This window comes from Hyaena hyaena, unplaced genomic scaffold (genome assembly GCF_003009895.1).
Source record: "Hyaena hyaena isolate Hyena2069 unplaced genomic scaffold, ASM300989v1 scaffold_84, whole genome shotgun sequence".
NCBI classification, from domain to species: Eukaryota; Metazoa; Chordata; class Mammalia; order Carnivora; family Hyaenidae; genus Hyaena; species Hyaena hyaena.
Window position 1 is genome coordinate 3,016,880 of NW_024080716.1, and position 52,911 is coordinate 3,069,790.

Below are 52,911 nucleotides of genomic sequence, written 5' to 3' on the forward strand. Positions count from 1 at the left end.
GCTCTTTAACTAGAGCTCTAAATGTTCATAAGGAGACAGGAAGCAAAAGCTGCTATGATTTGGTCATTTGGTCATTTTTATTATAGAATGAATATTCATTGTAGAGAAGATAAGCAAACCACTCTCTATTAAAATAATCTAAAACACATCCCTCAGAGGAAACTCTTGACTATTTAAATTTTGATGTAAATTATCCTAGCTTTTTGAAAATAAAAACTATAGGGGCACCTGGGTGGCTCAGTTAGTTGAGCATCTGACTCAGCTCAGGTCATGATCTCACGGTCTGTGGGTTGGGGCCCCTCGTCGGCTTCTGTCCTGACAGCTCAGAGCCTGGAGCCTGTTTCAGATTCTGTGGCTCCCTCTCTCTCTGACCCTCCCCTGCTCATGCTGTCTCTCTCTCTCTCTCTCAAAAATAAATAAAACATTAAAAATATTTTAAAATAAAAACTATATATTTACTTTAAAAAAGAGTCTTTACTATTTATTAATTAGCTTTTTGTCATTTAAAAATTTATGATGAATGTCTTCCTCTGTTGATAAAGATAAATATGTTAATTGGTTTATTGAATTCTATGATCTAATAATCATTCTGTCATTTCTTTCCTTCTGTCTTTAGGGAAAATGGTGACTTGGCTCATTATGATAAATAAAATCTTACCAAAGGATGGCTAGAAAAATGACGAAGCCAGCTGTGGCTTTGTTGAGACTTGTTTGCTGGGAGGAAAAACTAAGTGTTATTTTCCTTTGCTTAAATAAAAGTAGGTGTGGGTAGATGAAACTTGTAAAGGTTCTGTGAATTGAGTCAGAATTAGGACAAAGTTTCAAAGCAAATTTTATATTCTGAGAAAAACAGAGCCTCACAGAGAATACCTCCTTTCACCCCACACAGCTGACATTCCTCTACAGGAAGGCAGGACAGTGTAGAAGAGATGGACAGAGCTGTAAATAGGCCTTCGGGGAAACCCGGCTTCCAAGTCTAGAACTGTACTTGTGTAACTTTGTAAGGGCATCTTTCCCTTTTAGAACTCTTAGAGATATTCTACCTCTGCTATTTTATAAGTTTTTAAGGTTAGACTGAAAGATGTGTAGGTTTTTTTTTTTTTTTTTTTAATGTTTATCTATTTTGGAGACAGAGGGAGAGGGCAAATGGGGGAGGGAGAGAAAGAGAGGGAAACCCAGAATCCAAAGCAGGCTCCAGGCTCTGAGCTGTCAGCACAGAGCCCAATGCGGGGCTTGGTTGAACTGTGAAATCATGACTGAGCTGACATCGTCGGGCATTTAACCAACTGAGCCATCTAGGTGCCCCAATGTCTGTTTTTTCCATTAAAAAAACAAAAACAAAAACAAACCTAGAGAGTAATGTGGAAGTCTTACATCTTCAGCTATTTTTATTTAATTCACAAGTTCCTCCTTGAACTAGAAGAAAGAACTATGAAATTTTCTCAATATATGCTGTGTCTTTAGCTCTTGACTTTTGAATATGCTCCTTCATTTAAATGGATTAATTTGACTTTGTTTTTTGCAAACTAATTTCAGTGACTGATTTTAGTGTCAAATGTCTTAGTTAACACCACTACTAAGTTAATATCAATCATTACGGCCCTTGGTAAAAGGTTAGCGCTGCTAGATATAGCCATTCAAGTTGTGCTCTATCTGCAGGAACATAATTCACAAAGCCTATGATCTGAATGAGAAACAAGATTTACGTCATGTGCAACCTGCATAAATGTCTGCTGTGACCATGAGTATTCTCACATAGGCAATCAGATAGATATGAATAAGCTATATGTATGTGAAGGTTACATTCATCCATGATAATTTCCTTAATGTGTACTCTGATATAATTAGTGAGTCCTCTGCTGTTCTATATGTCCGAACTAGACATATTGTAAATTCAATGCCACTCCAGGGTTTGAGACCAAGTGTGTCCCCATTAAGAAGAAACATTACAAGTCATAAGCTAATAATTCAGGCAGAGAGAATTGCATCAGACTCTCTGGTGTTCTCAATTTGCCTACTAATATCTGTTCTTGAAATTATGTTCTTACTTAGTTTCTTGGTACCTGAATTACTAGCTGGTTTCCTTCTTCTAATAGAAAATAAGTACTATAAAGGTAGTCTTTTTTTTTTTTTGGTCTACTCTGTTCACTGATATAACCATTGGCCAGAACAAAGCCTCAAATTCAGCAGCTGCAAAAGAACTACACTAAAACCTTGGATTGCGAGTAACTTGGTATGTGAGTGTTCCACAAGACAAGCAAATATTTCTAATAAATTTTAACTTGATAAACGAGCCATATCTTGCAATATAAGTAGCATGTGATGCCAAATATCACATGATCACAACTGAGCCAATGGTTCTTGACATTCCCTTTAATATACAAATGTTTTGGATTACAAGCATATTTCCAGAACGGATGATGCTCACAAACCAAGATATTACTGTAATTGTTGATTTGTTAATGAATGAATAGAGCACTGTGCTATTCTGTCCAAGTGAACTGGCAGCAGAATTTTTGCCTTCTCCTAAACCCTGTTTCCAAGTCAGGCACCCAGACAACGGTCCTCAACTTTCTGCCATTCTCATTTTTTCTCTGAGTTACCAGCTCCCAGGCTCTCTGACACTGTAGCCCACATGCCTGCTGCCCCAGATGGTTGAACATCGACCTGACTGGGTTGCTGCCTGTCTGTGGTCACCATACTCTTTTGTCTCTGTGTTCTACCTCCCGAGCCATTTGCCCTAACATCTCAGAGAGCTTACTCTAGCTTTGAGCACTTGCTCTAATATAACATGCATCCATTTCTGTTCTCGGCCCCAGGCCCTGCATCTCAGCCTTTCTCAGCTCCTATGTAGCTCACATCCCAGCCATGCTTATTATACTTGAAACCTGGTTAATGAAAGATCTTTCACTTGGACAACATTCAGAGATTCCCCTTTTCAACGCAAAGAATCAAGAAGCTTTTCAAAAAGAGGGAGGGCTCACTGTCAGCCAAAGGGCTCATCACCAGACCCTTTTAGGATGGACACCATACTCCTTCATGTCCTCTAAACTTGGAGCAAGTTACTACACTCTCTGAACCTCAGTTTCCTCAAAAGAAAAGTGGAGTTAAAGAGCTAGCTTTACGGAAGTGCGTAATATGCCCTGTGGCACTTAACAATTAGCTTTCCTCCATTACTTTGCTTAAAGGGAAACATAAAAGCTAGGATTGGCAAAGTTCCACCTTAGATATCAAGGTCTACCTAATGCTGGCAGCTTCTATCTGCTCTGCTTGCCGGGGCCTGCTTCCTACCTCCTGCCCCATTGCGGCCAGCTCCTGCTTCCTGATTGTTAGTATTAAGCTTCTCACCTCTGCTTTTTTTTTTTTTTTTTTTTTTTAACCTGCATCTCAGACCTTACTGGCCATGTGGATTATCTGCCTGAATCTCAAGATGCAACCCTTGGTTTGTTCTACCCTCTTATCCATGACATTACCAGCCCAACTCTTTCTATTTCTCAGTGTCCTTTGTTTGGCATGTGGAGGGTTTAGGAAATCCAATTAGAATAAGACTTTTAAGAAGCTGAGAGCTCCCGGGGCACCTTGGTGGGTTAAGCATCCGACTCAGGATCTCGACTTAGGTAATGATCTCACAGTTCACGGGTTCAAGTCTCGCCTCAGGCTCTGCTCTGGCAGAGGGGAGCCTGCTTGAGATTCTCTCTCACTCTTTCTCTGCCTTTTCTTTGCTTGCATTCTCTCTCTCTCTCTCTCTCAAAATAAATAAATAAACTTAGAAAGAAGAAGAAGAAGAAGAAGAAGAAGAAGAAGAAGAAGCAGCAGCAGCAGCGAAGAGCTCCCTTCCTTTCCTTCCCATGCTTTGAAGTTAAGACTAAAAGTAGTGAATGGGGCACCTGGGTGGCTCAGTCAGTTGCACGTCCAACTTAGGCTCAGGTCATGATCTCCGGTTCGTGGGTTCTAGCCCCGCATCCAGCTCTGTGCTGACAGCTCAGAGCCTGGAGCCTGCTTTGGATTCTGTGTCTCCCTTTCTCTCTGTCCCTCCTCTGCTTGCTCTCTCTCTCAAATAAGTAAATAAACAAACATGAAAAAAAAAGACTAAAAGTAGTGAAATATTTTTTCATAAAATAATGACTACGTGTCTGAGTTGGGGCTAAAACCTGGGTCTTTGAGAGCCTTTATTTATCTTGTTCTTTGTTCCTCATCCATAATCTACCTCCATCTCTAGAATGTCACTGAGCCTATCAGCTAGCAAATTCTTGCTTCCCACTTAATAATAATAGAAACATTTTATGAATGATTCCATAAAGCATACAGGCTCAGAACATATATTTTTAGGAATGACTTATTTAGGAACAAGAAATGTGGTCCCTGATTCCTAATCTGCTCGACAAGCTTAAGGAGAGAAATGTTAACTTAATTCTGTTTTTTAACATAAAGTTCTAAGGGACACTCCCCTTTCTGAACTTAAGTGTCCATAGTAGACATGCCTCAAATATAGCTGTAATACATGGTGTGTAACTACTTGGCATTGCCCTAAAGCTATTGTGCTGCAGAGAGATTGTGAGCTCCTAGAGAATGCACTCTTAGTCATCTTTGATTGTCCGATATCTAGTACAGTGCTCAGACATGTTTTCTTTATGAATAAATTCTTCAGAACCAAGCAGTGATATAGAAAATACATGACAGTCCAAAATGTACCTGTACTTTAAATATACAAGACAGGCAGAGCATTTCTTGGGTAATCTGGCAAAGGATCTGAGAGATCCTTATCCATTTCCCCCGCAACTCAAATCTTATCTTACTTGTTAGGAAATATCTGACTCCCCTTTCTCTTTTCTTTTTGTAAAAAGAAACTTCTGAGGTGCTGTCTCAGATGCTTGTCTGCCTCTATGGGCGATAAAAGTAAGAGTAGAGACTTTAGGAACAGCTTTTTAGGGTATATCTTATGGAATCATAGAACTCAGACATAGAAAGGTTATAGAGAGATCAAAAAGCAAGTAAAGAACTCCAGATACCAAAAATCTAGTCCAGTCTACCACGTGAGGGGTGGGGCCATGAATTATTGGAAGCGACCCTAGGAATTTCTTTCTCTATTTTTCCCTCCAACACTGAAAACTCCTTTTTCTTTTTCTTCTTCTTTGTTGTTGTGGTTGGTTTCCACTTTGGCAGGGTTAGAGGTCTTTAAGGTGTACACGCCCAAATGTGTAAATTATCCATGAGGCTTATGAATTGCTTTAGCTCAGAAAATGTTTGCCGCTTATGGAGGATGCCATCCAAAGGAGTGGCAAGCCGACTGTTTACTTCCCTCTCCTCCTGGCCTTTTTAACACCCTGAAACGCTCCATTCTTCATCATCACTCTGCAGGACTGGACTCGTTGGCCATCTTTTTGGAAAACAATCCTCATGTGGTTGAATCTAATACATGTAGCACATGGAGTTCAGAATGTGAGATCTGTGAATTCCCTCCCCCATTAAGATACCAGCTCATCTAGCTAGATCCGGCACACCATTTTCAGTTGACGCTCACTTATTTAAAAAAAAAAAATACCGGTTATTAAAATAAACAGAAGTGAGTCTTTTTTGGTTTAAGAACCATACCTAGAAGAAAAAAGAAATAATTTTACATATGCTCTATGCTGAGTTCTATATGCTCTATTTTTAAGCATCATTAATAAGAATATAAGCAAAGATCAATTAAGTCTATCACTGCATGGGATATCTTCAAACTGAAGGTATGAAGTACCCTACTAAAGGTAGGGTAGAGAAATAAATTTCAATAGGGCTAGACTTACAGGTCTGTGGACTGTGTATTTGTTTGTAAAGAGGTGCATATGCTTACAAAACTTTCAAAGATACCTTGTGTGTTTTTTGTGAAGTACTGTATTTCTGTTTCTTTCCTTTTTCACACCTGACCCCTGTCATTTTTATATATTCAGAAGGGATGCTCATACCGTAGCTTGTGAGATGCACTTTAGGATAAATGATAAGCAGTCCTACCTTTGCCTTTCACACACAATTCCTGAAGGTCAAATAAATAGTATTTGCTTAATAACTTACTGACAGCATTTTTGCAAATGTTAACTGACCAAGGGGATTTAGGCTGTTTCATTTTGTTTCACAGACTTGGCATTTAATTTTGCTCCAATTCCTGGGCTCTTTGGAATGTCAGAGCTATGAGTGTAGCCTCATTATAGATCTGAGTTGAGCCCCACTAGAGAAAGATATTGCCTATTGCAGGGGTTCAGCAGAAACACCGACGCGGTACGAGTAAAAGGGAATGTTTTAGACATAAACATATCTCATAAAGGAAAAAACCAGTTTGCTTGTGAGAGAGACCAAGCCCAGTTACAGCTGAGAGAAACAGACATTTCTGCCCAAAGAAGATGGCAAAGGATTGAAAGAACAGAGTATGATGACCCTGCTTGAAATTGTGGGCATAAACTGATTCAGATATACTTTCATGCATTTGCATTTGTTCATCATCATTTATCTATTTGTGCAACATTTACAGTTGATTCCAATTTATTTATTTCAGGAGTCCTCCCTCTACCCAGCAAAGTATTTGTGGGTTAATCCAAAATGAGTATTCAATATATTGACCCTTTTTAGAAGACTTGGCTTTTCCAACTTAATTGTTACCTTCCCCTGGTCACCTGCCTTCTCTACTCCTTCTCCATTTCTTCATTCTTGCACTGGCTCAGCCCTATTTTTTAAAAAAATCCTTAATTAGTTACCCAGCTATAAATATTTGTCTCTTTTTTTTCCCCAGTGTCTGGATTTCAGATCATCACACTGGGAACAATAATTCCAGTAATTCCACCTCCTTCATTTTGCCGAACGTCGGGACCATTCTTATGTACTGTTTTTACTGACATGTTCTACCGGAGAGAGCTTAGAGCTGAAGGGACACTTTAACCAAGGGACACTGGGGCTGGGTGACTGAGACACAATCTGCAAACGAATCTACATCACTGACTTCAGAATAAATTTTTCTGAAATGATTACAGATTTATTTATTACAAAGAGTTTTGTGTCCTTGTACTAATTATGTCTTACTCACGCATTCTGAAACCTCATCCCTCTTCCTTTTGGGTGTATGAGCTTGGTCCTAAATTTTTGCTTAAGAATCAAAAGCTTTTTTTTATATGAGGTAAACTCAAGATTATTACATGTATTTCTGTGAAGTGTTACATGTTTTGTGGGCCTAAGGGTTTCATTCTGGGAACCCCAGTGATATGAAAGATTAGGAAATTAAAAAAATATAAACTTTTATTTTAATTCAACAAATATGAATGGGGTATGTTCATGACTGTTAAAAGAATCACAGAATTGATTTAAAAAAGACTTACTTTGACTTCAGAAGCTCAGAACTCAGTGGAAGAGATGCCCAAATACATAAATATAGGTCAGCCTATATATAAAGTGTTGCAAAAGAAAAAGAAAAATATCTACCATGATAATATACAGTATTATCAACTTTAACCAAGAGGACCTGAAAAACTTGCTTGAAAATAAAGAAGTAAATAGGATTATATTGTAGGCAGAGGCAACAATTGGATAAAAGAAACTGATGTCCGCCAACTTCATTTACTCATGCAACCTTGATTAATAACCTAATGCTAGCTGGCATTCGAGAACTCTGCCAATAAGGAACTTTCACCCTGGTTGGGAAGAGAGACATAGTCTGATAACTGATATCACAGTGAAGGGTAGGTTCGGAGGAGTTATTGAAGGCAGTGATTTCCCAGAATCTCAGAAAGCTCTTTTAAGAAATTATGATGCCTGCAAATCACGATCTCTGTAGACATCTGCTTTCTGGTAACAACTCCTCAGGTGATTTTGATGATTAGTTTTAAAAGTCAATCGCCTATTGCATAGTGAATCTTGAGTCTAGAAAGAGGCAGACGAGTTAGTTAAGTGGTGAGGAGAGGGGAAGGTCAGAGATCTTCCAGATAGAGGAAAAGGCTTTACCCAGATGCTAGAGAGCATTACTGGGTCAAAGGAACTGCATGCATACTAAGGAGTCATAACAGGTGAATCTAGAGAAGCAGACAAAGGTCAGATCTGGAAAGATCTTGCATGCCATGCTAAACACTTTGTCTTTTCTCCTGACAGCAATGGGAACCTTTAAAAGGGTAGTGGAAAGCAATGTGGTAAAGGGGGTACTGAGGAATTACTTCTAATGCAGCTGACCACCCAGAAAAATTGTTTTTCACTGTTTGAATTTTTGTGGTTGGGACATATCACTAAAATGGACAGTCACATGATTAATTTCCTCCTACCATAAGATTTTTCACACCTAAGCCTCATTCTTGTCTTTATCCCTTATAGTTAGATTCATCTCTGTAAATCAGTTTGGCTTGGTGGAACTTAGTTGATCAATTTAGTTGATCTCTGCCAAAAACAAAACCAAAAAAAAAGTAAAAACAGTGTCTACCAATGTGTTTTTGATCATCTGTTTAGTCTTCTTACATATGCAAGCACATTAGTTGGTAGCCTGCATTTGATGTATATCATTAATAACCATGATACGCTCTGACATCTCCATGTGTTCTAATTACTGACCATTGATTTAAAAAATCCAATGAAATTTAATTTTTAAGCACTTGCTGTAAGACCGTGTGCTTCCAGGTGATACGAGGGTGCGGAGGTGCCCTCTATGCCCTGACGAATGTCACAGGCATTGTGCAGAGTGAAAAGTGGAGGGGCTTTGGGTCCTATGTGTCTCATACACAGTTGTGTCAGTCACCTTGAATAAGATACTTTCCTGGAGTCTCATTTTCTTCTTCATCCATAAAATGGGATGGCTTAACAGGATTGCCTCCAAGATAGCCTTCTGGTTTTAACCATGTTGGTTTCCAGTGATCAAGTAGGAAAAAGTGTAGTGCTGATATAAGGTAGAAGTCTATCTTGTATAGCGGCATCAGCACCATGATCTCTGGAGTCAGTCTGACCTGGGAAACCAGCTCCATTATGTGCTACTTCTGAGAACCGGGAAAGCATAAAATTCATTCTAATCAGGCTCATTCAGTAAAGTGTCTGGCTCTTGATTTTGGTTCAGAAACAAGGCCCCCCATTGAGCTGAGCCCTGACAGCACAGAGCCTGCTTGGGATTCATTCTTTCCCTTTCTTTCTGCCTCATTCCCACTCACTCATGCTCTGTTTCCTGTCTCAAAATAAATAAACATTAATATATATACACACACACACACACACATATATATAAATATAAAGATACACACACACACACACACACACACACACACACACACACACCACTCTAGGGACGCCTGGGTGGCTCAGTCAGTTAAGCGTCCAACTTCTGCTCAGGTTATGGTCTCACGGTTCTCATAGGTTTGAGCCCCACATTGGGCTCTGTGCTCACAGTTCAGAGCCTGGAGCCTGCTTCAGATTCTGTGTCTTCCTCTCTGCTTCCATCCCTCCCCCCCAGCTCATGTTCTGTCTCTCTCAATCTCTCAAAAATAAATAAAAACATTAAATGTTTTTTTAAATAATAAAAAATATATATCACTCGAATCACCTGTTTTCCTCATCCATAGAATGTGTGTTCATAATAGCAACGACTTTTCTGATTGTTGGGAGAATGAAAAGAAATTATATTTGAAAAGGAATTAGCTTGGTTTGTGTCATGTAATAAGCCCTCAACAAATGTTTGCAAAACTACTAATTATTATTATGTGTAACGTGTGTATTATCATTATAAGCCAAGAGTTAATATTAATTCAGAGGAGAGATTACATACAAACGGGGGCTTCAAACTATATTCGTAAGAAGATAACATTTGAGAAGTTTCTTAAGAGGATCCCAGTGAGTAGGTTTGGGAGAGAGCAGAGGCCAGAGTGCAAGGAGAAGGTCTTTCTAAAGGAGAGGAGAGCTTTACAATGTTTCTATATGCATATAAAACAGGATACAAAGTACAATAGAGCCTTCCACCTTTCCTGAGTGATGTCAATTTCACTGTCTCCCCGAGGGCAGGTTGGTTGAAACTATTTCACTGATAAATTTAGATGAGTAAAGTGACTTGTTTCATAGTTTCAGTAGAAAGCTTTTGTAAGACCAAGAGGACAATCCAAAGGTCACGAGTTTCAGACCCTGATTCTGTCTTATTTAGTCTTACACTGATCTTACAGCAGAATCCTGCTTTAGGATCTTACAGAGTCAGGAATTTGGACAGGTACCAGATGGAGTAGAAGCCTGTCCCTGAATATTTGCCAGGTGTGAGGCCTTGATCTCAGAAGGACTTCCATTTCCCTGACTCATGTCCTTTGGCTTTCATAGTTTCCATTGGACACCTGCCTCTGTTCCACTTTGATTGTCTTGGATCCAAGCTCTGATTTCTGCCACGTTCTTATTCTGTCAGTTTGGTTAAGTCTTTTAACAAACGGTCCTCATTTTTCTCATCTACAAAATGGTGATATGATGCTTTTCTAACTATGCCTTAAATACAAACTCAAGTAATATAAGTGAAAATGCTCATGAACTCGTTAAATGTAACTAAGGTAAGTTAATAGAGAGTTCTTTCCATTAATTCTTTAAAAACTCATATATAGGGGCGCCTGGGCGGCTTAGTCGGTTAAGCTTCCTACTTTCGCTTAGGTCATGATCTCGCGGTTCGTGGGTTCGGGCCCCGCGTCGGGCTCTGTGCTGACTGCCAGCCCAGAGCCTGGAGCCTGTTTCAGTCTGTGACTCCCTCTCTCTCTGACCCTCCCCTGCTCACGCTGTCTCTTTCTCTCTCTCCTAGAAATAAATAAAACAAAAAAAATCTATTAAAAAACCTCATATATAGACCTTTTATTTATTTGAAGCACAGGTATAAGAATTTACTTGAAGTTTTGTTTGGTTTTGAACCTCTGTTACATAAATTGACTATCTACAATGATCAAATTTACTGGACAGTTGTTAAAGCTCCTTCATTATCATAAAAGCTAAGAAAATCTAAAGTGTACCTGGGACTGAACCAAGCATATGAATTCCAGCTCAGTGTTTTCTGTTAAACTGTCCTGCCTCTTAAGGGTAAAATACATTCCAAATAAACTATACTATTACTGAGCCACTGTAGGGGAACCTATTTAGAATGTGCATGGTAAACTTGTGTCTTTATCTGATAGATAGCAAATATCTATTAAGAGCCTGAATATTATTGAATATCCTTCCCCCACTGGCATATTTTGTTCTTTGATGAGTTTCCAGCATGATACCTGACACATGGAAATGGAGCTCATTTATTAATTTATTCATTCACTCTACATATATTTATTGAACCCTAGAGTTCAGTAAAACTAGGCACAGTTCTGTTTCTAGGAAACTTACATTCTTAAACAAACAACCGCAGCCTGTGAGATTCTACAATGACATAATCACTGTACTTAGCACAGGCAATAAATAAAATAAAATAAAATAAAATAAGTGTTTAGTTTGCTTATAGGACAGTTGTCACAAACTCATCCCTCAATAATGAGATTAACCCCTGGGCCTTTGTTCCCTAGTCAGCAATATTCTTTTTCCATCTTTTGTGTTCAGTGAACTCTTACCATTTAAATACCAAATCAACCTTTGGCTTCTCCATGAAGTCTTAGCAGTAATTGCCTGGTGATATCTATCTCTGCCTATCTCTCTCTCTCTATCTCTGACTGCAAACTTCTTGAATGGTGTTTTATTGATTTGAGGATATTAAGCCTATCATATGCCTAACACACACTTTCTACTGAAGAGTTTTGTTTTGTTTAACACTATCTGGAGACATTAGATTAACATATAGAACATTTGAAATAATGACATGCTAAACTATGTGGCCATGGATTACAAGTCCAACAGACAGAGAGGAGAGAGGAGAGTGAGCCAACCCTATCAAATCAGGCTCCATGAAATTATTGATGTTTAGGATTATAATAAATGGCAAGAAATATAAAAAGCATCCCATCTGGAAGAAAGAGCATAAATATATATACAGAGGCAGAAGTTACCTGAGGTTAAGAAAAAAAATCGCATAATGATTATAATGGGATCTGCATTGATAAGGACTGAGCAAGCAAAGAGAAGGTAATATATCATTGTCTTATGAGAGGTATATAAAGTTTCTGCAGAGAAACAGAGCTAATAGGATGTGGGGGATATGTATGTATCTTTGTATCTATGTATCTATGTATCTATATATCTATATCTACATCTATGTATCACTCTACTATGGTTCTGGTGGTGGGGAAGTCAAGTCCCAAGACCTGCAAGATGAATCGTGAAGCCGGAGACCCAGAAGAATTGGTCCACAGTCCGCAGGTCTGAGGACCAGGAGAGCCAATTATAGTTCCCATCTGAAGGCTGGCAGCCTCCAGAACAAGGAAGGGCGAATATTTCAGTTCAGCTCTGAGGGGAAGAGAAGAACTAATGTCCCAGTTTGGAGGCAGTCTGATGGGAAGAATTCTCTCTGACCGGAAGGAAGTTTAGCCTTTTTCTAATCAGACCTCAGAGGACCGGATGAGACCCATCCACATTAAGAAGGACAATCTACTTTACTCAATATACTGCTTTAAATATTAATCTCACCCAAACACCCTCACAGAAACACCTGGACTAAGTTTTGACCAAATATCAGGGTGCTCTGTGACTCACTCAAGTTGATAACATAAAGTTAACCATCATAGGATGTACAGAGGAAGAAATAGGAAAGGTAAATTTTGCCTCGTGTTATTAATAACAGGCTTTCTGAAGAAGGCATCCTGAAAGATATATTGGTTTGGGATAAGTGGATTTCGAGGTTTAGTGGGGATAATTCCTAAAGACAAGGCAATATGAACAAAGATGTAAGTTAGGAAAGTCACATGGAGCACAGCATTAGGATATGGGGAGGAAATAGCAAAATGTCCCCACCACATGTTCCTCCCCCAAGCAGTCAAGTCCTTTGCATTTCTCTTCTCTTTTTGCTGCATACTCCTCTTCCAGCTCAAGACTGACTGTGAAAATAATGCTGGATGTAGAACATGTAGACAAATTATGAAGATTAAAAAAAATTTTAGTCTGATGGATTTGTTTCTAAATTAGTAAGAATTTAAGTCACATGGCAAAGAATCGGAGGGCCGATCAAGGACTAGAGTTGTTTCTTCTTGGTGGACGGAAGGACACAGGTCTTATAAATTAACTGATACAAGGTGGGGTCCCAGGACTAGAGTTGGAGCAGGATGGGATGGAGGTTAGTCAGACTGGCCAGAAGGGGGAGTACAAGCTGTGCCCTAGGAGCAAATGAAGGTACAAACTAGACACTCCAGCCCATTTGCAAGTCCAAGTGGTCAAGACTGGGATTTCAGTGACAGATGAACTCCAAAGACTCCGAATCTAGGAAGCTATTGGAAGATGGGACATTGGTATGGGGTGATCTGGGGCAAAGAGCCAGGGAAAGAGTGAAGGTAATTTCCTTAAATATAAGTCATTGACTAGGAGTCGTTTATATTTGCTTCCCCATACCTGGTTGGTGGAGGTCACTCTGGTTTAAAGGCTAAGGATTAGGGCAGAGAAGAATTAAGTTTACAGGTAGCACTAGAAAGCGACACCACCTGGTCCCTCTGCTACTTCATCACTCTTGCTTCCTTGTTGAAACCCCTCATCACAACAAATATCAAGTTAATCCATGCTCCTCAACTGGAATTGAAGATCTTCCACATGACCATAACCTGCCACTCCAGCTTCATTTTTCTCTAAAATGAAAAATGAGAAATGTCCTAAAAATATACTAAACTATGGATCTAGCAGGGTACTCACTTTTTTGTCCAATCTCTGGCCCTTGCTAATATGATTTTATCACTGGTGTCATTAAGCACCAGTGTAGTAAATGAATATGGTAATCCACTGTCTTGATAGAGACTTGCTTTGTGCTACTGTCTTAGCTGAGGTAAGAATACATTAATAGAGCCAATGGATTGTAAAGGTGGGCACAGCGGCAGTGATGAGGGCACAGCCTGACAGTTTGTGAGAGCATCTCCTACAACCTCCTGACGATTTCCATGTTTTCTTACCCAATATGGACGAAGGATGCACTGAACATTCACCATTCACAAAGTCTTTGTGATTTATTTATTTTTTAATGTTTATTTATTTTTAGAGAGAGAGAAAGTCAGAGACAGAGAGAGAGACAGAGAGAGAATCCTAAATAGTTTCATGCTCTGAGCTGTCAGCACAGAGCCCGATAGGGGGACTTGAACTCGTGAACTGTGAGATCATGAACTGAGTGGAAGTTGGATGTTTAACGAACTGAGCCATCCAGGTGCTCCCAAGTCTTTGTGATTTAAAAAGAAGAGCTGAAATCAACTCTGCAAGCGAATACCTAAATATGAGGAGAGAAAACAAGAATGAAATGCAAAATAGTGAGAAAAAATTAGTAATGGCAAATTGAATATGCAGGAGTCATTTGAAAAAAAGTTTCACTTGTGAGATGATGCCTGATTCGGACGGATTCACTTAATACCAACTTAATACTGAACATAAGGATATATGTGGAGAGGTGTAGACCGTTCAAGGGAAAAGTTTCATGTTAAGATGGCTTTATGAGTTATGTGTTAACTCAAAGGAAGTAAAATGCTAACCTTTGATACCAGGTTTATTCCAGTTCACCCAAAGCACCCTTGGAGCCTGAATTGTACTGTAATATGAGGAAAGTCTTGTTTTTCCAGGTGAAATAAGTTACAGAATGAGTAATGCTGTATGCATTGCTGCTGAATTGAGGTGTGATTTTTGATGAATGATTCACTGAGTCATTTCTGAGATTTGGCTTAAGTAAGACTCAAATTCTATGTAAAGTAAGAGATAAATTAAGAGCATAAAATTTCCAGGACCTCATGCTCTCCCATGCATTCTCAAATTGGAGAGTCCAAGGATCCCATCATGAACTGATTCACGAGCTCTCTACCAGTGGTAATCCGTCCTCTACTTGAATATCTTCAATGTCAAGAAACTCACCAGACCAGACCCCTTCCTTTCAATCGGTTTAACTGTTGGACATTTCTCCCTTAACTGAATACATTTCTGCCTGTCTATGCTTTTAAATATTTTGTAGCCACCTTCATTCACCGAAGCCTCCTGGAAAGATCGTTTCTTTCCGACATGGCAATTCTCCTATTATTTAAAACCCGCTATGATGTTTGTCTCCTTTATTTAGATTAAAATACCCTCTTGATCCCAGATTTCCCCAGCCATCCCAAATATGAGATGGCTGCCAATCTCCTCACTAACTCCACTACCTGGAAGTGTCGCCTCTAGACGGGCTCCATTTACATTAAATGGTGGTACTCAGAACTTAGCACCAGCAACCCCATGCATGGTGTAGCCAGGACGAACACATAAGCCTCTGTAACATGTTTTTCGATTGGATACATTTAGTCCCAGTTTCAACTGAAGTCACTAGACAAAAAAATAGCACATTCCACGATGGGATGAGAGACCCCAGGCAGAAATTGCAAAAAAAAAGGTGTCTGAGAACCTGTTTGGCAACTCTTAGTGGCCCAGCTATCTCGGCCCTGCACCATCCAACATCCCGTCCCCACCACCATACATGGTGACCTGTAAGAAAGGAGATAAATATCAGAAGATATTTTTCAAGACAACTGGTACTATGTGTTGAGTCTCACTTCTTTGCCATCATGGAGGAAGGAGAGTTCTCACATCTCACTGTGAGCCTAGGGAAAGGGGTTTCAACTCATCTCCTCTGAAATAGTAAATCATTGTTTATTATTTTCCAGGCACTGTCATAAGGCCTTTAAAAAATGTTCCTTTCCTTTCACAGCCATCTTAGACAGAATTCATAATTCTCATTTTATTGAGCAAGCAATTAAGTGGCTGGCCCAGGAGCTTGCATGTGTTAAGTGGCTTAGCCTGAACTTGGGCTTGCCTGACTCTGAGGTCCAAGCTTTTAACCACAGATTTATTTTGCTCTTAGTGACGGTCAGCATGGCCTCTGACAACAGCGACTGATTTTGTGGTGTAAGTTTTTCCAGTGAGCACTGGGCAATTAAAAATGAGTGAGAAGATTATTCATAAGTTGTGGTATAAATCAGCTATTCCTTCTAAGGATGTGTATTCTTATAAAGAATACAGATAGAAGGGACAGTTTGCGACACTGACAAAAACAACAGTTAACACACAAAAACAACCCACTGTTTTTCTCAACAGAGAGCGCTGAGTTGCTTCCCCCTACAGGCCAAAGAGGTAACTGCAGCCTTTCCAGCTGTGCAATGAGCTCCTTCCACAGCCCAACAGCTGGGCTGCCAGGCTGAGGATGCCACTCCCCTCATCACCAGGCTCAATGTGTGCCCAGGGGAACACAATAAATATAGAATGGACCAAGATGCCTTCAGGACTGTGAGAACAGGGAGCTCTGGGTATGCAAAGACGGTAGCAGGCTTCTGCCAGCCTGCGGTTGATCCCAGTAGACCCTGGATGGTTCCAAAAGAGCAAGTCTAATCTTCCTTCCTTTTCTGTAAAATGGGGGAGCTGTGAGGATTCAATTAAATTCAGCATATATTTGGTAAGACCTGCTGCATACCAGGCAGAATTTTAAGCACTTGGGATGCATTGGTGAACAAAACAAACCTATCTTCATGACACATACATGAGATACTGCATTTGAAAATATTTTAGAAACACTGCTGAGCCACATGCAAGGTGACAATTGTCCATATGTTTCTACTCCATTGGGAAACTCTGCATGTTTCTAACTAGTATGTCTGGTCATTATTTTGGGGAGTGGAACTACAACTTAAGGCTGTATTCAGAGTTACCTAAATGGAGTTCTTCATTTCATACCACGGGCTTAGATTTGGGCCATTGACTATAGCTTCTCCAAGACAGCGATCAGGTCTTCCACCTTCTGCTTTTTCTGTGTCCCCAGAACCTAGCGCTAAACTGGAGTCAGAGTAGGCTGTCCATAAATGTGCGCTGCGTGGAATGGAACTTAACTGTGAATGAGTTGATAAAGCTAATGATCAGAGTCCACAGCACAGGCAGAAAGTGAAGTGATTATACAGACTTGTGAGTGATTTGTTCTTCTACACCCTCCATCTTCACAGCTGCCTACACATTTCAATCTTCCTTAGAAATAGGGGCACCTGGGTGGCTCAGTTGGTTAAGCGTCCAACTTTTGGTCGGCTCACGTCCTGATCTCGAGGTCTGTGAGTTCGAGCCCCGCATTGGGCTCTCAGCTCACAGCTGGGAGGCTGGAACCTGCTTCAGATTCTGTGTCTCCCTCCCTCTATCTCTGCACCTCCCCCACTTGTGCTCTATCTCTCTTGCTCTCAAAAATAAATCAAATGTAAAAGAAATGCACACACATTCCATCATGAAGTCCTTCCTACTCTGTTAATCAGTGAGGCTCTGCTTCCCTGGGTCCCCTTTCATATTATAGACACACCTACAGAAATGAATGTTTAAACCTGATTGCCTTGTATTGTACTCGAAAAGTATTAAACTTTTGATTCAGGAACAGTTCTATAGTTACAGGAATAGTACCTCTACCTTCAACCATATGCAATATCCAGTACCACTTGGGGGAATGAAATAAAGTAATTTACAGTCTATACTCTTCTTGTAAGAGAATCTCTGATTTCTTAAGATATACGTGTATGTGTTTGTGTTTGCACGTAGAGTGCGTACGTGTGCTCAGCGTTTTCTCCCTTTCTTATCCTCTCCATTAAGTTCTTATACTTGGATCTGGGACCTGCTATTGGTTTGTCAACAGGGAAGTGTTTGTACCAAAGATGCAATTCTGACATCTCCCTTCCCAGACTTTTGCAATCTATAGTATATGGTTCTGAAACATAGAATGCTGGTTTTATCCTTTTTTAAAAAAATTTAATGTTTTTTTATTTATTTCTAAGAGAGAGAAAGAGACAGCATGAGCAGAGGAGGGCCAGTGAGAGAGGGAGACAGAGTATCAGAAGCAGGCTCCAGGCTCTGAGCTAGCTGGCAGCACAGAGCTCGACGCGGGACCCGAACCCACGAACCGTGAGATCATGACCTGGGTCGAAGTCGGAGGCTTAACCGACTGAGGCACCCAGGCGCCCCAATAGTATGCTGGTTTTAATTCTGATTTTCTTATCATCGTCTCAGTCTCTCAAAGCATGGTCATCTCTTTCAGAATCAGAAGTTTATACAAGACATTTGTAAAATCTGAACACATAGCTTCCACTCCCAGTTTCCTGAATTCAGATCTTTGCAGGTGGAGCTCCCACTTCTGTGTTTATAATAAGTGGCTTTGGAGATTCCAGTGTGCATTCAATTTTTAGAACCAGTGCCCTGGGTGCACTGTTAGCGGGAACAGTTCATTGTGAAAGGTCCCTGGGTGGAAAGCTAGCTGCTAAGTCCGGGATTTTTCCTGTAATGGGTTGTGTGCTTTTGGAATGGGTTTCCTCTCCCAGACCAATAGAGCGTGAACATTTTAGATCTGAGGGCACAGGGAAAGATTCAACTGTGACTCACCAAAGTAGCATGTATGCATTGTAGCTGCCTTACACCATAGGTCATTCCATTCTTTGAGTGAACACTTCAAAAAATAAGCATTATTTTCCCCAATTGTTAAGTAAAATAAGTAAAATTGAAAGCATTTTCGATGCAACTTACAAACTAATGGTAACTGCCATTAACAAATATATCCTTGTTATGGTGACAGTAGAGTTTATTTTCCACATATGTTTTTACATCCACTTTTGCATTTAATCTTAACTTTAAATTTACATTTTATGTGTTTGAATACAAATGAATTAAAATGAGAAAACAACAAGTTTTAGTTATAAAAGGTTATTATTTTAATATATCCTTGCAGGATATTGTATCAGTACTGATTTTAGCCTTTTACCCTAAAGAGTATAACCCAATCATTTTTGAGTTGGAAAAAAAAGTAATCCTTCCTTGAACTATTCCTAAAATAATTATCTTAGTAGCTGATTCTTCCCAAAGTAATGACCTATTTGTAATTCTTTTCCCATTCCTCACCACCCTCTTCTTTTTCCACCTCTCTGCTTTTGTATTCTCTCTCTCGGATTAAGAACCATGTAAAATAGTTATTATTATTATCATCACTTAAATGCTGTGTTTTAGTTTAGAGAAGTCTGTCTGATTATGATAAAATGTGTGTGTGTGTGTGTGTGTGTATGTGTATATGTGTGCGTGCGTGTTACCCTAGGTATTTTTAAAAGCCTACTGGTAATGAAATATTTTTACCCAATAAAACTACCCATTCAGATATAGGTAAAGCTCCAAAATCTTTTTTACAATCTTTTTTTCTAACAAAAAAAAAGGTGTTTGTTCATTTGGTTTTTTGACATGCATTCAACCAGGGGTCTGTGGGAGAAAAGTAATCATATAGGGAATTCTGGGTCATGGGAATGTTTGCCATTTAGCTACTTCTGTCAGAAACTATTCTAAGTGATACACAGGCACGATGGCATACAATTCTCACAGACGTCTCACGAAGGTAGCATTAATGCTTCCAGTTTCACAGAAGCTGCTGCCCAAGTGCCCTCAGCCTATAAGCTTCAGAACAAAGATTTACACGCAGAGCTGACTGGATGAAACCACGCACGCTTTCCCACTCTAAGGTGCCAAAAGGTTAGGAACTGTGGCTCTATCTGGGGCCAGGGTGCTGGAAACCCTTCAAGGGGCCATTCTGCCCAACACTGTGGAATGCAAACTCCCTTGAGCAAACACTTGTTTAGCATAGTTTCACCAGTGGCCTGTCTGTCCAAGGTAGTCAACGAATATTAAAATAGTCCTAATAATAAAATAGCACTCAGTCAACCGTGTAGCCTCCTTACTGAGGGGGAGGAGAATAGCTCACTTTCCCTGGAGGGCCTGAGAAAGATCGGTTTACAGGCGTCAGCATGGGGTGTGACCCTTCTTTCTTCTCTCCATCTTGGCCCTGGCACGTGCCTCGGGTGACCATCCTCTCACATTAGCCCACGGTCTGGACAGAAAATGTTGCCACCGTGCCTTTTCTCCCCCACCCAAAACACACTCAGCCCTTTCACTGACCTGGCTTCTGATTGGAGGCTGGCTGCTTTGGATAATGACCTCCAGGACCCCTCTGTGGGTTACAGCCTGTTCGCATTACTCTTACCACAACTTAAGACGTCTGCAGTGGGGTGTGAGGAAAAGTAAAAGACCGGTCTTTTCACACCCCCAGGTGCCAGAAGCCCAGAAGACTGACGACGCTCCAGCCACCTGAGTGGGCCCAGGGCTCGCAGCTGCCCATGTGTCCCTTCCAGACGGGCTGCTCGCGAAAATGAGAGACCTTCTTCAGTACGTCGCCTGCTTCTTTGCCTTTTTCTCTACTGGGTTCTTGGTTGTGGCCACCTGGACAGACTGTTGGATGGTGAATGCTGACGATTCCCTGGAGGTAAGAAGTCAGCGCCTTCTTTTTCTGACCCAAGCCTGTCCAAAATGTCTCTCCCAGCCCCACTATTTCTGAATGCTTCCTGGGGATAGAAATAATAGGCAACATAGATGCACTTCCTCCTTACTTACTACTTACTGAGTCTTAATGGTATTTGCTCATGTAATCCTCACAGCTGATCTATGAGGTAGGAATTGCTATTATCCCATTTTATAGATGAGGTAACTGAATAATCCCTCTTTTTCCATAAGGATAAATGCACACAAGTATAATTACATCGTCCTTGCCACTGAATCCTCCAGAAACTCACCTCTCTCACTTCTGCGTATCCTAAATAGAGTAACGTTGCGGTGACAGCCTTTCTCACAACCCTTTTCTAATTTGGATAGCCTCTCTTAAGGAGTAATAATTAAAGCAATCGAGTAACCAAACTCAAGGGGTATAAAATCTACCCAATTCCTAGGCAAGAGGAAAACGTTATTTTAAGGTGTTTCCAAGTGGGAGCAAGAGGAAGAACAAGTCTTTCCAGTGGGTCCCAAAGTATAGGAGACAGATGTGGATTTAAGAAACCCTCTCAGAAATAAATTGCTCTTGGAAGCCAACTGTTATTTAAGAAATGAGTGAGTGGTTCACATGTGAAGGTTTTATTTTTCCTACTGGAGAAGCTCAGAAAGAAGCAATTTTGAAATTTACAATAATTTCCTGCGGCTATAGGAATGTGAGGGAGGTAGAACTGATTAAAAATCAAATCTCCAAATCAGCTACTATTCATTAGGAAGGTTTCAGAAAAAGTAGGTAAGAACAGAAACAATATATCAGGAACTCAGTGACTATATAGCAATCCAATAAGCTTTCTTATGTACATCCTGAGGGGAACAATTTGTTCTAACAAATGCTATAATATCACCTCTATGAAGTTTAGGAAAGATACCCAAGAGCTAGTTTGTATATTTTCTTCCTAGTTTTATTTATTAGACTCTCATGTTAGAGTTAGAAACAGAAAGCAATAATCTTTCTATTGTGTTGAGTATTATTTTGGCTTCATTTATTTATTTCGCTTTTAATTTTCCTCCGACTTCTACATGGCATTTCAAAACCAACAGAATTATAAATACTTCTTTAGAGCTGGAAAATTGTGTGTCTGAAAATTGTGATAGAATTGCAATACTGCAAAGGATGTGTGCTATATGTGAGTCTAGTGATGTATTTTATCTGGCCATGCATGTAAGTGGTGAATGAAAAAAGGAATGCCCTTTGAACAGTGCTCAGGGAAAAGTGGAGATAAAAATGTCTGCTGCCATTAGCGTTTCAGAATCCAGCCTGCCAGGAGTAGGAGATTAATTTAGTAATATGTTGGACTCGATCGAGCACACTTGAAATTATTTTTTAAAGATATGCAAAATCTTGGGGCGCCTGGGTGGCTTAGTCGGCTAAGCGTCCGACTTTCGCTTGGGTCATGATCTCGCGGTTCGTGGGTTCGAGCCCCGCGTCGGGCTCTGTGCTGACTGCCAGCTCAGAGCCTGGAGCCTGTTTCAGTCTGTGACTCCCTCTCTCTCTGACCCTCCCCTGCTCACGCTGTCTCTCTCTCTCTCTCTCCTAGGAATAAAAAAAAAAAAAAAAAAAGATATGCAAAATCTCGTCTAAAAACACTGTTAAAATATTTTCTGAAACAATTTGAAAATCTTTCTGCATAAGCTGACAGAAATCCTAACCTCGTTTGATAAGAAATGGAAGTTTAGAAAGGGTCAGACCTTGCTGAGGGAGATCGAGAGTCCCAGCATTTAAAGCACTTTCTTGCTTCTATTTCAGTACATCCAACCAATTTGCCATTTGCTCAGTGCGAGAACACTTCTAGTTAAAATGAATGGAATGAACAGTCCAGGTTATTCACCTCGAGTAAATCCTTGCTAACCTTGGACAAGAGTTAGTATTTCTTACCTTCTTTCTTATTTCCCATACTTGGAATGTACTGCATAAACATTCCCGGAGAAGCCTCCACATTAAAAGAAGCCCAGAACAAATGAGGCCTCTGCTCTCCAACAATCTCTTTATTTGTCAGTATTTTGAACTGGACAGGGATCTCTTATAATAATTGCCCCTTCAGTTGGCCAGTATATAAAGGCATACGATTATCCACAGATTTCAGGGTTGCGATACTCACTGATTCAACTCTGCTACTCTCTCTCCTTGCTTCCTTCCGTATGTAAGTATCATTTTTTGGTCTATATGAGCAGCTCACTTTAAACAACTATTGGGCAAAAGTTAACACAACAAAAATGCCTTAAAAAACACCTACCCTGTGTAGTAACATGGATGGACCTTGAGGGTGTTATGCTGAGCGAAATAAGTCAGGCAGAGAAGGACAAATATCATATGTTTGCACGTATAGGAGGATTAGGAGGAACTTAACTGAGGAACATGGGGGAGAAGAAGTGGGGAAATGGTGGGGGAAAGGGAGAGAGGCAAACCATGAGAGACCCTTGAATGCTGAGAACAAACTGAGGACTGATGGTTGTGGGGGCGAAGGGGGGAGATGGGCATGGAGGAGGGCACTTGTGGGGATGAGCACTGGGTGTTATATGGAAACCAATTTGACAATAAACTATTTGGGGAAAAAAATAATAAATGTGGAAGAGAATTCTATTAAAAAAAAAACACCTACCTGTGGAGTGTTTAAGCAAAAATGAGTATTATGAATTTTTAGCTTTGTTAGCTTTGTTAATATTCTAGAGTGATGGAGGCGTCAGAGTTGGAAAATGGATTCAACAGTTCAATTCAATATGACAAACATGGAATGTATGACATAGAAAAAGTGCTGTGCTCATCTTACTAGGGGAGGCAAAGATAAAGCAAGAGTGGGTCATGCCTTCCAGGAATGGACATTTAGTAGGGAAAAAAGATGCACATGAGACTATAATGAAAGGCATAGGCCAGTTCATATTTGAGAAGGAAATGAACAATATACCATTGAAGCAAAGAAGATAAAATGATTATTTCCTGTTGAGGACATTCAAGCTGGCCTCAGGGAGGAGAAGGCATTTGAGGAAAGCTTCCAAAAGATGCAAAGGATTTTGAAAGGTAGAAATGGCAGCAGGGGCCTTCCAGACTAGAGGATCCACGTCAAAAGTACAGAATGAGTAACAACTCAGGGCTCGTTAGAGGATTAAGATGAATAGCTGGGGGCACAAGGCAGAGGGGGGCTCAAATATTCTTTTGTCTTACTGCAGCATCCTCAAAAGAGTATAAGACATGATTTTGCCTTACTCATGCCTACCTTGAAGAAGAAGGTTCTTTGCATTAAGTAAAAATTTTAGGAAAAAAGAAATGGCACACCAATGCCACTGTGCACAGCCCCAAATCAGGGATCAGGGGCCCTACGTCTTCATCCTGCTCCTTCCTACTGAGTTCCCTGTGTTTCTGGGAGAACTGATGCAGTGGACAAAACTAGGGCTTTGAGATTATCCCAGCCTGTGTTCATCTCTTCCCTGTCTTCCACTGAGCAAGCCTCAGCTCAGTGTCTTCAATTATAAGATGAAATAATCTCCATCATTTTAAGGTCCTTCCTCAGTCCTCACATTCTTTAACACAAGGACTCCTTGACTATGACTGTGATCCCAAAGTCATGGCCAGTTACTGACGGACCCATGGTGTCTACAGTCTCCCCAGAAACTTCCACTCAGAATCTAGTGCAAACCTTCTCTATTTCTCTGTAACTTTGTATGTTCTTCCTTCCTTTCTCCCATCCTCCTCATCTCCTTACTTATTTCTTTTTCTTGGCCTTCCCTCCACCTTTTTCTTGCTACTTCCATTCTCCCTTTTTCCTGTCTCTTTTCTTCCCTCTTCTACCCCTTATGCTCTACCTCTCCTTACTTACTCTTTTTCTTTCCCCTAATTTCTCCCTCATCTCTATTTCCTTTTCTCTCTCTCCCTTTATTCTTTCCTTTCAGTCTTCTCTCATCCCACAAATACTATTTGATACCTCTGTCCAACTGGGGCTGTGATGGGTACAGGTTTGGAAGGAAGATGTGACCTGGATCTACCCTGGATTGCTCCCGACATTACTGGGAATTACAGACAAGTGAACTGAAAGTTACCATATGGTGTGACAAGTGCCATGATAACAAATAACTCCGAGTGGCCAGCTCACCCAATCTTGGATAATGAGTAAAGGCAAGCCAGAAGAAGAAACACCTAACACAGGACTTAAGGATAGGTGAGTAAAGAAGAAGTAGAGAGTATTCCAAGCACAAGAAATAGTATGGATGTCAATCCAGGTATAAGAGCAATGCATGTGGCTTTGGACTGTCTCAGCATGGTAAGAATTTCCAATGCAGGGAGGAGAATATAGGAGCTTGGCCATCAAAGGCTTTGTGTTCAAGTAAAATAAAGATCTTACACTGTAGTGAAAGATGCTTCACTGTAAACAAATATACACGTGTTTTATAAAGATCAATTGTCATGGCTACTTATGGGAAAAGGTTAGAATGGATAAAAGGAAATGAAGGGAGATGAACTGGAAGGTTTTTGCCATAGAACAAGAGGGAAACAATGGCTTGAACTAGTGAGGCAACAAGCACAGGAAGGCATGAAGATATGGGAAGTTCTTAAGACCTTGAATGGATAGGATTAATAATTGCATGGGGAGAAAGGAGATGATTCAAGGGACAAGTCAAGGTTGAAATCCACTTTACTGGTTTTAGGCAATTGGAGGAATGGTGGAGTCACTCACCAAGAGCTTAAATGGAGGATCACTCGTCTCTCTACAGAAGTCATCAAGCACAAATGTCCCAGGACCATCTCACTATTTTTTTCCTCACTGAGGTTATTATACAGATCTTCAAGGGGGCCAGGAGTACAGTGCTTTCTAGTGGAGAAGTTTAAAGGTTGGACTTGATGTGGGAGGACCCTAGATTAAATCCCACACTTCCAGGCAATACTTGTCTGCATTTAGATCACAATCATTTAAATTGCTCTAAAGCACATGTCTTCTTCTGTAAAGGGAGAATAATAGTATCATAAGTAGATTGTGAGGATTAAATGAGCTTGTGTACCTAAAGCATTTACCACAGTACCAGGCAAGTACAAGTGAGTCAATAAACGAGAGATATATTATTGTCTATTTGCAGTTTATCATTTTGTTTTTGTTATGGAGGAGGAGATGACATTTTGTATAATGTTCACTGAAGGGAGAGATAGGAGATTTAAGTTCTATCCCTGTGTTAGCTATTGATTCTCTTGGAGAAATTCTGTTTATTTCCATGAGCTGTGGTTTGCCCATTTTTATACTTATGACTGTTTCCTTTTTGTCTAACCAGGGCATGAGAGCAAACAATAAAGACAAAATAGCATAAGTTATCTATTAAATGCATTTTTAAAAGAAAAATAAACTGTGAACTAATAATAGTATTAGTATGTTAACCATATTAGAAGATATGTAATTCTTCATTAACCACAATGAAATTTAAAAAAAAAAGTGGTTTCTTTGCCAAGTTACTGGTCTTTCAATTATCAGAAGGAAAGAATGTTTTCACAAGATTAATCCATTTTCAGTTAATCTTGCATTAATTATTTATTGAGAGTTTGCTATAGACCAAGCACTATTATGATTAAAATTTCATTACCTCAGATGAAAGTTTCTCACATTTGGATTTATTTGATCCCCATGATCAGGTTCTCCCCTGGAATTTCTAGTTATATTAATGATGCCACTGTTGTTTCAGACATAAAATGAATATTAAAATCATTACACCTGGCATGTACTCTGATTATTTATATACTGGTTTTACTTTTCCAACTCATTGTAAACCCGTCAGCAGACATTGGTGGCTACAAATATTCTCTTGTTCATCTCATGGTTTCCTCCCAACAATTTCCACATCATGGAAATTCCCGACTCACATGAACTGACAAGGTGCATCTATGAAGATAATTGGCATGTTTATGAAAAGAATGAATATAATGTGACATGATCTTCGGAAATCACACATTGAGCTGTAAATGAAAAGTACCTCTATGGGGAGACCACCACCATTTTCTAGGCAAGATTTTTAAATCTTAGTACAATTTAAAGTTGTTCAAGGTATGGATCTGGTTCCTCCTTTTAATACGACAGGAATAAAAATCTAATTCCCCAGGATGTATAATAAAGTTGGTGAAGAGTGAATTCTGGTCCAGAGAATATGGTTTTTTCTGCCTGGTGCTTTAAAGAAAGACAGAAATGAAGAAAAGAAGAGAGGACAAAGTAAACTGATATTTTACTACCATTCGCTCAGCAAACACTGATCTGTCACAGTTGATGCAGTAGTCATTGCAAAGTTATGATGCCAGGCTTTCACAAGCATTCTAAGATGATTAAACGTGTGACTTAAATAAGTTAAACAATAAATGTTAAAACTGAAATATTTAGGGGCGCCTGAGTGCCTCAGTTGGTTAAGTGTCTGGCTCTTGGTTTCAGCTGGGGTCATGGTCTCATGGTTCATGAATCTGAGCTCCGCATCAGGCACTGTGCTGACAGAGCAGAGCCTGCTTGGGATTCTTTCTCCCCCTCTCTCTGCCCCTCACTCCTCTCTCTCTCTCTCTCTCTCTCTCTCTCAAAATAAATAAATGAACTTACAAAATTGAAATATTTAGTTCGAAGATGTAAATTGGGCAATATAAGCATGAAGACCATTTTACCTTATAAGTAAGTATTATCTCATTCTTGCCATTTATACTTTTAGCCGGTCCTCCACAAATAAACAGGCAGAGCAAAACCAAATGTATTTCAGCAAATAAAATCATGGCACATAAATGCAGAGGAAAGGAAAAGTAACATCTATTATACTTTTTTTAACCTTGCCTCTTTATCTTTATAAATGCTTGTTTTGAGTTCCTTTAGACCTTGGGATAGTAAGAAAAATAACATAAAAAATATATGTACATGCACACACACACATTGTTTTAGAAAGAGAGAGGGAGCATGAATGGGAAAGAGGAACAAAGGGAGAGATAGAAAGAGAGAGAGAATCTTAAGCAGACTCCATGCTCAGCACCGATCCCTACACAGAACTTGATCTCAGGACCCTGGGATCGTGAAGTAAGCCGAAATCAAGAGTCATACATTCAACTGACTGAGCCACCCAGGTGTCCCAATAAGATAAAATATTAAAATGAAAAGTTCAGAATCCTGGTATAAAAAAATTCAAATGCGTTTCATGTTAAAACTGAAATTGTTTCAAGTCTTAGTAGTAAAATATGTTATTTACTATAGAATTATTAAGGTTTTGCATCTTAATGAATATATTTAAGTAAATACTGGTAACAGCTAAGTTGCATCTTCAGTGTTAAAGAACATTGACACAGAATGGTAAAGTGGTGTGGAAAGCATAAATTCCTATAATATGTGTATGCAAGGTGGTTTATAAAATAGTACATCTTCATGACTTAGTCTGCTTTTCTTTTGTTTTATGCATACTTCTTCCTGTATGTATTGTATTTACACATGCATCTCAGTACATATGCATTTATAACCTAATGCATATTTACAAAGAAAGATCTTATTTGATAGCGGTCAGCCAACAATAAGTATTTACTAAACCTATTGAGCATACAGTATATTTTCCCTCATGTAGCTGGAAGGAAACAAATGCCAATTAATCTAAGTATTTTTAAGTTTCTCTAACTCCCCAAAGACATATAAAATACATAGAGACAATACAGACACATCCAGAATTACAGGAAATTTAAAGACAAGGCAGACAAAATTGTGTGTTGCTGCTTGGAAATATTTCCAGAGTGACAAGGAAAGAAAAATTGGCAAAGACTAGGGTAGAGAAGCCTTAATGGGAAGTTGCTAAAGAGATCAGAATAGGAAATCCCAGGATTAAGGAACTAATTTAGGATACTATCAATTCAACAGGGAAGAGACGTGGTTAGTAGGGTTTCCTGAAGGTTTCCTGAAGCTTTTTCTGAGGGGTATCCTGAGTCTTGTGGTAAAGTCACTCCCCAGAGCCAGTCGAGTAGATGGGGTCCTGGCTGATAGCAAATCAGTGCATACTCTATAGTCTAAATCATAATTCTTTGACTCCCAGATTCAGTTGTTTTGTCTATTCAGTCAAGCCAAAAGCATATATTAAGCATCAATTGTGCATACAGTGTATCAGTAACTATTATCTACAGCCAGATAGAAAACATGGATTAGAAAAAGTGACCAGCGGGCCTCGGTGGCTCAGTCGGTAGAGCTTCTGACTTCGGCAAGTCATGAACTCGCTTTCGTGAGTTCGAGCTCTGTGTGGGGCTCTGTGCTAACAGCTCAGAGCCTGGAGCCTGCTTCAGATTCTGTGTCTCCCTCTCTCTCTGCCCCTCCCCTGCTCGCGGTCTCCCTCTCTCTCACACTCTTTCTCTCTCAAAGAAATAAAGTTTAAAAGAAAAAAAAAAGTGATCCTTTTTTTTTTTTTCCTCAAAAACTTCTTTTGGGCATCCATTATGTTCCAAGCAGGAGGGCCTGTAAGCTACCGGAAGCGAGGTGCCATACCTTTCTTGGTCTGCGCTCTATCCCCAGCATTTTATCAGTCTCTTGACTGACACATGACAGACCTTCAATGAATATAGTTGGAAAGATGACAACAGACAGACTTGGGAGACAGATATGCATAAATGCACACAAAAATAATGCAATATTGTCAATACTATAGAAAATATGGACAAATTATGGTATGATCTGGGGATAAATTAACTCTTCATGGAAGGAGTATCTTTGAAGTGGCATTTGAAGGATAGGTAGAAATTTGACAGATTGAAGGCAAAGGAGTCATTCTCATTATTATACACCAAGAGTGGGAGAGTTAAATGCTGTTAGGAACCAGGTAGCCAAGATCCATGAGAGAGGGTGGGGGGGCAGGGTGTGGATAAGAAAACTGTGAGCACAAGCCCCACCTAATGGGAGCAGCCAGTCAGCTGGCGCTAATCATTGAGATGTGGCATGAGGAGTCCAGGTGGCCAGATGACCAAGTTGCCAATGGAAGCCAGAAATCAGGACTGTTCTGTCAGCTCTCTGTTTTACTATTGCAATTAATTAATATTAAGAGATGTATGCCGGCCTCATGTTTGTGACTTATACTTTTATTGTGACATCTTGGATAAACTGAGTTTCCCCCATTTAGGAGACCATCTGCTCCCTTCAGGACAGATATTCATTATAATAATATAGAATATTATCTATATTTATTAATGTATAAATTGCATGTTAAAAGAGTAAGCTTAAAGCTGGAATTGTAAGCTTACTATTTTGAATGGCCTATTCTATTTTGAATGACCCTATAAGATAAGAATTATTAGTTAACATTTTGCATTTTTGCCCTTTAAGAAAGGTTACCCATAATATCTGAAGCATCTGTCTGTTTTTTAAACAGAACCTTGTCTTATAACTTTTAAGAATTTAGATTTACTTGCCTTTGAGGGAGTTCTTAATAAGCCGCTGTGTAACACAGGGATAAGAACGTGAAGATTATATGTTATAGCCAAGGAGGGCTTTCCTAAATATGATAAATACCATAAAAATTCTTAACCTTGTCTTTGTGCACAAAGGCACCTTTAAGGGTGTCTCCGGTAAGTGCTATATTAACACAGAAGTTTAGTTAATTACAGCCACTATTCTCACGTACCTTAACCAAGTGTGAATACCAAGCAATCTAATAGTGTGCCCCTGAGCATTAATACCTAATGAAATTGGATTCCTTGTTTCCTCTAATGAGCTCATTGCTTTTCTAAATATGGTCATTGCAGGTAAATGATCAATAGCATTGAAAATGACACCTCTGCTGGATTATTTTGGCAAGAGACTCTTTTTTAGTGTAAAATGAGTATCCCTACATATATATCTTGGGTTCTTTTCTAAATAACCTCATATATAACAAGAAATACCAGAGTAGATTTGTTCATTTGTTTTAGTGGCTGTGTTAGACAGCAGGAATTATGAACAGTCACTCTCTGATTTATAGAGCAGTGAGTTCAGATCCATATAACCTAGCTCAAGTTGGTATAAACTGGATCCAGTATGTCCCTGTTAATTGAGAGACTAAAGGGCTATAAGAAGTCCTGTTTTCTACTACGGTATAATAGTTCTGTACCAATCATCTCCACTCTATTTGTCTCCTAGGGCTGCCATAACAAAGTACATAGTTTGGTGGCTTAACATAAGAGAAATTTATTCTCTCACAGTTCTGGAGGTTAGAAGCTTGAAATCGAGGTGTTGACATAAGCCTTCGCTCCCTCTGAAGGCTCCGAGGGGAGTGTCTATTCCTCACCTCTTCCGGCTTCCGGTGGCTGCTGGCATTCCTTGATTTATGGCCACATCACTTCAATCTCTGCCTCTCTGGTCATATTGCCTTCTTCTCTATGTGTTTCTCGTTAAGGCACTTGTCATTAAATTTGGGGCCCACTGGTAATCCAGGGTGATCTTCTTATCTCAGGATCCTTAACTTCATTACATATGCAAAGTCCCCTTTTCCAAAAAAGATAAAATACATACATCCATAGGTTCTGGGGATTGGGACGTGGACAGATCTTTGGCGGGGAGGGGAGAGGGAATCATTCAACCCATCTTATCTACCTTTCTTCACTTTTATTGTGGTTAGTTACTAACGTTGAACACACTCACTACTCAGGTTGTTATGATGTTTAAGTACCTTACTAAGATCATTCTATGAGCAAATCATTTACAGTGTGTGTTTGTAATTTTTTAATTCTTATAACTATCCTAACACTATCTCCTTTATATAGAAAGGAAGTTTGAGGCTCAAAAAAGGTAAGATCTTCCTCAAAGATACAACACATTTAAAAAGTATCAACTTAGATTTAAAGTCTGTGCTTTTTCAGCCGCAGCTTAAATTGCATGCATACCTAACTTGAGATGTTCACATATGTCTTTAAAAATTGATATGTAAACTTTCACAAGGCAGATCTTTTGTGTTAAATTTTTGGTGACTGCAGCTCCTTAGGCAGATAATATCCCCCAAAGCATCCTTTCAGTTTTAATCTCAGGAAGAGTAAGCCAAAATGAAGATTTGTAGCATTATAGCCATAGGATGACATTAAAATTAGGACTTATAACACTTCACCCCAAGCCATCCTCCACCATGACTCCATTTTCAATGCTGGAGTACTCTAGCCTGAAATGGATTTGGAATTTCTTAAAATGGGTTTTAAGTATACTGCGGTGCTTAAGAGCAAACACACAGATTGCTGTATTTGAATCCTATCTCCTCCATTTGTGAACTCTGTTTGTGTGAGGTTATCACTTACCTTTCCTGTTCCTCATTCTCCTTATTTGTAAAATAGCTGAGAGCAAGTGATATCTCACAGGATCCTTTAAGGAATAAATGAGATAATAATATACTTAAATAGTAACTGCTTCAAGTATAGACTTAATATAGATTTATTATTGCCAATTATGTGTATTTTACCTACAAAGGGATATAACCTATAAAGTACATATAACATTGACATTTGTGGTGGAATAGCAAGCAGTAAAGTTTTATTTGGCACACAATATAGCTGCAGGGAAGAACCCAAGCAGCAAGTTTCAAAGCACAAATATTCCTTGAGATGGTTTTCTTTGGCAGATCAAAGGGTCCTACATGCCTTCCTTTCCTCTTCACACCAGTTTTAATCTCCCTGCTTTTGCATTTCTCTTTCCACATTGTTATGTAGTCTTTCTTTAAGGAAAATTTTAAGTTTTTATTTTCCAAGATAATTCTTGGTTAAATTTTACTAAACGATTCCCAGAATCCCAAGGTAATGTGAATCTGTAATTGAATCAGTACAAACAATCATATTAGCCCTGTTCCATATGCATGAGCTGTGTCAAGAATATTTGAAACTATTTCCCATTGGCATGTTTACAATTTTAAGAAATCTATTGTGACTTGCAGTTTATAGATAAAACAGGGAAAGGCTCTGGGCACCGGCATCTTTTAGCTCTAGGTGGACACTCAACATCTGCACTGAGATTCTAAGTAAAAGGGGTTTACAGTTGTCAGGGTGTATGAAGTTAATGCTCAGTTTGTTCACATTCATGTCATAGCTGGAACATTTGTAGTGTGTCAGTGGAGCAAAGAAAAAGAAGTTGTGGGTCTTTATATTTCATTTGTTGTTGTCCTTAGATATAGCATTCTTTGGCAATTATTGTAAACTTGTGAACTTCATATACAATAATACCTTTCTTCATGGAACTCAGTGTTTATGGGAGGAAAAAATAATGTACATTTTTTTAAAAATTTTTTTTGAGAGACAGAGCACGAGTGGGGGAGGGGCAGAGAGAGAGGGAGACACAGAATCTGAAGCAGGCTCCAGGCTCTAAGCTGTCAGCACAGATCTTGATGCGGGGCTCGAACTCACCAACCCGTCAGATCATGACCTGAGCCGAAGTCGGACACTTAACCGACGGGGCTACCCCGTGCCCCTAATGTACATTCTTAATAGACTCAGGATGACAAGAGTTAACATTTATTGTTATACAGATTATATATTTGTTTGTTTGTTTGTTTTTGATGAACAAATGCCAGCAGAAGAAAGTGAAATAAATTATCTCCATTGAAACAATGACTCCGTGATGGAACCAGCCATAGACACATGCCTATAGTGATGACGATTTTATCTAGTTAGGCATCACTCCCTCTCACCTCCCCCCTTCCCACCTCATCAGGAAGTGAATTCATTTCCTGGTGGAGAAAGCCTTTAGTTCTTAGTGCTTAAGGGAAAATGCTCTAAAACACATTGTGTTTGTTGTAAATGAAATTCTGCTCACGCTTGCAACCCCTGTACTTTGCTATCAAAGGCACAACAGCCAAGGTCTTCCTTTGATCGAGGGGAACTAGAGTGTGCCTGCCTGAGTTGGTTCACAGTATCTTCTCCCAACATCTAGGTGAGCACCAAATGCCGAGGCCTCTGGTGGGAGTGTGTCACGAACGCTTTTGATGGGATTCGCACCTGTGACGAGTATGACTCTATCCTTGCCGAGCACCCCCGTATGTATGCCTTAGACAACCCCCCTGTCAGGGAGCGGAACCCAAACGGGTTTCAATTGTGTGTTCTTGTTTTCTACAGCACTATGGTAAAGTTCTGTCTAATTTTAAATGTTTCCATAAAAAATTTAGTTTACTTCAGAAATGTGGATTGAAACATGTTGAGCTTATTTTATCTTTTTCCGTGCGTGTACACATTCTTTCAAGGTGAAAATATTAACTTCTTCATCTCTGCTCACCCCCCCCTCCCCCCAAGGCCTGAAAGAGTGTCAAACACACAAGAAGACTTAAGTAAATACTTTGTAAATTGAGATGAATTCTTCAAGGTGCTGTGATTGGAGGGTAGATTTGACACATTAGATGGAAACCATTTCAGAGATGTCTTTCAGCCAGGACTTAAGTCCAATAGAAAGTTGACAGTAATTCATTGGGAAAGTTGCTGAGAAAGAGAGAAGGTGGAAAGAGAGGAACAGACATAAAGAGAAAAACAGACATGGAGATAGGCAAAGAGAGACACACAGACTGTAGGATCAGTAAATGAAAAGAATCAATAAATGTGACACACAATTAACAGTAATAGTAAAACCAGCCCATCATCTTCCTAACCTTCAGCTTTAAATTTTAATTAGGCTTTAGCAAGGTCCATGTTTCTATAAATAATGAGATTTCATAGATGAAAAAATGTTATCAATGATTCTCTCCATTTTTCTCCATAGCAGATATTTATTTATCTAGAACACAGATTCGTGCCAAGAAATACTGGTGCTGTTGTTAAAGCTAATTGGTTTTGGTCTCCTTCAAATCAGATGACAGAGTATAGGAGAGCATGACTTCCTTTCTCAAGATAAATGGAAAGCAAATGCTTGGAATGTGACTTTTCTCCCGGACAGCTATTTCAGTCCAGGGATAAGCACTTAAAAGGAGCAGTGCTCTAAAATATCTTCTTCTGCTATTCAGGATTTGAGTGTTTTTTTTAACCTAATTCATAAAGCCTATATTTCATTTTTTTGAAACTTCTTAATTCTTTCTCTATTTCCCTCCTTGTGCTAACCTAATTCCACTTTCGAAAAAGCATGATTTGGTCAATCAGAATGTAAGTTTATGTGGACACAAGGATATTCCAGAAATGTAGTGCTATTGTGAGAGCTGAGGAAAAAAATAAAGATAAAATATTTCAAACTCGTAAATGTTGTTATGCACATTTATGAAAGAATAACAGAAAATCACTCATAAGCTTACTGCACAGAGAAAACTGCTGATTGTATGTAATATATTTCTTTTTAAAAATCTTTTGCCTGCACTAGCTCACATTTTAAAATATGTTCTTACCTCTTAATTCCAAACAATATCCTAAAGAATAATTACTTCTGTTTTAAAAATTCTATCATATGCTTAGAGACTACAGATATAAACATGTATTCTAAGAAAATAACATAACTATACCCTCCAAGTTAGGATATTACTTATAAGATTTTATTTTTAGTCTTTGATATCTTTTACGGAATCACAATTAGATAACCTTTTCCACTATCCTATGGACCTAGGGCATAGAGACCCAGACAAATTTTTTTTTTTCGGGGCTCTTGATATAGTTCATTTGAGTCCCCCTTTTCCAAGTCAGAATATTTAACATTATTCTAGCAGCCAGTTCTCAGACAATACCTAGAAAGAAATTTCTAGATCATTAGCATTAGCCATCTTCCTGGAGAACTGCCCTCTTCGAACTGGACAGGTCATAGGGCTGACTAGATAACACCATAGACACGAGTCCTGAAGTTCTACAGAGCATCAGAAATCAGCTATACGTGGGATCAAGGCTTGGAGAAGAGGAGACCAGGGTCATGATTTCAGGGCATCCCATCCAATGGCAATCCTGGTATTTTGGTCCCAGCTCCAAAAGGGGACTTAAAAATATTTAAGGAAGCCATTCCAAAGTGTGAAATTTCTTGGCTTGGGGTGGTGAGTAGGAGACCCACTTGTGTGTGTGTGTGTGTGTGTGTGTGTGTGTGTGTGTGTGTGTATAACCTATATATATATATATAACCTAGTTAGTTACATATTTTTCTCTTTCCTCAAATTTGAGAAAACTAAGCCTTAGATTTCACCTAAATTAGAAATTTAAGTCTAGGGACGCCTGGGTGACTTAGTCGGTTAAGCGTTAGACTTTCGCTTAGGTCATGATCTCGCGGTTCGTGGGTTCAAACCCCGCGTCGGGCTCTGTGCTGACTGCCAACTCGGAGCCTGAAGCCTGTTTCAGTCTGTGACTCCCTCTCTCTCTGACCCTCCCCTGCTCATGCTGTCAATCTCTCTCTCTCCTAGAAACAAGTAAAACATTAAAAAAAAAAAGAAATTTAAGTCTAAATTTTGTGAAATAATGTCACATTTTAAGATCTTAAATATTCACCTATTAATCAGGTAAAAGCTGATTTTATGCATTGATTTCTTCTCTTAGATGGATTATAAAAGTATTTTTTAATTTTAAATAAATTGGCCACACTTTATGAGCAATCTATTACTAAATCAGCCCTACATTTTTCTCACCATTGCAGAAAAATTATTTAAAATACAAGGAAACCTCAATCACTATGAAAATAAAAGATAATTACAATATCATCAAAAAGAATAAATTATTATGACTCCTCTCCATTAGCGAGCTAAAATAGTAGTAGTTTTGACATCAGGTAATTAACCCTCCATTTGTGACAAAATTTCCAATTTTTGATTTAGCATAACTGAGATTCACAGTTCAAGAGGTTTTCACATTTGTGATGCTTCCCCTGCAGAAGATGATTGCTACTATTCATTCCACTTCTATTTACTTAATATCCTCTTCCCTGGACCTTCTACCATGTATTCTTATTGGACATAGTTTTGAAATTTATTCAGTTGATAGTGCAAGATTAAAGAGTTGAGATGGAATGTTGGTCAAGAAGGGTCACCCCTGGAAGCAATGAAAAATAATATGATCTGGCTTCTAGAAATAGTTTCTACTGAATAACAGAAGCTCCATAGCTCCTTCTTGTTCTAAAGAGAAGGCTTTAGAAGAGATGGCTCCCATTGGTCTGAATTGGCAAGAGACATCTTGAATCATTTTATCCTGCTCCCCTGTGCCAAATGTTAACCGGGTATTTTAAAAATATTTTTCAACAGAACTTCAAATAACTGTAGTGATCATTTGTTTCTTAAATATTCCTTGGGCAACTTCTGCAAAATAGATACTCTGCCTTCAATTCAGTCTTTAGCTATAATACTTGTAAGCAAGACTCCTTCTAGAACAAGAAACAAGCAAGAAAAAAGTTATTTAGTGTACCCTATATGCCAAGCATTTTGCTAGGGGTCGGCAAATCTAAGTCATAATCAGTGCTTAAACAAATAATAATGTCGATAATCTCATGATATTTTGCATTTTATGAAAAAAATCAAGGTCATGCAAATTTAAATTCTAATTCAGTGGCATTTGTCAATGTATGTGATTATCTGTTTCTTGGTGCACCTCTATGTTAACACGTTTCCTTCCTCTGACCATGATTTAACCACATGCCCTGATCTTCCAGTGAAGCTGGTGGTAACTCGAGCATTGATGATTACTGCAGATATTTTAGCTGGATTTGGATTTATCACCCTGCTTCTTGGTCTCCACTGTGTGAAGTTCCTCCCTGATGAGCCATACATCAAAGTCCGCATCTGCTTTGTTGCTGGAACCATATTACTAATAGCAGGTACTCTCTACACGAGGGGTGGGGGTAAAGATGCTCATCTACAGGCTTGAGAAAAAGAAGGATGCTGTTGTGAAGCAGTTCATTTTATTTTATTTTATTTTTTAAGTTTATTTATTTATATGGAGAGAGAGAGAGAAAGAGAGAGAGAGCGAGCACGTGCACATGTGCACACGAGCAGGGGAGGGGCAGAGAGAGATTCCCAAGCAGGCTCCATGCTATCATGACTTTGAGATCGTGACCTGAGCTGAAATCAAGTGTCAGTCACTGAACCAACTCAGCTATGCAGGTACCTTGTGCAGGCGTTCATTTTAACATCATATGTGACTTGCTTTTCTAGATTAAGGAAATAAGAAGAACATTAGCCCTTCTTTGTTCAGCTGTGGGGAATCAGTTGATTATTTTTTTGTTACTATGCTAGATCAAAGTTTATTGAAGTCCTCAAACTATTTTTAATCATTTAAAAAGTTATATAATGGTTTAAATTTATCAAATAATTTATTTTTTTATTATTCTTGAGGTTAAATCCTAAAATAAGACCCCAGATCCCATCTCCTTACCTGTACCCACTCCCACCAATTCTTTAGCAATTAACTAAGTTGTACAAAATCCTATGTTAGGCTTTTCTCATGTGCCAACCCTTCTGATCATAAATGTAACAATAAACAGATTATATCTCCACTTGAAAGGCAGATGAATAAATGGAATTCGGAAGGATAATAAATCAAGCATGACTTATAAACAAGTCAAGAAGCACTTTACATGGCATTTATTGAAGAAAGAGCATCATTAAATTCTGTCATTAAATTCACTTTAGTCCTCTTCTGTCACAACATGATGTCTTCTTAAGACCTTAATGCAAGTTGGGAGAAAATACACTGTCCAAGAAATCAAAGTGCAGGAAGATTGAAAACCAATGGGCACACCCCCAGAGAGGAACTATCATTTTTTCCCTTTTTTAATGGTAGCAGTGAAAATTTAGCAAAGCAAATGTAGGTGGTAACTTCACCAGGAAGTGTAAGATGAATGGATAGGGATTTGGGAATTAAAAATACTTGGAGAGGTGTCTGGCTGGCTCAGTCAGTAGAGCATGGAATCTTGATCTCAGAGCTGTGAACTCAAGTTCCACGTTGGGGTAGAGTTTACTTAGTTTTTTTTTTGCGGCGCCTGGGTGGTTCAGTCAGTTAAACATCTGACTTCAGCTCAGGTCATACACCATGTTTTTATTTAAAAAAAATAAAAATAAGCTAAATTTAAAAAACTGAATTGATAAAAAAAAATCCTTATAGGAATGGATGAAGAAGTGATAAAATTAAATTTCCAGATACTGCCAAAGGCTTGAAACCATCATTTGAAATTAGTATGCCAAGGGAGCCTGGGTGGCTCAGTCGGTTAAGCCTCTGCCTCTTGACTTTCAGGTTATAATCTCATGGTTCATGAGTTTGAGCCCCACATTAGACTCCGTGTTAGTGGTGTGGAGCCTGCTTGGAATTCTCTCTCTTTCTCCCTCTTTCTGTGCCCCTTCCCCACTCAGTCTCCCTCTCCAAATAACCTTAAAAAAAGAAGACATTATATATATATATATAATATAATCATATTATACATAATAAATATATATAATTATATGATATATAAAATACTAACACCATACATATGTATAAATATATATGACATACTATTTTATATGATATGAAATGAAATATATACATATTTCATATATATGTATCTATGTGTGTTACATGTATATATAATTTTCCATAATCTGTTTCTAAGTTTCAAAAAAGCAATTTCTATCTTAAACCTGTAGATTATAGTATTGTAGAAAATAGGTGGTAATTTACATCCTATTATCTAAATGTTATATGTTCATGATCTGGCCTTCTTAAACTTGTATTAAACAACTGGGAAAATAATGCAATGAAATGGTGACTTAAATACATATCACAGACTCCCTAGAAAAGAATGTGAAACACCATTTTCACATAGCCTTTTGTCCTTTGGCTCCTTTTTTTCTTGAATCTAAGCACTGATGTGCAATTTACACCTTTAAAGCAAAAGCATTCTAGTGGCATCATTCCAAGCCAGTCAAATTATCAGATAGATGAATTTGGGGGGTTAAATTTTGCTTAAAAGGAAAAAAAAAATCTTAGTTTATTTTTGCATGGTGTGGGGGTGGTAGATAAATATTTGTTTTAAAATGAAGACAATTTTTACTACAGTTATTTGTTTTGAAGCCCAGCAACCTAAAATTATTGACTTCAGGGGCCCTTGGGTAGCTCAATCAGTTAAGTGTCTGACTTCGACTCAGGTCATGATCTCACAGTTCATGGGTTCAGGCCCTGCATCGGGCTCTGTGCTGACCACTAGTTCACAGCCTGGAGCCTGCTTCAGATTCTGTATCCCCTTCTCGCTGACCCTCCCCGCTCACGCTCTCATTCTCTCTCTCAGAAATAAATTTTTAAAAAAATTTTAAAAAGTAATTTAAAATTATTGACTTCAAAATACATAGTTTCCGTATGGGTGCTGACTATGTATCTGACACAGCTTTAATTGTGGTCTAGGGGGTGGGGCAGAAGAGCAATAGAATATTCCTAAATATACTTTTAATTAAAAAATCAATGGAAAATGAATGTATGCTGTGTATTAATTGTCTTCAATATTGTGTTCTTTCTTTTTTGCTGTTGTTTTTCATATTTCCTTTTACACAGCATTAAATGTAACATGGGAGAGGAAAATTAAAGAAAATCACAATGATCATTTTAATTTTACACAAACAGATGAACACTGCATTTATTAAATTTTTGTATTTCTCCTTATGTATAAACTGACATATAATTTGGAAGCAACACAAAATAGAAAGCAATTATTATTGCCTTTCTAAATGATTATTATCCCTCTAAATGATGCCATACATTTTGGGTAGCAGTCAGATCTCCATGAACTTATGTTTGGAAAGCCTGCATTATTTTTTGGCAACTTCTCTTTCTTTCAGGTGCCCCAGGAATCATTGGTTCAGTGTGGTATGCTGTTGATGTTTATGTAGAACGTTCTTCTCTGGTTTTGCACAATATATTTCTTGGCATCCAATATAAATTTGGTTGGTCTTGTTGGCTTGGAATGGCTGGTTCTCTGGGTTGCTTTTTGGCTGGTGCTGTCCTGACATGCTGCTTATACCTCTTCAAAGGTAAGAACAAAATAAAATAGCACACTTACTCACTTCTGTTATCAATCTTCCCAAACAATTCTCACCAGTGCAAACTAATGTCGCTTACTTGGTCCCTACCTATTATAAAAAATGACACTCTAGAAGTTTCTGTTGTTTAAGGAAAACTGATTTGCCATATTCAAGCCTATTACCTCATTGGTGTTATATTGGTTGAAAAAAAAACCCACAGCTATAACTGTTTCCAGTTTCTAAATATATAATGATGATTTCAATATGTTCATAATCTTACATATCTAACTTAATCTAATCTACTAAATTTATATTTAGAGTCAAACAGAGAAGTAGACTGAGCCAAGTCAAATATTTGTTGTTAAAAATATAATGTTTTACCATTGGGTTTCTAAAAATATCATTAAAAAGCAAGAAAATCCATCTCCTCATCAGGTAAGAAGGAAGGAAGAAAGGAGGAAGGAAGGAAGGAAGAGAGGGAGGGGAAAAAGAAAAAGAAAGTACATAAGTTTTAAATCTAAAAATAACTTTCCAGATGAAAATCTTAGATTTTCTTCTAGGGTTCTCCTTAGACAATTCCTTCTTAAAATATTTATACTTTTGCCTCTTTATGAGAAGAATGTGTAAAATGACATTTTTCCCCAAAGTTCACTGAGTCATAATTATTTCTATATCACTACATTTATCTCTTGCCAACAGACGTTGGACCTGAGAGGAACTATCCATATTCCATGAGGAAAGCCTATTCAAATGCAGCTATCTCCATGGCCAAGTCATACGTAGCCCCTCGGACAGAGACCGCCAAAATGTATGCCGTGGACACGAGAGTGTAAAGTGCCACACACGAGTCTGTGTGTGTGTGTTCCTGAGGTAATCAATCAGGATGTTCAGGTTAATACAATAGTAGGTTGATCCAGAAACACTTACTTAGACCCCTTGTTCAACTAAATTAATTGCTCAGCTTAATCAAGAAGTTTGATTCTGCAATCACTGTTCCTTTTCTGTTATTCTCATATTCTCTCTCTTTTCTACTCTACTCTTACACATACCCACACACCCTTTCCCTGCATTTTCAGATAAGGTGGCTAGGATATACAAAGGTTTGTGATTTCTATATTGCTATTAGAGATTGTGACTTGGTGATATTCAAGTAAAATGCTACTTTCAGACTAAAAGGCAACCTTAAAAGAGACCGGAGATTCTAATCTTTGAAGGAGTTGACGGCCTCTTAGCTCCTTCTCTGGCTTTCGGTTCATTCTTTGTGTTCTCAACTGAGTGAGTTGTTTGATAACTTTGAAGAAGATGATTTTCCAAATTTAAACTTGTAGATCAAACCCTACTGTTACTCTGGCTCTGTTAAAATAGAAAAAAGAAATTAATGGCTTCATCTACCAGCCACAGGTGGAACTGAAAGATAAGAAGTTTCTCCTTCACACTTGGCATGTCAAAAGCAAATGTCAAATGAATACCATACAGTGGTCACTTTCTTCCTCACAAACAACAGAAGGGATCTGTGTATTATTTTATCGCTACTATAAGTTTGCCTATATATTGCCAAATTATTAGACCACAGCTACAACAGCTAAACCACGGAGTTCACTCATTTGTGCATTGGACACCCAAAAATGTTTCTGAAGTGCGCCATAATAGAATTCACTGATTCAGGTGTTCTGCCATTTACTGGATCCTCAGCACCCAGTAAAGTATCTGACATATGATAAAATTTAACAAATATTTGTTGATTGGAAGAAATAAAGGCTTACAACTCTCCACTGAAATAAAGATCAATTTTTCTCATAAAATGTCTATTTGTTGAGAAAAAAGTAGAAGTATATATTTAATTATACACCTAGAGAAAACAGTGAATGATTGCTAATGGGATCTTATTCATATTCATAATACAGTCATAACTTTTTTAATGGTAGGGTTTTTTTAAGTTATATACTTTAATCTCAAGTTTTCTGATTTCTTGTAAATCACATGAACAGCATTAATGCTCTTGTAGTACCTTCACAGGCTATCCACTAAACTAGAGATTAGTTCTTTGGAAAATAGAAATTTAGCTGTGAATTTTTGATGCTCCAACAGAAGTATTTTAAGTTAACAAAAGCTAAAAACAATGTAAAAATCAGGTGATGAAAGCCTAGTACATATACTTATGTTATTGAGAGTGGTGTTCATGACTACACATGCTGTCTCTTTACTAGTATTCTCAGGAGAAATTCTAATCTAATCTTAGAATTAAGAACAACTGATTCACTTTTATTTTATGGATATTATTAACCATGTAACTGACATTTAAAAAATTATCTATAGATCATGTTTACTCATTATATTGATGTCATTCTATGCAGTTTAAAAATAATTTCATGTTGTTCTTTTTCAACCTTGGTTTTTAACATTTTTATTCCCACCTTTATTTTATGATACACTGTCTATCATGTTTTACATATTCTAGTAAGTCTCTTGAATTTCTTGGGAAAGGCAGGGTAAAATTAACTAAAGAAATAACTCGTTCGATTTTAGAGAGACAAATTTTTCCTTCCTTAAAGACTTCATTTGTATGAGGAAATATGTCAGAGGATTCTGAATATTGACATTCATGAATATTTTGAAATTTTTCTCAATAAAAATGTTTTGTTTTTCCTCAGAGAAATGTTTGTTTGTTTTTTTTATTCCTTTGGGAATATTTATTACTAATTCACTGTAATTTAATGAACTTCCCAAAATAAAGCATAAAAAAGAAGACATTTTGTATACTAGCTAGTGACAACAAAACAAATATTAAATAGTGAAGAAGTAATAAGTGACATGGTAGCAACTCAGCATGGCCAGAATGAAAAATTAAGATAAGTCCAAAATATACACACAATATCTGGTTACTAAAAAGCAGTCACATCTTGTTACTTGGAACAAGAAAAAACAATTTTATAAAATTGGACAATTTTATTTACCTATCTCTCCATTAAATCCTTTTTTCTAATAGCACACTTTTAATGGAAATTAGTCTTTAGTTGTTATAGACGTTGTATTTGTGCATTGTAGAAAGTTGGAGAACTGGGGCATCTGAGTGGCTCAGTTGGTTAAGCGTCCACCTTCAGCTCAGGTCTTGATCTTAAGTTCATGGGTTTGAGCCTCACATTGGGTGCTGTGCTGACAGCTCAGAACCTGGAGCCTGTTTCAGATTTTGTGTCTCCCTCTCTCTCTGCCCCTTCTCTGCTCATGCTCTGTCTCTGTCGCTTCTGAAAAATAAACTTTAAATATTTTTAAATAAATACAATAAAGGGATGACTGAGCGTTAGTTAGTAAAAGAATCATTGGAGCAGACTCTACAGCTTTTGAGCTTAGAAATAATTGTTCCCAAGTAAATAATGTTGGCCCCTGATATGCAGTAATTAATTGAAAACAATATAATGGACAGTCCAATACTGGGTACTGTATGTTTCCATTCAAAAAAAGTTGGTGATTTGTGACTTAAAATTATTGAGGTAATTTTATTTTCTCAATAAAGGATAAGGAAGAAAACAAACAAAAAACACCAATTATTCCAGCACCTAGACAATCTATTAAAATAGAGGAAGTTGTATATGCACAAGATTTTTCAAAAATTAACCATACAGAAATGTAAATATTAACGTCCCTCTTACCAGAGTCAGTGGAGTTCCCTTATAGTCTCTCTCCCAAGAGATGTACCTCTTACATATTTCTTATATGTAAACATAAAATTTATGGCATATATAGATCCTTCGAAAATGTATACACCATACTGCTACTTGGTAGTTTCTCTTTAAAAATTAAATCAATAATTAAATATATTCATTGGCATTTTTCCACATCACCTCATTCTTTTTGATGGCTGCATAGTTAATTGTTTCATTGTTTTAGGAACTGTTATTTATCTAATATGTCCTTTTAAATATCTTCACTTTTGCAATTATAAACAATATTGCAATGGGTATTTTTTTCAAAAACACCTTTATCTTCATACAGGATTGTAACTAGAGCTTTACTCTCTAACTATGTCTAAAAGTAGAAATGCTGAATTTATGTGAATATATTAACACTTTTGATATCTATAGTCAAATTGTCTCCCTGCCCCGCAGTGTACAGATTTACACTTTCTCCAGGAGCATATAAAAGTTTTTGTTTCCCAGACTGTTGTCAAAACAAGTTGTTAATGATCTTTAATATTTGCTACCAATATCATGGGTAAATAAAGGATATTATATTATTGCTTTGTTCTGCATTTATTTTAATAAATTGAGCACAATTGATCAATTTTTAAAATAATCACTAATTGTTTTAACATTTCTGTGGATAGAAATAGAAGGTTTTTGTGTTTTTGGTCTCACATTATGGTATATCCCAAATTTCAATGCTTATATTGATGAACTTCTCAAAGCGTGTTAAACTAACAATGGTATTTGACATATTTTTAGGTGGTACATAAAATATTTTTGTTTTATAGCCATCTATTTATTTATTTATTTATTTATTTAATTTATTTCTAGGAGAGAGAGAGAGAGAGAGACAGCGTGAACAGGGGAGGGTTAGAGAGAGAGAAGGAGACACAGACTCTGAAATAGGCTCCAGGCTCTGAGCTGGCAGTCAGCACAGAGCCCGACGCAGGGCTCGAACCCATGAACCACGAGATCATGACCTAAGCGAAAGTCAGACACTTAACCAACTAAGCCACCCAGGCACCCCATGCAGTTTTCTTTTTTTTTTTTTTAACAGCTCAAATTCAGTATATATGTTTCCAAAGCAAGAAAAAAAAAATAAGAAGATGATGTTTATTTATTTATATATTTGGTTACTAAAAACACATCCCAGAAATTATATTATTTCACTCATAAATACTGCATTATACAATAAAGACCTTTTTAATAATATAAGCATAGTACCATTAATGATCAGTCAACAACAATAAGTTAACAACTCCTTAATATCAATTTTTCCAATGTCTGATTTGTTGCAACAATCTGCAAAATATGTTTTCATTGGAGCCAAAATTCCAAATCCAAAATTGTCCACACTATAGTCTATATTTGAATCAAGGTTTAGGAGACGTTTGCGAAATGCAAAGTACTATAATGTTTCCTTTACAAAAACTTGACTCCTTCCACAACACTGACAGCTTACATGTTTCTTGATAGTACTTGGGAGAGAGGGAGGAAACCATAATTGAAAAGGAAATAGGAAGTTTGAAAGAAGGAAAGACGATGATCTTGTGATGTAGCCTTCATACAGTTAAGGGGACATGAAGCCAATAGTCTTAGGTCTTGAATTGTTTTCCTGAGTTTGCCGAAGGAGGGTCTGGATATGGATGGAAAACTGCGGAGCGTTGTTGAAATCATTAAACTTCCCTGCTGTTGTTTAAATTATGTCATTGTACGCAAAGCTAAGCCCAGAGAACTTGGGAAGGACTTGAGATATACTCTAGTTGCAAACTGTAGTTTCTCCTTTACTAAATTAAAACAAACATTATACTATGCCTTTCTTTTCTAAAGCTATTGAGTGGGAAGTATTGATTGGAAGAAGATATCAGGGGCTATCTACTTTATTATAGAAGGGAAAAGTTTTGAGGCTAGTGAATAAAAACAAGATAAGCTAATTTGGTGAATACAGCCAAAACTGAAGCACTCGGCAAACCTTGCCAAAACAAAGTTGAGAGAAACTAAGAAAAACATGCATTATTGGAGAATAAAAATCTGGAGCTAGAAACAGAATGGGGACTTAATCACGTGAAGTTAATGTTTCACTAATGACCATCCTGAGCGCATGTCAATTCTTGTTCTTTTTCAGTGGAATCCTTGACTTATGCAAATGAAACTATAGTTAAAGAAAATGTAATTTTAAACAAACTCTCTCTTCTAAAGCCTGACACAGTTTAGTTCTGTACAGAAAGAAACACGTATATCTCAAACGGCAAAGCAACAGCCCTGTGGTTCTTCACCCTTTTTAATGACCGTCTGTTATTACCTGAGTGTATTTCTTGGGTGGCTTTCTCTTATATTCACCAGCTTATGAGGACATTCCCTGGTAATGTTTTGGCATCTTTAAGACACTGGTATCCCGGGGTGCCTGGGTGGCTCAGTCAGTTAAGCGGCCGACTTCAGCTCAGGTCATGATCTCATGGTTTGTGGGTTTGAGCCCCGCGTTGGGCTCTGTACTGACCCCTAGCTCAGAACCTGGAGCCTGTCTTCAGATTCTGTCTTTCCCTCTCTCTCTGACCCTCCCCTGTTCATGCTGTCTCTTTCTCTCCCAGAAAAAAAAAAAAAAAGACATTGGTATCCCATCCCTCATACCAACTCTCCTCATATAGGATTGATTATTATTTTTTTTTTTTTGCCATGTCTCAGGTTAAGTGTGCAATTGTTCACCGATTATATATAATATGTCCTTAGGCTTTCTGATTTTGTGTCTCTCAATATTCTTCAAGAAAAAAAATACTAGCTAAGTCTAGAAGGCAATTAGTTAATGGTAACTAAGACTCTTTAAGTTTATAAATTTACCTGGATTTAGATACATAAAAGAGAGAATCATCTGAATTGATACCTTAGTTTTCATATGCAACAGAAAAAAGAAAAATTATTAAATATAAAGACAGACATAATTGTATTAATTGCTAGGGAAAGAAAGTTCTCTTAGTTTGGCTTGCTGGATCCCATAAACAGATTTTTCCAAAAAAGAAGACTTCTCCCAATAGCCATAATAATAAAAATAAGAAACCTGTATTTATTGGTAATTTTTATTGAACCTGTGTTCATTGATACTTATGGTGCTTCTGAGAGGTACCATTTTTCATCTTATTAAAATAAAAGTCTGCCATCTTGATTAGTATACATTATTTGCTACATGAGTTAGATAGGTATAGACTGACATAAATTTAGAAGGAAAGAATAACTATTTTCTAAATTCAAAAATGTATTTTTTTAAGTTTATTTGTTTTGAGAGAGAGAGAGCATGGGGAAAGGGCAGGAAGAGGAGAGAGAGAATCCCAAGCAGGCCCCACTGTATCAGTGTGGAGCCCAACTTGGGGCTCAATCTCATGAGCCATGAGATCATGACCTGAACTGAAAAACCAAGAGTTGGATACCAACCAACTGAGCCACCCAGGCACCCCCACAAATTTAAACTGCATTTTGTTTATCACTGAATAATTCCATTTTGTAAAGGGATATCACTTTTATTTCATTTTCCTACAAATACATTTAGTAAAATAACAACACAAATTATACACTTTTCCAGGATCCAGTATTAAATAGAAAAGAAAAAAAATAGCCTGTATAGAGTTAGTTTGCACAAAATCACAAAGCAAACAAAATGAACTTAAAAGCAAAGAAAAAGAAAAGATTCCTTTGGAATGTATATTATATTTTCTCTTGTTGTTGGTGGTTTGATTTAAAAAAAAATCATTCTCTATTGAAAGTGGGGTCTCATCACCAACACATTTTCATTGTCTCATTTTCTCTTATATCATCCTGAAGTATTTCACATTTTGCTTAGATATAATATTGTGCTAAAGTTTCATTTCATTGTCCACATGAATGCTATTCAGCTCTATCCCAACTCTATTTCATTTCCGTGAAAGATATTGAATTTTGAAGTTGTCTTTTATAAAAGTTGTGGTCCTCACACAAATGAAACAAATCTGGAACTACAAAACTGGAAATGAGGAGTGTCTGGGTGGCTCAGTCGGATAGGCATCCAATTTCAGCTCAGGTCATGATCTCACAGTTCGTGAGTTCGAGACCCACATCGGTTTCTGGGGTGACAGTTCAGAGCCTGCAGCCTGCTTTGGATTCTGTGTCTCCCTCTCTCTCTGCCCCTCCTCCCACTAGCACTCTCTCTCTCTCTCTCAGAAATAAACATTAAAATTTTTTTTTTAAAAAACCTGGAAATGAAAGGGGAACTTGTGGTCTGATAAAAAAAAGAAATAGGCTGGGCCTGTAGGGTCAGTGCTGTAGATGCTACATGTCACGTAAGCATCGTGTTCATAAGTTAGCCCACCTTTGTGGGCAACTCAAACTCACAGGTCTCATCCTCATAAGTAAGGGTACATTTTAGATTTTCTAGACCTGATGGCAAGTGCCTTAGCTGTTGCTCCACTTCATTGTAAGCAGCATGAGCTGAGGTAATAGATCCCTCTTAGCAACTTTGAACATCATGATTCTTCCATTCTGCTTGGGTCTGTCAAAAATCTGATATCAATAGTAACCCAGCATCATGGTTTCATCTAACCATTAGATCAAATCTAGCACTGGGCTAGAATCATAGGTAGGCTTTCATGCCCTCTGCTGGATGTTCAAAGAAAAAGCTACACCCTTTACCAGTAAGAAAAGCCTCTTTAAAAAAAAAAAAAAAATGAATGCTCTTTAACAGAAGACAGAAACACTCCAGTCCTATTAGAATTAAAATCTGAGGCAGGTGCCTGGGTGGCTCAGTCAGTTGAGCATCCAACTTCAGCTCAGGTCACGATCTCACGGTTTGTGGGTTCGAGCCCCCCATCAGGCTCCGTGCTGACAGCTCAGAGCCTGGAGCCTGTTTCGGATTCTGTGTCTCCTTCTCTCTCTGCCCCTCTCCCACTCATGCTCTGTCTCTCAAAAATAAATAAATGTAAGAAAAAATTAAAAAAAAAAAGAATTAAAATCTGAGGGGAGCCTGAGTGGTTCAGTCGGTTAAGCGTTTACCTTCAGCCTCAGGTCAGTATCACCCAGTTTGTGAGTTTGAGCCCCACATCAAGCTCTCAGCTGTCAGCACAGAGCCTGCTTCAGATCCTCTGTCTCCCTCACTCTCTGCCCCTGCTCCACTCACACTCTCTCTCTATTAAAAATAAATACATAAACTTAAAAATGTTTTTAAAAAGAATTAAAATCTGAGACACCAGGTTAAATAGAATTTTTCAGTGGGCATTGAGGAGGGCACTTGTCAGGATGGGCACTGGGTGTTGTACGTAAGTGATGAATCACGGGAATCTACCCTCAAAACCAAGAGCACACTGTATACGCTGAGTTTGTTAGCCAACTTGACAAGAAATTATATTTAAAAAATAAGTGAATAAAATGAGTAGAATTTTAAAAATTTATTGGTGAACTAAGATGCAAGTCAAGATTTTCAGAAATGAGAAAAAAGCACAGGTTTATCATTTTAAATTTCTTTTTAAAATGTTATGAGAATCATGCAATCCAAATTAGTTTTATTATTCTCAGTAGTTTTCAGCGGACCATAAAGAGCATCTATCTGCTAGAAGTTCTAAGTCTCTGACTAGAGATCAGAGCAACGACGTGGAAACTCTAATATCATTAAAATTCATACTAAGTTTGGTAAAAAAAAAACACATCCAGAACTTTGTACAATAATTAACATATAATAGTCATTTAGTATGTGGTTTTAGAATTAAGTGAAAATGTAGTGTTTTCTGATAAGAGATCTTTGTCAAAAAAGTTTTTATGGAAACAAGCCCCTTTTCTACCAGCCTTAGTCGCCTGGCCACACCCTATCCCCACATTTTCTTCCCTACCCCACAAGAGATAACCAAACAACCACATGCTAAGCACGCACTTTGGTTGTGCTTGCCATGACACATAAATTCAAGTCACAAAAATAAATTCCGATCACGTCAGCTGTATTGTCATTTATGTCTTTGGCAAACTCCAAATGCTGAATCATTAGTCCTGTTTCTAGATGTGCTTAGACTTTTCTAGGTATCAGTGTAGCACCTGCCTGTTCTATACCTTGGATGTTTAACATATGAAGCTCATAGGATATCAACAAAAACTCCCTAGCATTAGTTACTTGAGATAAACTTAAATATAACCCACTTTCTCTGATGTTTATTTTTGTAGTCACTTTTGAAGTCAGAGGATCACTGTGGAAGAATACCTGGAATAGGAATTGAGAGAACAAAGCGCCTAGTCTCTAATATTGTCTCCCATGCTAATTAGCTATGAGTCTTGGGCAAGTCAATTACCCTTCCAGAACCCACATTTTCACTTAACATACGTTAAGTGAAGGCAGTGATATATATTTATATTTACATATAGAGAGAGAATTAAAGTAACACACATACTTAGTTTTAAAAGTCAAATAGTACCATAGGCTCATGGTAAAAGCCAGCCCTTCTCCAATCCTATTTCTTAAGGCAGTAATTTTCAACTTGTTTAAGTGTTTGGCTTTAGGTACTTATGACCTAATTTCCAAATGATGTACCTTTACCATCATTGCTTTCTTTTACTTTTAGATATTATTCACTGACTTCCCACCATCTGACTACGATTTAGTTTTCTTACTAAATCCTACCACCTTTCCTCAATCACACTTCCCCCTCTGCCTAGCTTGTCGATATGACTAATGTCCAATGTAAAGCTCAATATTAATTATTTACATTATTCATAGCTTAACCGTTTTGGGGGCTGAGGGGTTAATTCAACCTCTGTTTTTCATGGATTTATAATTGCCTTGTCTTTTCAGTTCCTTCACTTTCCATTTACCAATCATTAATTTACCACCACATTTTCATTACGTATTTTTTCCTTTATCATCCCTCTTATCATCCTACACTATTTGCTGTCATGTTCTGACGGGAACTGGCTCTTCTATGGGTTGCTTAATATTATCTTCCTGTAGATCATGTTCATGATAATTTCCAGAATTCTCTTCACCTCTCTTACCTCTTATTCTTGGGCACTTCTACATTGTTACAGAGTGAATTTGCTTCATTATTCTCAGTTTCTTCCCTGAAGACACTTAGCAAAGTGGATAAACTTGAAACCTCAGTGAATTATGATGTCTTCATCTGTATCCATCTCAGACATCTTTCCTGGTACTAAAATCTCGTAGTTCATCTTCTTTGTCATCTTCTTGCCATTCTCTTTGTTCTTGTGAATTAAAAACATTTTTGCTCTTTTACTGTAATCTCAGTGGATTTCAGAAGGGAGTGGATGTATTCAGCCTACCATGTATACCTTGAAGTTAGGAATAGCTCAGTCACAAAATTATCATGAGAATAAAATCTGAAAGCAGTGTACAGCTTAAACCCTTAAACCCTGCATACCTACCTGGGATTATTAGAGTACATTAACACAGGTTTCTCTGGGCTTCTTTCATCAGCAGATACTAATGAGATTATTTTAGCAGCACTAAGCCAGCCGTCTCTGGCTCTTACCCACATTCACAGTCATAAAGACTTGTTCCCATCAAATCTCATCCTGTTATTTTTGGGACTTTCCAGAACTAGGTAACATTGCTTACAAAATGTGTTTGAATACATGCTAAGTACCAGACTCCTTTAGACCCTCGGATAAAGATGACTGAATAATGCAAAAGTCCCTTCCATGTGGATTTACTTTCTATCAAGGGAAGATGAATACAGATTATAAATAGAATTCAAATCTGTAGTAGAGTAGATGAAAAATGCTTTGGGAAAAGTATATCTGAGACAAAGAGCCGGAAGTACCCGTTGGGAAAGGTTGCAATTTAGAGTAATCAGGGGCACCTGGGTGGTTCAGTCGGTTAATCACCTGACTCTTGACTTTGACTCAGGTCATGATCTTGCGGTTACTGGGTTCAGGCCCCACATCTGGCTCTGTGCTGACAGTGGGGATCCTATTTCTGATTCTCTCTACCTCCCTCTCTCTCTGCTCCTCCCTGCTCTCTGTCTCTGTCTCTCTTTCTCTCAAAATAAATAAACTTAAGAAAAACTTTAAATTATGAAAAAAAGTAGAATAATCAGGGTGGGCTTCATAAAGAAGGTGACATTGGGACGAAGACATAGAGGAAGTAAAAGGATGAACCATCTTGGTATCTGGGGGAAGAGTATTGCAGGCAAAAGAAACAGCGAGTGTCAGGGTCCCTAACAGAAAGATGCAGGAAGGTTTGCACCTCATAGGTCTGATAACGGTGTCCCTGGGGCAAATGAGGAAGGGCGCAACTTATAGGAATGGAGCCCAAGCAGGGTATTGATCCTACAGGGCCATGGGACAAGGACTTTGGCATTCTCTCTGAGTGAGGTAGAGGGTCATTGGAGTTTATACATTTTTTTAATGTCTTCATTGATTTCTGAGAAAGAGAGACAGAGCATGAGCAGGGGAGGGTCAGAGAGAGAGGGAGACACAGAATCTGAAACAGCCTCCAGGCTCTGAGCTGTCAGCACAGAGCCCGATGCAGGGCCCAAACCCAAGAACTGTGAGATCATGACCTGAGTCGAAGTCGGATGCCCAACTGACTGTGCTACCCAGGCCCCCCATCGTTGGAGTTTAGTTAAGGGGCATAATCCTCTTTATGTCCTGTAAAGATTACTCTAACTACCATGTTGGAAATAGAAGAAGAGTCTGGGAGCTAAAGGACCAATTGAGATGCTATTACAGTCATCCAGGCAAGAACTGGTAGGGACTGACTCTCAGAGAGAGGAGAGAGGATTCCAAGTAGGCTCTGATGCGGGGCTCAAACTCATGAACCGTGAGATCATGACCTAGGTCAATGTCAAGAGGCATTCCCTTAACTGACAGAGCCACCCAAGTGACCCAAGAGTCAAGGCATTTTCTCTCAACATGGATATAGGAAATGATACAAAGGGAAGACTCAAGAATGACTCCAAGTTCTTTGGTCTGAGCAACTGGGTATTTGCTGTTACCA

General features: G+C 38.3%; 1 protein-coding gene across 1 annotated transcript; it reads left to right on the top strand.

Annotated features, from left to right (window-relative positions):
* Positions 1-20,056: 20,056 nt before the first annotated feature.
* CLDN16 (claudin 16) lies at positions 20,057-41,108 on the top strand. The gene is given in 7 exon segments (XM_039234190.1): positions 20,057-20,197; positions 20,200-20,250; positions 20,252-20,386; positions 33,285-33,387; positions 36,939-37,103; positions 40,093-40,284; positions 40,975-41,108. Coding segments are annotated over 7 exon segments (921 nt in total).
* Positions 41,109-52,911: the final 11,803 nt, after the last annotated feature.